This window comes from Xenopus tropicalis, chromosome 6, assembly GCF_000004195.4.
Source record: "Xenopus tropicalis strain Nigerian chromosome 6, UCB_Xtro_10.0, whole genome shotgun sequence".
In the NCBI taxonomy this organism is placed as follows: Eukaryota; Metazoa; Chordata; class Amphibia; order Anura; family Pipidae; genus Xenopus; species Xenopus tropicalis.
Window position 1 is genome coordinate 57,895,500 of NC_030682.2, and position 72,089 is coordinate 57,967,588.

The following is a 72,089-nucleotide window of genomic DNA, read 5'->3' on the forward strand; positions in this document are numbered from 1 at the left end:
ACAGACCTGACTAGCTGGAGTAGACTAAGCTTTGCAATATTGTTTAAGAAGTCATAACCAGGAGTACAGCAAATGCTGTTTTCAATAGCAATTACATTTACAAATAACTATTAAAGCACTAAAACTTTGTAATAAATTCATATTGAAAAGTTGCTTATAATTATGTTTTCTTTTGTTAGGCAAAATAATTTTTTGGGGGGTTGACTTGTCCTTTAATGGCAAATTAGATAAGTACATATATCAATAAGAAGTTAATGGACAATAATTCCACTGAGTTTTTTTAAATTACATCTGGCAAGATTTTGTTCCTAGTCTATACTTTCTTGGGCAGCATGAACAGTCATCACAATCCACGGACAATACCTCAATTCATTGCCTAAAATTGAATGGTTTGAGACTTTAGCTTGCTTTCCAAACCAATTTGAGAACCGCATTATCTGCCTTTTCTTTAGGTATCAAGCAAGTTTGTAAGTAGATGGCAAGATATCTAAAACAGGGATTCGTTGTTCTCATACTTTTAGCCTTGTGAGCATGCTGAATCTCTCATCCAAGGAAATGTAACAAGTAATTTTAATTTCATTGCCACCAAATTTTGCAGTTCAGCAAAACAACTTCCAGGGTGTTGGTGGAAGATCACATGTAGGATGAAGTTACAGAGCAAATAGGTTTTTTTTTTTCACACGACTGCTCAAAAGAAATGAAAACACAAACAAAAAGCGAAGAAGGAAAAAAATAGAGGTATGCATGGCACTTCTATCTGCTGGGACAAAGCAAAACCTGATAATGTTACTTTATCTATCCATGCTCAACATATTCCCACATAAATAACAGCATGTTGAAATTTCACCACAAAGATCAGGTTTCAGCAAATGAGCAGCATAAAACCCCCTCTTGTTCTTTCATTATGTGTTTCTTAAATGATGTTTACAAACTAATAGAGAACTAAAGTTTTGCACAGGTGAATTTCTTAATTTTTAATTGACTAAACCATTATAAAAAAATAATAATAATAATATAATAATGTTTGTATAAATATTATAAAAGATTTGTGTGACTTTTATTTAAAATTGTGGTTAGATTAATCATATTTTAATTTTGCTTTACCATTAGTGATTAGTGAATTTGTCCCATTTTGCTTTGCTGGAAAATTTGTGAAACAACAGTAAAATTAGCAAAACAGCGTAAAATCCGCAAAACACTTTTTGCATGTAACTTTTTTCGTCGCGGCGGCACCTATTTTGCCGCGCTCGTGACCATTTTTACACACCCGTGCCCAATTTTATGCGGCTGCAACTTTTTTCCCGCACTGCAAATCTTTCTGAGACAATTTTTTGCTGAAGATTCGCAAACAATTCACCCATAATGAAATGCAGAAATTCGCTGCGAATCCATACCTGGCGAAAAGATTCACTCATTACTATTTACCATTAGTGATGAGTAGTTTTGTGTACAAAGCATAGCAAAGATAACTTGAAAGTGGCATTACCCTTTAATTGTAACTAAGGTTGGAGGGGGGGGGGATATGGCTAGGAAGAATATGAACTTGTAAGACACTCGTTAGGATGACATTTGGCTAAGGAGATCACTAAACAAATACTTCATTATCACACCTTTTTTCATTTAATTCTCTGATGTTATTTCATGTTCCATATTCCATGTGCTATAGTGCGCCGCAAGACTATCATATGCATAATGGTAATGGGCATGTTTACTATATTGACTGTAAATGAGTAAGCTGTTTCAGGAAATGATTAGTTTAATTCCATTTACATCTGGAGTTAGATTATGAATCCTACATATGCTGTGATTAAACATTACAGGTTATACCAAATCATATTATATGTATGGTAACCCCCATGCTGTGTATGTTGGCAAGGTGCATATGTGTCACGATCACTGCGCAGCTTCCCCTGGATTTTTTATCTGGGACATTTTTTTTATCATGAGATACCCAGTGCAACCAGGAGTTCTCTTTATTTTGCTTTTCCATAGGGGCTGATTTACTAAGACACGAATTCGAATCCGAATTGGAAAAATCAGATTGGAAAACGAACATTTTGCGACTTTTTCGTATTTTTTGCGATTTTTTCGGCGCCTTTACGACTTTTTCGGAAATTGTCGCAACTTTTTCGTTACCAATACGATTTGCGCGAAAAAACGAGAGTTTTCGTAGCCATTACGATGCGCTCGTATCTTGTCGCGACTTTTCGTATTGAGCGCTCGTAAGCGTGCGAAACTTTCAGACTTAGCATGATTTTGGAAGCCTCCCATAGGACTCAATGGCACCCTGCAGCTCCAACCCGGCCCAAGTAAAGTCTCCCATAGGGCTCAATAGCACTCTGCAGCTCCAACCTGGCCCAAGTAAAGTCACCATACTGAAGCTTGAATGAATCCGAATCTTTCGTACTCAGCACGAAGGCTACGAAAAAGTCATGACAAAATACGAGCGCATCGTAACGGCTACGAAAAACTCGCGTTTTTTCGCGCAAATCGTATTGGTAACGAAAAAGTCGCAATAATTTTCCGAAAAAATCGCCAAATACCGATCATTACGAAAAAAACGCAATCGGACGCATTCGGCCGGTTCGTGAGTAAGTAAATGGGCCCCTTAGTGTGTAAGATTTCTCTACTACATTTTTAGGAATTGTAAATGACCCCTAATATGTATGTATCTGAAATGCTTTTCACTTGATGAGAATGTTTTATCTGGAATTGTGGCCTTGTATTTTTTAGTGAGTATTTTTATAACAAAGAAATTGTAATTTTACATTTTATGGCATTGAAAACATATCCTTGTAATGCAAAATGTTCTACACCTCATCCAAACTAAGGGCCGATTTATTAAGATGTGAGTTTAGAGCTCAATACATAAAAACTCACCCACGTTTTATTCATTTCTATATGATTTTTAGAAGCATATTTATCAAATAATGAACTCTAACTTTTACCCACTGATAAATACTCTTCTAAAAATCCAATAAGAATGAATAGCTCTAAACTCACATTTTGATAAATCTGTCCCTTAGTTTTATTCAACCTCCCTCAATTTTCCCTCTAACATTCCCTTCCAAGAAGATGCTATTATTTCCTTCCAGTTGCTCCACAAAAATGCCTAATGGTATGTATGGTATTTAAGAGGTGCAACAAACTGTATACTTATCTAAGGCATTTTTATGGGATTTCTTTTTTAAGATAATCATCACATTCCCCTATTTTGCCATAAACTTATGGATAGGAGTAACAGGCAGTAAAGCATTGTTAAAACCGATCCATTAAACATGTTAATACAACTGTTAAATCACAGCTGGAGCAGGAAAGCTGCATTCCCAGATTGCCACTAGGAGTCATGGTGTGTCATTGGTATTGTCCCTATGGATATCAGGAAAAGAATGCTACCAAAGGATAAGAGGTAAGGATAGGGAAATATTGTCTTCTTAAAGGACAAGGAAAGGCAAAGTCACTTGGGGGTGCCAAAATGTTAGGCACCCCCAGTGACTTTAATCGCCTACCTTTTACCCCGGGCTGGTGCCCCTGTTTGGAGAGAACAGCACCAGCCCGGGGTACCTGTAGCGCAGCGCTTCCTGCTTCGCTGCATGCGCAGTAAAGTGAAAAAGCTGAACTTTAACAGAGAAGTCAGCTTTTCACTACTGCGCATGCGCCGGTCGCAGGGTCCCGGCAAAACGAAGCAGGTACCCCGGGCTGGTGCTGTTTTCTCCTAACAGGGGCACCAGCCCGGGGTACAAGGTAAGCGATTAAAGTCATTTGGGGGTGCCTAACATTTTGGCACCCCCAAGTGACTTAGCCTTTCCTTGTCCTTTAAGGACATAAATGGCTATATAACTACATTTTTTTGCTATGCATTTAGTTTTTGGTAGACTTCTGTAATGGTTTCTGCTGTTGGGCTTACCTTGGTTGCTTGTCTTGATACTTACTAATAGTTCTAAAGTTTTATCTCAGCTCTCTAGGATTGGTAATTCCCCGGAAGAGTACCTAAAAGTCAATTTTTATTTACTGTGGCTTTTTCTACTCATTTTATCATGTGTTGTTGCCCATGACTTTGAACTCTATACTGAACTGATAACAGTATTTTTTATCAGAACTGAAATAAATTTGGAAGTATATTTCTACTGTTATTTCTTAAAAATGGCACATTTCAACCTTTAACATCATGGTTTAAGGGTGCATTTTATAAAGGAAGTTTTTCCCCAAAACATATTTATCATAGCCAGATAGAGGCTGGGGACACAAAGATAATGCAGGCTAGTTAAACCATTTTGTAACAAGACAGGTCACCATGGAATAATAATCTAAGAGATTTCCTGATTGACATCTGTTGGGGGTCAGCAAACCCTAAGAGCTGCAGTAAAAATCAGCCACTTTGGCTTTTTATGTGGGTGACCAAATCATCAAATTACCCAATTTTATTGTGCATGGCCAGACCAAGGGGCTGATTTACTAAGACACAAATTCGAATCCGAATTGGAAAAATTCCGATTGGAAAACGAACATTTTGCGTCTTTACGATTTGCGCGAAAAAACGCGAGTTTTTCGTAGCCATTACGACTTGAGCAAAAAAACGCGAGTTTTTCGTAGCCATTCCGAAAGTTGCGCAAAGTCGCGATTTTTTCGTAGCGTTAAAACTTGCGCGAAAAGTTGCGCCTTTTTCGTAGCGTTAAAACTTAAAAGGCGCGACGTTTCGTGCAAGTTTTAACTCTACGAAAAAATCGCGACTCTTCGCGCAAGTTTTAATGCTACGAAAAAATCGGGCGCATTCGGCCCGTTCGTGGGTTAGTAAATGTGCCCCCAAGAGTGAGGATCTAAGTAAGACCACTGAGCAAACCCCTGTGAAACAAATTTATGTAACACTATACCAGTGATCCCCAACCAGTGGCTTGTTAGCAAAAAGTTGCTCACCACCTCAGTTGATGTTGCTCCCAGTGATCTCAAATAGGTGCCAATTTTTATAAGATAAATTTTGAAAGCACACATAAACAGTTTTTCTCCAAGCAGAGTCTTCTACAGGCTATCTGTTCACACGGAGCTACCAAATAGCCCATCGCAGTCCTTATTTGGCAAGAACTTTTTTGGTGCTTATGTGGCTCGGTTCTATACAAACAAGGGTTAGGGCTCCATAGTTTCTTTGTGACGACTGAATCTGTTACCACTGAATGTGGTGTTTTTGCTTCACCGAAAGCAACACAAATTTTTTGATGTGGCCAGAACTTTTTTGACACGACCACAAGAAATCGTGAGATGAAAAATAGATTTCAATTTTTCCTGTATCTGCTCTTTACAAAATACATCTTGCAACAACTTTATATGTTGCCACAGCTTACTAAAACAGTTGACTTATTGAAATACTCAAAATGGCGTCCTGTACCATTGCTTACATGCTATTAATAACAATTTACACAAAACCAATCCACATTAATATCCCTTACTTTATTTCATTTTCTATGTAAAAACTCAACAGCTGTTATTTACAGAACTATAATGCATCTGTTTTACAAGCCTTCATATTTAGTAAGATTGTTCATTTTTAATTTTTCACAATATGGCAGCATCTTAAATAAAGCAAAAGCTTATACCTTGCCAGTAAATATAAATAATAGCCTCTGCAACCAGGTTACTGGCACAACAGGCTGATTCTTGGCCTCCGGATAAATGCAGGTGGAGAATCAGCCCCTATGCTTCAATCAGCCTACCCCTATGCCTGCTGGGAGCCTGGAACGGAAGAAGGTTTCAGTATAAGGTAGTGAGTGCCAGGATAGTTTTGCAATAGCTCACTCTTAGGGGGAAATTTACTAATCGACGAATGCTCCGAGCGTTCGTTCTGCATATTTTCTGCAACTTTTTCGTACCTGCGCAACTTTTTCGTACTTTGCGGCAGAATTTGTGTACAAAAGTTTCGGATTCATTCAAGCTTTGGTATCATGACTTTGATTCCTATGGGAGGCTTCCAAAATCATGCACAGAAGGATCAAAGTCGGAAAGGTTTTCCTGCACTTTCGGATCGCCAATACGATATTATCATGACTAATACGATTTTTTTCGTAAGCATATTCGTGATATTTGCGATCTTAAGAAATTATCGTATCCAATCCAAATTTATCCCATTCGGGATTCGAACTGGCGTTTTCATGAATGAAATGTTAGGCTTACTACCCTGCGGTAACAAAGCCACCAGTATAGGCACTTAAAAATAGAGAGATCCTTGAAGTGTTGGACCACTGCGAACTTCGCGTAGTGCTGGGGATTGTTTTACCAAAGGCAAGCAATAGTACCTCTAAGGTGTTGTTAACCCTATATTGGAAATTGTATGAGTAACACAAGTGATAGAAGCATTTACTGAATGTTCTTGTACCATCTAATACAGCACCCACCATCCTGACAGGAACAGGGATCCCCAACATTATTTTCCAGTGAGCCACATTCAAATATCATCATAAAAAAATATTGAAAAATTGTGTTTTTTTAGACTTATAATTCAGATTCACAATTATTAGTGAAAAGAAATGTGAATCATGACAAAAATGAACATTGATAACTTCCTGTCAATAACTAGAAGTCCTCATGTAAGGGTTCTCTTTCTTTGGCTTCCATTAAGGTAACCTGGTAAGTTCTCTGGCCTCAGGCTCTCCACAGTGGAGTTCAAGAATGTCTGCCAAATGTATCAGGAGAGATGAAGCCAAATCAAGTAGATAAGTCCAAGTTTAATTGTTTTCAATTCTTTCTTAAACATTCTATATATTTATAAAGCTGTTTAAAAATACAATATATGCAATGTGCAACAAAATAGGGTAGAAACCAGTGCAAGTCTTGAAAACTGGTACAAAATAAAATATATCTTTTTATAAATAAGCCCCTCTGTCTCTAAATTTTCTATCAGTCTCATTTTGTGTGCTTGTCACTCTAATATATATAGCCATAGGTAAATATCTCTTTATCTGACACTCTATCTGTTTATCTAACACTGAGACCTTTCTATTGTAAAAAATCTCACTAGAATTCTAGAGGCTTAATGAGGGTTAACAAGAAAGCTTTCATCATATTTAATTTAACATGAAATACAGAAAAAAAATTGAAACATTTTTATGTATCATCTTCTTTGACAACTACCTACACTATAAAGAAAAGAAAAAATGCAAGTTCTACCTTATCCCATAACATTTTTTTTTCTAATTTTGTTGGCCCTTCTGACTTGGCCCTTTGTAAACCAATGTACAAAGCCTTCTCAAAGGAAATCTTTCAACTGCCCCACATTAGACAGTAAATACCTAAACAGTAAAATGTCAAACAAGCATTTAAACAATGACAGCTAAATGACTTCAGGCACCATGCAGCCAGCCAAAGTCAAACTTTATAGATGGCCTCTTACCATTTTATCTGCACCTCTTAGCTGCCACTTATGCTGTTGGTTTTTGCCAAGAAAAGCATGTCCTTAATGACAGATGTTTTACAGAAAAGTTAAAGCCACAAATGTGCTGCAGTGCATAGGTAGGTGGAACCAGCTAATATATCTATGCCCTTTAGAAATCCTTTCAAGTGGGCCATATATTAATAATACAAGGTAATGTTAGTATAAAACTGTACATTCCTTTTTATAACTATGGAGCATGAACAAACCTTTATTTAAAAAGCTAACAGGACTTAAATAATAGTAAATGCCCCACATGCATTTAAAGTTATGTATCAGCACATTTTTTAGAATTGCTTCTGTTATATTCTGTATTCTGCTTCTGTATATTTTGACTCATAAAGGCATTCACAATCATTTGGATCACAAAAAATGTATACATCTGTATGAATAACTTGTTTTTGATACTATTTATCTTATTGTGTCATCATTCTAATATTTCTTTTATAGTAACTTGCTTTACACATTATTATTAGGGAAAATTGCAAAATTCGCAACTGCTGAAAAATTCAGGAAACACATTCAAGTCAATAGGCAAATTACACCCCTGGGATGTACTATGACAGGGTCTGACTATCAATAACTATTCCTCATTCACAGGACCCTGGCATCCCTGCTACTCAAGCAGAGTACAAAAAGCCCTAACACGTCTCCTTTATAAAGACTAGGGAACCAGACACCCCCTGGTCAATGTAGGAAAATGCCAGGTGACACTCTCACCTCACATCCTGTCAAATAGAAAAAGATTAATTATCTCACATATATATATCATACAAAAAAGACCAGCAACACTGGGATTTCTGTGCAAATATTTAAACGCGCATATACAGCCAACATGACATATCGGTCCTCCCTGGGACCTTTCTCAAGGCAACCACACCCTACACCTTAGCAGGTATATATAGCCAGTAATAACCATTAATTAGGAACATGACATCACCATATGCAAATGAGCAAAGTGACTAGTGCAAATTGACTAACTTTTGTTTAAGAATACAATAAGAGCCAGCAATCTGGCAAAGTGATTAAAATACCATACAAGCATATCCAATCATTTCAGTTCAGTTTCACATATATTAATACTATCACAAAAGTGCACAGTGCAAGGGTTAAAACATGATAAAAAAAATGTTTTTAAAACACAAAATGGATAATTACATGTTTCATACCAATCTCCTAGCTCCTCTAGCTCAATATACGGGGGCCCCTATTATTCTATCTAAAACTCAGTTATTCATTAATTTTTAATTACAACTTGATGATTATAGAAACTGCATCGATACTTACCACACTGTACCATGTACCTATTAGTGTATTCATAAACACATATAAACAAATATAAGCAAAATAGCATAATATATAGAAAAAAATATATATATATTGTTTGTGTGAATAGTAGGTATAAAAATAACCAGAAAGAAGGTACGCAATGAAAATATAATATAATCAGTGGACCCAAACCTAGACATGGGGGTCTGTGGTTCTCTCTTCTGCAGTCCATATTCGTGTTTGGGCCTAGCTACACTGCACAGAATTTCTTACACTTAATAATGGCACAGTTTGGAGACATTTCTGCATTTGGCACCGGCACCAAAGTTCTACTAAACCTTAAGAACTTTGGTGCCGGTGCCAAATGCAGAAAAGTCTCCAAACTGTGCCATTATTAAGTGTAAGAAATTCTGTGCAGTGTAGCTAGGCCCATACCGGAATATTGACAAGGATCAGCAAAGAGAGCAGAAGGCAAGGCAAAACAGGATCAGGACTAGGAAGTAGGAACTTCCAAGTCCTGGTCCTGTTTTGCCTTGCCTTCTGCTCTCTTTGCTGATCCTTGTCAATACTCCAATATGGTTTTACCATTTTGACCCTTGGTTGTTTATGACTTATGTCTCATCCTTGTACAACAACCGGGGTTTGGGCTTGTCATTCCTGACACCGAACTATTCAATACTCAATAAATATTTATATTGAAAACAAATAGAAAAAAAACAAAAAAATATGACAACACTGAATGACTTTGATGACTGTTTATGCAGTCAAATATCTATGATAATGTGGTACTAGCAGAAATGTAATTGCTGCTAATGAAAGTGCTCCCTGTCCAAATCAGATTGACACATGGGGGCTGATTTACTAACCCACGAATCCGACCCGAATTGGAAAAGTTCCGACTTGAAAACGAATATTTTGCGACTTTTTCGTATGTTTTGCGATTTTTTTGGATTCTGTACGAATTTTTCGGATCCAATACGATTTTTGCGTAAAAACGCGAGTTTTTCGTATCCATTACGAAAGTTGCGTAAAAAGTTGCGCATTTTGCGTAGCGTTAAAACTTACGCGAAAAGTTGCGCATTTTTCGCGTAAGTTTTAACGCTACGCAAAATGCGCAACTTTTTACGCAACTTTCGTAATGGATAGGAAAACTCGCGTTTTTACGCAAAAATCGTATTGGATCCGAAAAATTCGTACAGAATCCGAAAAAATCGCAAAACATACGAAAAAATCGCAAAGTACCGATCATTACGAAAAAAACGCAATCGGACTCCATTCGACCCGTTCGTGGGTAAGTAAATCAGCCCCATGGAGTCAAATTGTTTGGTTTGGTGGAATACATATTTCATGGTAAATGACTCAAGTGTTATTTATGTTGATTTTCTGACCATTATTGAGTTTTCTACTTCCTTAAATCATATCCCAGGCTGACATTATTCCTGAAGTATTTCTTGGTCTTACCCATACTGAGTGTAAATGATGCCGTGGACAAGAGGAATCCCCTATATAAATTTGCTAATCTGATGGAGCTTAAATAGTCTTAAATGTTGTATTTGCAAATTAAAGCTTTCCTCAAAGTCAGCTGTGCAAAGAATATAAGCAACTTTCAATAAAATGTACCTTGACAAATAACTTTAAAATCACTGAAATGTTTTAATTGATGCATACAATGATCTACACTGATTACTCAAATTTAGAGAAGCAAATAAATGGCCTTAATATTGTGATGTGGGTTAAGGACATCTGCTTCAAATTGAAAGGAATATGTGTGGGAAAGACAATGCTTCTGTTAAATTCAGTTTGACATGTGAAGTTACTGCAGCGAAAATAGCTATTAACAACAAATATATTCAGTTTAGCATAATACTCTATTGTTTGGAAACGGAAACCAAGATATACAACACATAGCTGTACCTAATTAAAAATGCACAAAGACCAGACTATATCAATTAGGAATATTTTGGGTGTTATTTGTATATTGCTAGCAACATTAAATTAGCATTCAAAAGGAATATAAATAAACATAAAATGGATGTATTAATTGTGAATTGTTGCAGCCATTCAGTTTGAGCTTTTTTGGGGCAACGGTTACACTGCAACTAATATTTTTGAGACTCGTATTGTCTTGATAAACTGAAAGTTGAGAGTCAATCTGAATCCAGCTCACGTAGTGTAAAACTATTTTTGTTGTATTGAAACAACAAACCCCACTGCTATTCTAATCAAGAACACATCAGTATGGGGGCATTGGGAAAAGCCAGCACTCATTTAAAGATGTTTAACATAGTAATATATTCATGTTAACTCTACCAATAGTCAGCAGCCTGCTCAGGCTCATTGCCAAACTGAAACATCTTTCATTCACATATGTAGTTTAGTGCTCTTCACAATTTTGTCATCCACAAATCCTGAGACACATTTCAATGCCTTCCTTTTCATCAAACTACTTTTCCAGTTTTAGAATGAACCATTGATGACTGCTGTGCTATTCTTCAGCCAATTTTCTATCAGTGTACTTACATGTTGAATTCCCAAGGCCAGCAGACACAAAGTGATGTAGCAAACATTTTTATGGCACAGTATCAAAAGCCTTTACAAGCGGACCACATCTTCTGCTACTGCACTGTTCAGCTTTCAGAAAATGCAAGTACTGTACTATTTGTTTGCTGGGATGTAGAGAAGTAGAAATATTCTCAAAAGCTTTTTTTTTTTTTTTAATCATCCTTTAAAGGGGTTGTTTGTCTTTAAACTAACTTTTAGTATGAGAGAGTGCTATTCTGAGACAATCTGCAGTTGGTCTTCATTTTTTATTATTCGTGTTTTGTTTAATTATTTAGCTTTTTGTTTAGCAGCTCTCCAGTTTAAAATTCCAGCAACTTTCTTGTTGCTAGGGTACAATTTAACCCAGCAACCAGGCACTGGATTGAAAGTGGGACAAGTATATGAATAGAGGAGAGCCTAAACAGAAAGACAAGTAATACAAAATTACAATAACAATACAATTGTAGCCTCACAAAGAAATAGTTTTTGGGTTGCTGGGGTCACTGACCCCCATTTGAAAGCTGGAAAGAAGCAGAAGAGGAAGGAAAATAATTCAAAAACTATAAAATATAAAAAATGAAAACCAATTGACAACTTGTTAAGAATAGACCATTCAATAACCTACTAAAAGTTAACCTGAAGGTGAACTATCCATTTAATTCAGCCAGTCTGTTTTCTTCTATAAATTTAAAATGTGTGTAGTTTTCTTAATTTCCTTTTCAGATATGCATTTGCTTTTTTATTGGCTCCATACATGACATGAGTAGGACTCAATGCTCAGTCCCTATACCTGTTACCCAAATACTCACATCAACAACAGCTTGGATGGAAAGGCAGCAGCTTCATTTATTCACATGTACACTTATTAACCGTTATCCTAACCAAAGCAAACCTATATCATTATAATATTTTAATAGAATTGTGAACATGTGCAAAACCATTAGCTGCTGAAGGCTGCATATAACAGTTACATAGCTTACAATAACTTAACATAACCCCTTTTAGCCAAAACCTAGTCTTAAGTTTTAGGCTAAGCCACCACCACCTAACATTAACATCCATTGTGCTTCCTTCCCTCTAAGCACGTACTGAAAATGATTATATAATTTGTATCACTGAGATCTGGTGGTATTAAACATGTGACTGGGCTGTGAATTTAAATGGTTATGTCTTTTTTAGTAGGGAAAGAGGGATTAAAAAGGGTGGAGGAGTTTGTCTTTATGTAAAGCCTAAAAAAAGCCATGCACTTTGCAAGTTATGCACTTTGGTAGAAATAATATAAATGCAAGTTATACATTTATCATGCTGTGTAAAAAGTTGAGTGAAGCATTACTGGTGATGTTACCCAGAGCAACCAATCAGTATTAGATTTCAACAGTTAGAAAATCAAATCAAAGCATCTTATTGGCTGCTATAAACAACACACATGTCTTCACCCATCCCTTCTTTTTGGCAAACCAATAGGGCAGCCCAACCAAGCTTTGAGCTGTGACATGCCATCTCCCTGACTCCTTATTTAGTTGGAAGTAGAGATGTAGCAAACTGTTCGCCGGCGAACTAATTCGCGCAAACATCGGGTGTTCGCAAGTTCGCGAACTTTTAGCGATGTTCACAATTTTGGGTTCGCCTTAGCTGGAGCCAAATTTTGACCTCTCACCCCAAAGCCAGCAGATACATGGCAGCCAATCAGGCAGCTCTCCCTCCTGGACCACCCCCCCGGACCACTCCCTTCCATATATAAACCGAAGCCCAGCAGCCATTTTACATTCTGTCTGTGTGTGCTTGATGAGTTAGCATAGGGAGAGAGCTGTGCAGGGGTTTGAGGGACAGTTTAGGTAGCTTTGCTGACTAGTAATCTACTTTCTACTGCGCTGTATGTAGCTGCTGTGGACAGCTGTCCTGCTGATCTCATCTGCTGTAACCCAATAGTCCTTGTAAGGACTGCTTTTATTTTCTGATTACTGTTACTCTTCTTTTCATTGTGTACTGCAGCTCCGTCTGTGTGTGTTGGAGACAGGTGTGCTGGTCATAGTAGTGCACCAGCACCAACAACACATTCACATCATTTATTTGTGTTTTTTTACTTTGCTACTGTAATTTATAGAGCCTAGTGCTATTAGTCTAACTGTATTGGGGACTGGTGTGCTGCTCCTAGTAGTTCACCCCCAGCACCAACCAGAGATCACTTTTTTTTTTTATTATTATTATTTATTTATTTGTTTTATTTATTTATCTTACTGTTCTTTAACGTGCCCAGTGCTGTTTGCTGTTGTGCATAGTAGTGCACCAAACATGTTACACATAGTAGTGACATTGCATTGCAATAAAATCACAAAAATTACATTTTTCCACCAGCAATAATATATTCCGTATCCACTACTGTATACGTTGCCATTGCAGGCCTTGTTGCCCAGTGTCTTCAACCAAGTGCCACCTAGCTGTGTGAGCTTTTTCACATTCCATCTAAAAATAACAATAATAATTCCGTGTCCAGAAACATCACCCAAGTTGTTGTTTTGTAAAAATAAAAAAAAATGTCAGGCAGAGGCAGGCCGCCACTCAGAGGCACTAGGGGCCGTGCTGCTATGGTATCCTGTGGCCCTAGGAAATCGCCCAGTGTTCCGAAGGCACGTACCCTGAACTCCAAAACAGCACACCCCGTCCTGGAGGTGACAAGCAACTAGTAAAAACTATTATTCGCTCACTTGAAGGTATCATTAAAGCTCTTTGCGGCGTTTTGTCTTTGCGTGTGAACCGGCTGTAACCTTTACACGACTTGATTGGCATGTAGACGCCGGACGTTTTAAAGCGGTTATTACACAAGTTTAGAAATGTAGTGTGATTTCTGCCCTTTACAGCACAAAACGCAACGCTGTGTCAACAACGTATTTTTCAGAGAAATGTTTGCCCTTGATCCCCCTCCTGCATGCCACTGTCCAGGTCGTGGTGCCCTTTAAACAACTTTAAAATCAGTTTTCTGGCCAGAAATGGCTTTTCTAGGTTTTAAAGTTCGCCTTCTCATTGAAGTCTATGGGGTTCGCAAAGTTTGCAAAAGCTCGCACTTTTTGGCAGAAGTTCGCGAATGGGTTCGCAAACTTTTTTTGTGAGGTTCGCTACATTCCTAGTTGGAAGGGATGCTGCCTAGTCCCTAACTGTTCCCGTAGAGGATCCTGCACTTACTTTGCCCACAATTTAAAGCTTGCATGCCTTTTATTCCCACACAACTATAAACTCCATAACGCCAATCTCGCTACTCAGCCTGATGTCCCTATTTGTCTATCATTTATGATTCTTCCAGTCTTTTTGTCCCAGGCTCGCTACATAGGGCTTCTAGACAGGAAAGACGGTGAACTTGGAAAGATGAAAAATAGTAGCCTGGTTACTACTGCAGAGTGTATAAGGCAATAAATGTCATTTGATGCCCTACCTGAAACAGCAATAGCTAAAAGAATCATATCTATAACAAGTCGTGAGCCTTATTTTGGTATTTCCAGCAGTCAAAATATGGGACCTAACATGTTTTCCAGCCATGGTAAACATTGTTTTCTCCAGCTTCTTTCCATCCATTTACTGTCTTGGCAGACATGGGCTGTCACTCCTTTAGGCATTTGGGTTTGATAATTTTTACTGCTATAGTTATTACTGAAAAAAGTGCAAGTTTCTATCATTCCTACACTGCATAAGAATGTTAAATCAAATCAGCAAATCTATTAAAAACACAAGGAGATTACAGCATAAACATTTCACAAATGCCTGCACTTGTCCTGATAAGCGCTTTACATATCCTTGCTATGTTCTTTTATAGCATATCTTAAACTAATATGTCATGGCAGTCCCTCTCTCTGATCTTTTTGTTCATGGCATTCAGAAGTTCCAATTCCAAAAGTTTAAAGGAAGAAAGGAAAGGGGTTGTTGTCTAAACAGCAAACTAAAACTGCTCTGCATGGTGTATATGGCTGCTTGAATGTCTTTTTCTTTGTCATACAAGAATACTTAACCAACTGGTAGTTTATCTCATATTAAGTGACCTTTAAAGAATATTGCCAAACTGGAATTTGTATATTAGCAAATACCTTTGCCCATTAATTGGCTGATGTGGCCTAGCATGTAGGCTCCTGGTGTGTTTATACAAAGACACTGTTTTTTTGCGCCTATTCTACATTGCCTGATGAAGCGGGAAATGCCTGCGAAACGCGTAGCAATATTGTTGTGAATAAATTATTACTGAAAATTACCACTTTTGTTGGTGTCTCTCTGGAGGAGGTAAGTTTACTACTACCTCCTCTGAATTACCCATTGGGTTTTTAAGTGTTTTTAGCTAATTTTATCTTTTTGGCGCCTCTGTTTTGTCTTATTATTATAGCATGTATGTCTGCCTTGGTGTGTTTGTGTGCACTGTGAATCTGTATGATCCCAGGGGGCTGCCCTTAATTCTTAAAATGGCAATTTAGGATTAATCAATGGCACATACTACTATATTTTATTAAAATGATTTATTTAGATGAAGCAGGGTTTTACATATGAGCTTGTTTATACAATATATTTTTATAGGGGTATAGTTTTCCTTTAAAAATCTGTTTAGAGTGAGGGGCGTGTAAACTTTTCATTTTTTATTCACTATAGTATTTGCTGGTAAACATTGTTTTGGATAAAAAACATTTGTACCTACTATTTTTGCAGGACCATTTGAAATGTCGGTTGTTTCAAGAATTAAACCTTTAGAATGACTCTATCAGACATTTATAATCATTGTTATATTCAAAAGAAAATATTAACCCATAAGCATATTATTATATTCTGTTTAACAAAACAATCTCTAAACAAATCAAATAATCGCAAAATAAAGTATGTTCTCAAATCACTATTCCAAACCAGAGAAGTTTTCCCATTACACATTACACAATATATGGAAAATAATGCTTACCTTTGCAGATTGTGAAACAGTTTAGAAGTTCAAAGTACATCACTGATTGCAAACTTGCTATTATTAGTACTACTAAAATCGATATTATTATGACATGTATACTTACACTCCCATGAGCAAATATTTAAGGATTATTATTTATTTTTTAAATGCCCTGTCACTTTTTTTAAGTTTTAAACCAAAATCCCTGTCAGTATTCCAGAATGTCTGTTACTGTTTTCTGCTGCACATTTCCCATTTTCATGCTGTTTAGGGGGTGCCTTAAGAGCTAATGAGTACATTGTTTTTAGCTTTTATCTATTCATTAATGTATGTAGCGATAACTGCCTAGAGTGAAGACACACAGAGCTACTAGTAGCAGCTACTTGTCACAGCTACAGCAATATACAATGCTGATCATTTAATGATAATTGTCTATATGTGTGTTTTAGCAGAAGAAATTCTCAGTATTGTCTGTGGCAAGGTATTTTTTGGTGTTTAGTAGCTGTGGCGAGTAGCTGCTACTAAGTAGCTCTGTGTTTCTTCACCCTTAGACGATTAAGAACAAAACATGGGGAGCACTCACCGGAATGGTCCCACATTCAAAGAGTCCCGTGCTACCACATCCAAATGCGCCCCCGATCCGGGCGTAGTTTTAATGCAGGAAAAATGTGTAGATAGACGGAGCATGCCAGGACTTCTTTTCAATAAAAAATATTCTTTATTCTTGTTTCCATTAAAAGCATATTAATGCACTACACCTCCAGCTTAACGCGTTTCATGGATTCTCGCCACTTCATCTATCTACACATTTTTCCTGCATCTTCACCCTTAGAGCATGTGTCTAAAATAAAAACTTGACAGATTTCAAACAATACTTTCTGTGTCACACCAGATTTTCCATAATTATACAGTAAGCGGGGTTTAGGGACATTGATGATCATGGAAAATCATTTCCATGCTCCATTGGGCAGAAGGCCAATAGAAGGCCAAGTAGCCAGGGCTGTCATCAGGGGAGGGAGAGGGGGTACAGCTGTGCCGAGCCCCGTGAAATCCTCTTTTGTAAGGGCCACGGTCGCATAGCGAAAGTTACACAAATAGTGTAAGTTACGTATAAAGTTATGCCAAATTTTGCAAAAAAGCATGTATAAAGTTATGCAATTAAGGTTGCAGAGGGGAGGGCCCGGCTTATCATATCTGGTGGCAATGTCCTAGAGTTCAGCGCTTCTGGAATAGTGTTTACGAATTAATTTTCTCAGTAACTGAGATAAATTTACGTAAATCACCAGAACAAGCTCTGATAGGAACCAAAATTCCGAATATAAATAAATATACGAGAATCCTTATCACTCAAATCTTTGCAGCAGCTAAGCTGACTATTGCCAAATCATGGAAATCTCCGCGCTTACCAATACAACAATTTAAACATTAAATAAACTGGATTCTAGTGAATGAGAAACTTAGAAAGTACCCTAAATAATAAGCAAACACAATTTAAAAAAAATCTGGGAACCATGGCTACATTATATTGCACCTTTCAGTAGGAACCATGCCATCCTCCCCAATTGATTAATGCAGATGAGGATAAAATATAACCAGATGGGAAGAACCAACTTCCAATGCTCTGGATTAAATTTAACTAACTTCACTAATCGATACTCTATGGACAACCCCTCACGATCACGATTATATGTGAAACGAATAGCTTTGACAAAAATTATTTACGTCACTAGTAAAACTAGGGAGGAGAGTGAAAAGGAGGCACCACTTGTTAAACTTATTAAGGTTGTAAGTTTGTTACATTCTATAAGGTATGAGTTGATTTATATCTGTTACACCCTTAGAAGAAATTTGCACTACTGTTTGGGAAGATTTCTATTGATACAAATGTACAATTGAACAATTAATGTTTACGAATGTCACCAAACATAATATTCTCTGCTTTACATAATAAAAAGTAACAAGCAACAGGATAGGTCTGGAACCCAAAAAGGAAAGAACCCAGCCTATCCGTCAATACTTTATCAATAAAGAGATGCAAGACACAAAAATTGGTCATCAAACACCAGTTTATTTCATGAAACCATGTTGTAATACAATCTTTTCAGTACACTGTATCTCTGTATATATTGTGAAATCTTTAATAAAAGTTTTAAAATTGAAAAAAAAAAACTTACACAGCTTTTCCAAAAACTGCCTAGAATACTACTTAACTTGCCTAGAAACTTATGGAACTTGCATATTAAGCAAAAGACAATGCAGAGATGCTTTCTTCCCCCCAATCAGCTGACTGACTTATTACCACATTCATTATTCATTTTAACTATTTATATTAATTGCTTTTTATAGAGTAACATCGGCTGTTTAAACTGGGAGATATTTTACTGAATTATATCAGTGTCTTCTACATTAACTTTTCATTGGGCCCCAATGCTTACGCAATTTACGTACAGTAGCTAATGCAAAAACGTACGTTACTTTCAAAGAAACTTGATAAGCACTAACCCCTCAATTAAAATACTGACTTTTTAGCACATTAAATATTTTTATGAACTTCTACTGACTTGTTATTGGGCCCCACAGCAAGATCATTGGGTGCCTAAACTTACAGTTTATGTAACTTATGCAAAAATATAACTTCCATATCACACAATGAAAGCACAGAGCAGGGGCAGGTAGGTGGGAAGGAGTTAAATTTAGAACAAACTTCCCTGACCCCCAATAAACTGAATGACTTATTAGCACATTGCTCTATGGAACTCTCTATATGAACCTCTTATTGGTAAAATCAGTTGTTTATATTACACAAACAAGGGGAGTGGACTAGTGATGTGCGGGTCAAAAAATCCTCGACCCACACCTGACCCTAACCCGACCTGACTTCTTCACTCTATTTAAAGACCCATGCCAGACCCCAGCAATGACATCACAAAAGAGACGGGGCATGTCTATAAATTAGAGAGCCAGAAGAGGAAACTGGTGGTGACCCCAACCCGCCTACGACCCACAATTAATGTACCAAGGTCGGCACAAAGCCGCCCGACCCGCAGGTCCCATGGATATTGGGTCAACCCACACATCACTAACGTGGACAAAAGTTTGGTACTGTATGCTTGTGTCCATGGGGTCCCCATATAAATAACTTGTGCGGTACCCTAAAGTTTCTGATGGTGGCCCTGGAAAGGTCAGTGTTATGACCCCCTGATATATCATTACTAGTTTTCTGTTAAGGTGCCACAAGGTTACATTATAGTTCCCCTTACAATATACCACATAATAAAATCTAATCTAAAATAAGTCTATTATATAAGATACATTGGAGTGTTCTATGCAATGTGTCTAGAATGAAGCTGTGAAGATTTTTTCAAGTCTGTAAATACGTTTTTGTATATTCAGTTTGGCTGTGCATCCTGCCATACAGTATATACTTTTTTGCATTAGAGTGCTAACACTCCAACCAAGGACAGTATATATATATATGCAGGTTGATAGTTAATGCTGAGCAATTTGGGCCAGATTAGCAGCAGCTAAAACAATCCATAGTGTACCTACTGCAATATACAGGAATACTACCTAAAGCAGCGACCCAGGACCTTAGCAGTCTGTTTATATAGGGCAAAAGTATATTGGACTGTATAGTAACCTGTAGGTCACTGGTTTAAATCCAAGGAGAATGCTACAACTTTGCTTGGATTTCAAAGCCATTTTTAAAACCAGATCTGCTTTTCTTCTGCACTAGGGGACTGATTTATCAAAGTACGTTTGGGTACTATTACAAAAAATTTGTATTCTTTCTAATTTTTGCATATTTTCTATGATATTTTTGTTAACTTACGCAACTTTTCCGTGCTTTGCATCAATTTGTGTGACAAAATCATATTTGTCGCAACAACTACAAAAGTTTTGTTATTCATTCATGCTTTGGTATCGTGACTTTCCTTTGGCCAGGGTGGAGCTGAAGAGTGCCATTGAGTTCTATGGGAGGTTTCCAAAATCATGCACTGAAGGTTCAAAGTCAGAAAGGTTTTTGTGGATACGAAAACTTTGTAATTTTCAGATCGTACCACAATATTTTCGTACGACCGCGATACCAATTTTCACACAGTTAATGCACATCCGAAATTATCATATTTAATCCAAATTTTTGCCAATCATACTTTGATAAATCAGCCCCTAAGTCAGGTCATAGATCTGTTTTCTCCTATTTAGATGTCACTGTGACTCCCTAAAGCTCAGTCTTCCTATAACCCAATTTCCCCAGTAACTCAGATTAAACTCTAAGTTAACAATTTTTTTTTTAATTTAGCAAAGGTAAGTAGCATACATATGGTGCAAAATAAATTTTTGGTTTATTTGTCAATCAGAGAGTTTGAACATACCATTGCAGGAATCAATAACCTCAATCAACCACATCCTGCAACTTTGTGCCACTTTGTTTGGTTTTCCTTTTTCCCGGCTCAGAAACAGCCAAAGCATTTAGGACAACACATGGGACATTTTGTTGTCCGTAATAAATCTTGGCCTACGTGGCCAACAAAATTTCCTTTGTTTCCTTCCCACCAGCTAAAGTGCAAATTGCCAGTTGGAAAACATGTTCACAATGGCTACTTTCTGAAGTAACCTAAATGTTGCCCAAAAGGCAAATGATGTGTTGGAGCCCAGGCCTCGGAAATTATGCCCCAAAAAAATAGTTTTGTTTGTTTTTTGCACTGTTTAGCTGTTTGCTAGCATGCAACAATCATTTTGAAAGTCTAGAGTGTAAATCTCTTTTCTTCCTTAGAATGTAAGCTCTTTGCAGATGTTTTCCTTCAACTTTCATTTAGCTCTTTATATGTTATTTTAATACAGTTGTTTATTTATTGTCTCTATTTATGCATCATGAACCAAACTATGCATTCCTTACTAAATTAATTCAGTCTGGTGTTCTGTACATTATTATATCTATACTGACTCAAAAAGTCATGGGTAGTTTCCCTTCAAAGCTGAAACCTAAAGTGCAGTGCAGAAGTTTTGTTTAACTGGAAGATGACTTGGGGTGTTTCCCAAACCTAATCTGCCTCAAGTGGTAGTAAGTAAAATACAATAAAAGTAAAATTCATTTTTATGAATCTATGGTGACAGATAAAACTGTTGGAAGAACCTCAATAGAGTTGTATTCCCAGGCATATTAAATAATCAGAAACTCTTCCAAGGAAAAGGTCTACAGATTTGTTATATGTGTTTCCGAGCACACTGTATGAATGCTATATATTTAATTTGACTGTCTGGAAATATTTCAATGTTTCCTCATTAATTGCAGTTTTAGATTTTATTATATTTAAACACTGCATTTATTGAAACTGTGGCAACCACAACATATTTTATTCATATTTTCCAAATATCATATATGTGTAGTAAACTTTTAACCTCTGATTATTGGGCTACAACTTTGTAGTATGTGTGTATTCATACTTATAAATTCTTCCAATTTTTTTTTTTTTTTACAAAAGGTCAATGTCATCAAAGTGCAAACTTTAGTACAATTGTTTTAGACTTGGTTTGGGATTCCAGGACTGTTTGAAACATTAGCATGGAGCCGGGTAAGAAAACATGTGCACTTTATTTATTCAAGTTAACTGGGTCAGCTGAAACTAATATTAAGGACAAGGAAACCAACTGAACATGTCAAAAAAGGACTGAACATAAAAAAGAATATTGCTGCGAAGTGTGTATGTATGTATGTATGTATAACTTTAATAATAAAGCCCTACACGGACACGCAGCGCTGTACAATCTTACAATATACACAACGACACACAGGGAGGACAAGTGTCATAATAAATACAATAAATAAGTATAAATACAGAGAAAGTAAGTGGAGGAGGAGGTCCCTGCCCCATAGAGCTTACAAAGTAAAACAAATCCAAAAATATTTTTTTTTTGCGCAAGCATGGTTTTATGCGTAACAGATCTTGCCAGACTAATTTAGTTGCCTTTTATGAGGAGGTGAGTAGGAACCTTGATGCTGGAATGGCAGTTGATGTCATCTACTTGGACTTTGCTAAAGCGTTTGATACAGTACCTCACAGAAGGTTAATGATCAAATTAAGGAATATTGGCCTAGAACATAATATTTGTAATTGGATAGAGAACTGGCTGAAGGATAGAGTACAAAGAGTGGTTGTAAATGGAACATTTTCTAATTGGACCAGTGTGGTTAGTGGAGTACCGCAGGGGTCAGTACTTGGTCCTATGCTTTTTAACTTGTTTATTAATGACCTGGAGGTGGGCATAGACAGTACTGTTTCTATTTTTGCTGATGACACTAAATTGTGCAAAACTATAAGTTCCATGCAGGATGCTGCCGCTTTGCAGAGCGATTTGACAAAATTAGATAACTGGGCAGCAAACTGGAAAATGAGGTTCAATGTTGATAAGTGCAAAGTTATGCACTTTGGTAGAAATAATATAAACGCAAACTATCTACTGAATGGTAGTGTGTTGGGGGTATCCTTAATGGAGAAGGATCTAGGGGTTTTTGTTGATAACAAGTTGTCTAATTCCAGGCAGTGTCATTCTGTGGCTACTAAAGCAAATAAAGTGCTGTCTTGTATAAAAAAGGGCATTGACTCAAGGGATGAGAACATAATTTTGCCCCTTTATAGGTCCCTGGTAAGGCCTCACCTTGAGTATGCAGTGCAGTTTTGGGCTCCAGTCCTTAAGAGGGATATTAATGAGCTGGAGAAAGTGCAGAGACGTGCAACTAAACTGGTTAAGGGGATGGAAGATTTAAACTATGAGGTTAGACTGTCGAGGTTGAGGTTGTTTTCTCTGGAAAAGAGGCGCTTGCGAGGGGACATGATTACTCTGTACAAGTACATTAGAGGGGATTATAGGCAGTTGGGGGATGTTCTTTTTTCCCATAAAAACAATCAACGCACCAGAGGTCACCCCTTTAGATTAGAGGAACGGAGCTTCCATTTGAAGCAGCGTAGGTGGTTTTTCACGGTGAGGGCAGTGAGGTTATGGAATGCCCTTCCTAGTGATGTGGTAATGGCAGATTCTGTTAATGCCTTTAAGAGGGGCCTGGATGAGTTCTTGATCAATCAGAATATCCAAGGCTATTGTGATACTAATATCTACAGTTAGTACTAGTGGTTGTATTTATAGTTTATGTATGTGAGTGTATAGATTGGTAGGTGTGGGTTAGGTGTGCTGGGTTTACTTGGATGGGTTGAACTTGATGGACACTGGTCTTTTTTCAACCCTATGTAACTATGTAACTATAAATCCAAAAATATTTTTAAAATATTGAAAAAAGAAGCAAGAGAGTGTGGGGCCCTTGGTATCACAGGGAGGTAAATTGGTTGATGGAGGCAAGCACAAGGATGGCTTGTGCCTGTTGTGTCTTGGCAGACAAACATCTGGGTTTGCAGTGAATGTAATCTACTAAGAGTATGCTAATAATTTGATAAATTATTACTCAAATAAACAATAAATAAAAGATTTTGGCCTATTTGTACTGGGGACCCAGCAAATATGTCTTACATGGTTATTTGCTATTTAAAAGGCAGTGTACAAAATGCAAAAATGTGCACCTTTGTATGCACTTTGCACATTCCTTTCTTGATTAAAAAATCATCATGTCAATGCACTCCATTTTGGGGTGCTTGAGACCCTGTTCCAGTGACATTTTTTGATACCTGGGATAAGCTATGAAAGCCTTTACCCCAACACAACCTAATGGATGAAAATAAAGCTCAGTGCCCCCATCTACTACTCCGTATCATGGAATCTTTACTTCAAGAGTAAAAAAATTACATAATTACTATCTTGCACCAGTTTTGTTAAGATTAACGAATAAAGACTTTTTAGTCATGAATTATGACCTACAGAACCTGCACAAGTCCACAAAAGTCCATAAACTTTTTATGAATACTACAAGCTGCTTCTTCTAACTTTTTGAGAATTATGGATACCAGAGTGCCTGCTGTTTATTTTTTTGTTAAACCCTACATGGCTCCTTAAGCTGAAGGTCTGGGGCATGAGCACCTGGACCCACTCCTATTGGGGTAAGAATTCACTTTCATTATAACTACTGCTATTCCTGTGATTATAGTGTGTATCACTTTTTTGGATGATAATAAATAAGGGTTGATTCACTAAAGGTCGATAATGCTTATCGCATGCTTTTTTGCAATTTATCAAAGTCATTTCGCATTCGTTAAGATGCATATTGCATGCGCAAAAAAATGCACTATCGCAATGCATTATTTACCTCGCATTGCGTTAATTCTCGCATAGAAATAATACTAACGCATGATTCACGAACACATATGAAGCGTTAAACACACTAAATATCGCATTAGTCTGTGCGAATATTAACACCTACTTGAGGCACGCGGTACTTAAAGAAAATTGTGGTTTGTGAGCTTTTGGCAACACAACATGGACTTTGCAGGGGCATTTTTTCAAGTATATGTTGGCCTTTGAGTGATGCATCCTCCAGTTTTTAGGGAAATGGGAATTTACAGAAAAGTAGTTTTCCGAAAGAAATGGTTACATGCATAAAATTATGCTCTAATATAGCAAGCGGCGAAATATATTGCGCACAGCAGGAAATAACGCATGTGGCAGGAATTAACGCAAGAAAAACGCTCATGGTGAGTTAAATAAAGCAAAGAGCATCGCGTCTTAATTATGATGCCTGTCCTTTTAGTGAATTGAGTGTTAAGTCGCAAAAAATAAGAAGCAATAAAATTTTTAACGCATTCTATAAATAGTGCTCGTTTTATCGACCTTTAGTGAATCGGCCCCATAATGTCTTGCTCACTGTTGCACTTAACTCATTGTGCCTAGTATGCTGCAAAGGGTGTGGTAACTATGTATTTATATTGACTTTATATTGAGACTGGTATAAACTTTCCATATGGGCACTATTTTCCTGGTTTCTGAATATCCATTTCAAAAAACTATTCTAAAGACCATCCTTAATTGTTAAAACAAGACATACCTGTTGCACAATTAATTAAAAGTGTCTCACTGCGGTTTTGCTAATGTTTTATAAATTTCTACACCAAATTTGAACAATTGCATTCATTTTCCAAGATGAAGAGATATTTTGCTCAGCAGCAGTAGAAGCTTGATTTCAGTTTCCATTAGGGCACATGAAGTTTGTATATTCTGCCTCATGTTTGTGTGGTTTTCCTCTAAGTGCTTCACTTTCTTACCACAGTCCAAACACCTACAGGTTGGTTAATTGGAAACTGTGCATGTGCCAGGAAAATTAGATTTCAAGCTCCACAGGGACACATGTTCTGATGCTATAATAGAGAATAAGAAAGAATAATATTTAAGAGTAATTTTTATGCTTTTTTTATGTTTTCTATGTATGACCCAGCTTTCCATTCCATGCACAGATAAAAATGATTGCATGTTCTATCAAGGACTGATCGGAAATAGTCATAATGTGCAAACGTCAGGAAACATGTTTTGGGGAAAAAAATCAATACATTAAAATACCAACTAGAGTGTAAAATGTATAAACTATATCTTGACAAAGGTGATATTTTCTGTACTACATATCATAATACCTTCATATCTTTTTTTTACAGATTAGATTACTGAGTACATTCAGTTCAAGTTTTTTCAGTTTTTAATAATAGTATGTATAAAGGCCAGTGAAAGTGCATCCTTATATTAACACAGAAGTTTCTGTAACAATAAAAAAGAGTCCAAGCTAACATTTCAAATATACTATGCTGGGAGCAGGTAAAACTGACGTCGGCATCACTTAGCAAGGCTGTGAGAAATTTCACACACACCTTCCATTTACACTGTTCCACTAAAGGTCACCCATTTCTAGCAATAATGAATGCTAACACGGGTCTACTACTTCCTACCACCCCTGTTAGCAAACTTTCCCGGATACAAAATGACCGCACATTACAGGAAGTAAGTGCTTTGGATATCTGGCTCCTTTGCCTTTTGCTTTTACTTAATCACATACTTGAAGTTATTGCAGCAACAACAGTAAAAAAGCTGTGTGCTATTTTAGAGCTCAGCAAATGTTCTCAAAAGAATTTCTGTAGTAGCTGCAATCTTTGACCAAAAATCATATCTGATTACAAAACCTTGAATTGTATCTCAGTGCATTTGAATTCTTCTAACCTACAATGAACTTCTGACACTGTAAATCAAGTTTACATTCTATTCTTTACAGACATTGTTTTGGACCCCTTGCCCTCTGCTCACTTTTTTGTGGCTACAAATGAATAAAATATAGTTTGATATAATATATTCTTTTACATACTGATTTTACACCTTATAAATCATATTCTTTTATTTTCTGATCACTGCTCAGTGTCCTGCCTAAAGTCCCAAAGAGGAATGAGCTAACTACAGGACACCTTATTCACTGACAGCAGGTATTTTGTTAGCCCTCCCTCATTTAAATCACATATAGTATAACTAGTACCATGCAAAGGGATGTACTCTTTAGATGGCTTGAAGTAGTTAACACTGTAAACAATGAACCAATGAACCAAACTGATCAAACAGCAGAGAACCCGAAATGGCATAAGATGGAAAGTGAACGTTTTGAGCACCTAGCTAAAAATGGATATGAGAAAGCAGAAAAGATTCAGATGAACAAAACAAGAAGCTTAAGGTAGAAGATTATTCAACATACTTTAAAAATTCCAGGAATTTTGGAGCTCTATTCCTAAGAGGAAAATGTGATAAAGAAACTACCTTTCTAGGGACCTTGTGCCTTGTGTCAGAAACACATCCTAGAAAACAAAAGCTTGCTTGACAAATTTTTGTTTTGCCTTTGTACTTATTATTATATAATATTGCATACAAAAATGTCTGCAGGGAATAATAGCATAAGCTATCTCGCTGAGCTGTGATCTGTTGTATAGTTGTTTCCATTGCTTTGCTAAACTTTCCTATCTCGATGGATCAAAAGTGTCTCAAGGGCCTATAAGTGACTGAAAACCCTACATTGATGTAAACAGTATTTTTCAGAGAGTTTAGATAGCTGTAATCAGGATGCATTGTTATAAAGATAGCTACAATCCCTGCAAAGTGCTGTTATGCAAGGTAACTTTTTGAAAAATAAATTACACAATTTTTTACAATACACAATCAGTGCATCAAGTGGTCTCACCTACATGGTTTCACATTTTACAAGCTTGAAGAATTAAATAAAAATGAGAACAAGGCTTCAACCTAACTAGTAAATTAGTGTCCCTCACAATTTCCTTCTTACAAGGCATTGTTTTCCCAAGAATCCCAGCTTATAGGTTTTCATAAATTGCACTCTAGTTGCAGCATGTTTCCCCTTCTGCATTCGTATTTGAATCATGGGACTCCTGGAGCAAAGCATTCATTACAGCATTGGATTCCAATTTCCTTGGCACAAGTCAGTTGTGTGGCTATTCATTTAACAACCTAAGAGAACCTGCAATTAGTGGCAAGTCCAGGCTGATGGTAATTCCAGGGTTTCCTTGCATCAATGTGCACACTTGCTCTTAATTTACCTGAGCTGGCTGGAAAGGTACTTTGAGGCTTACCACAAGTTGTAAAGGATCATGTATGGATGCCAGTCCCTTTATGTATTGCATCAATGAGTGATCAATTTTGCCTCTGTCTTAGTGCTTTGCATTTGTGTTTATACAAGAACTCAGAACTACTTAAAAATATACATGTATGTATATCCGTTTATGTCTATTCATTGCTCTCTGCTTCATAAAGGTGAACTTAATCTAAACAATTATAATTATGTACATTTATAGTTATATTTATTTTGTTTGCAATAATTATTTTCATCTTACTGCTGATAACATATTACTTTTAATTCTTAACTTCACAGTTAATTTCTGTATGATGTTCTGTGATTCACCTTGGCCCTATCACCCAACTCACTCTATTTCAATTTCTAATCTCAGTTCTTCACAACACTTGCCAAACGCATATTGTTTTCCAGACATGATCTAATGAAAACACAGCTTTCCTATTAGGCCAGATAATGATAAATAGAACAACCAATTATGAAGCAAAAACAAGAGTCATGCTTTTAGATCCCTGCTGTTTAAAGCTATTATAAAGAAAAACATTTAGTATGACTCCAATTTTATTTTTGAGATCAGACTCCTATGTCATGCAAGAAAATTGCTAAGGTATGTATAGCTGTGCTAAGCCAGCAGAGCGCACATGTGTGAATTTTAGGGGACTCTAATAGTTCTACAGTTCAAAATGACCCTCAGCCAACCACTGAGAGCTTTCACATGCTTGAAGTCCCTTACTTATACAGGTATAAGATCTATAATACCAAATGCTTTGATTTTTGGAATCTCCATACCTTAAATCATTTAAACATTAAATAAACCCAATAAGTAAAAGGTGCAACCTGTATTATTACAGAGAAAAAATAAATCATTTATAAAAATTATTTGCTTATAATGGAGTCCGTGGGAGATTTTGAATACAGATCATGCACATATATAGGTAGATACACAAAATAATAGGAACTCACTGACATTTTTTTCTTTTTCTTTTTCTTTTTTTCTTTTAAAGATGATAAAAGCCTTAGGGACTATTTACTGTTATTGCTTTGGATTTGATTGCCATGTTTTAAAATAACATCAACTGACCGGCAAGTGCAATGGTGTCTATAGGAGGCTGCCATTCAAGTAAAATGGGCAGTTTGATTTGGAATCTTTTGTCCTATGGAGCACAAAACCAGTGCCACTGTATGAGATCATAGTCTGGTAAATGCTTAGATATTTTTTTAATTTAACTTAAATTTGTCTACTAAAAAAATAATGTAAACATTAAATAAACCCATTAGGATTGTTTTGCCTCCAATAAGGATTCATTATATCTTAGTTGGGATCTAGTACAATTTACTATTTTGTATTTACAAAGCAAAATGAAATATGTTTTACAATTTTTAATTATTTAATTAAAATGGAATCTATAGGAGATGACCTTCTTGTAATTTGGAACTTTCTGGATGACAGGATTCTGGATAATGGATTCCATACCAGGAATACAACAAGAAACACTTGCTTTAGTAGTGTTTTCATGCAATACCAGCATTGATATTTAACCTAAATAAACACTATATGAATGGAACATGACTTCTACCCGCTGCATTTTTTCCTTGGTGAAAGGAAATGTGACCTAGAAAAGCTGCAGTCTTTTTGTTTCACTTTATAGAAGTCGTAACTTTAAATAAACAAAGATCTGTTTACTGTTGAAAAAAAGCTGTCACTAAAACAGTTTGGGGTTGTATTTCTAGCTGGCAAAAAAACAAAATGCTTTGTCTGATGGATTCTCAGTGTAAACAGCCAGTGTTTATGCCAGTATGTATTACTTCTTGAATAATATCAATACTGGTCTTTAATACGTTTTGTATCATAATTCTACCAGTGAAATAAAGTACAGACTGCATGGTGTATGAAGCTGTCATGATTCCTTGGACTTTTTGCAGATATATGTTTTTTATAATATGTGTTTATACATCTTGGTATGGGATCCATTATATTAATTGTTTGGGACCCTGGGTGTTGCTTTATTAGTATCAGTATTATCAGGGCTGGAACTAGGGGCATGCAGAAGAGGCTTGTGCATAATTCAGAGGGAAATAGGCATACAGGGGAGAGGGGGTCCAGCAGGACCTGTGCAAGCAGTTGTATGGGGTAAGAGCAGGGACATTTGATAGTGAGCAGTGGTGCCAGGTCAAGAAGTATTGCTTTGGGTGCAAATGCTAATTGGACCAGCTCTGATCATTCCTCAAGACTACAAAAATATAGATATAAATCTTCACAAGAAAATTCATTAGCCAACAGGCTTTTTAGATTTAGCACAATCAAGATTAGAATAGAATCACATGAAAGTAGAGAGCTCCATGCTTATCAGCAGTGATTAATTTTTCTGAACTCAAGAGATTAAAGAATTAAAAAGATGTGTTTTTGACACTAATCTCAATAACTAATAGCATGCTTCTGGATAGATAGATTTCCCACGTAGAGTCAAGTTTTTCAAAAATTTGCTTGTTAAAGCTCTATGTAGGCCGTTCATGATAAATGAAATAAACATTCAGCATTTGACCCACTAAGCGCATGATGCAGATGAGTAATATTAGGATGATAGCTGATGGCTGAAAGGGGTCAGATGATTCCATAAAAAACGACAACATTATTATGAGCGTTTTTAAAAGAATTTGGAGGGATTCCATCTTAAATCTGGGAAATAATAATGAACAAGGAATCAAAACATCTTTAAAGATAAGGTAAAAATGCATATAAAAAAGTTGTTACTGGAATTAAATGTTCTTTTATCAAAAGTTAAGATCTGAATAAATTTGTTATTGATAAAATCCATGCTGTTTGTAATACATTTCTGTTTAATGGATTGCTTCCTTTCATTTGGAGTTATTGCATTTTTTTCAAATTAGCATTAAAAACAGACTGAGCTGCTATGTTAATTAGGCTCAGAGACAGGGACCTCTATTTGGAATATCTATGAACTCCTTTTTAACCCTTATTTTGAACCAATAGAGGAAAAAGGATTAAATCAAACATGGAAAATAACTTACATCTGCAGTTGGGGAAACATTTTGAAAGCATATTGAGAGAGTCTATTGAGGATTTTATTATAAGCAACAAACTGATTACAAAGAGTCAATATGGACTACAGGTGCCATACAACTGAGAATACATTCTTTGATGAAGAAAGTAGTAAACTGAATTATGGAATGCCTAATATATATGTATATTTTACTCAAGGGCATCATACTGTTCCACTTTACTGAATAGTTCATACAGCTGGGCTAAGGAAAATTATTTGAACTGATTCAATTATATTACTGTCAAAGAGTTTTTGAAAATAAGTGTGTGTGTTTTTCTTCCGCTGGAACTTACGCAAAATAATGTCGTAAAATCTGGCGTTCCAACGGTGAACTTCTCCATTTTCTTTACACAGCTTTTTACACTGTTTTTATGGTGAATTTCATTTTACACAGCATAATAAATAGGCCCCTAAGTTTGCCCAGGAGCAGTAACCTATAGCAACCAGTCAGCGGGAAGCATTTACTGGTCACGTGTTTAAAGGATTTTTCTTATTGGTGGCTATGGGTTACTGCTCCTGGGCAAACTTATGGGCTTATCATTTTTCAAGTTTGTGAATTTGAGTTTGTTTTTCTAAATCTAATAAACTTGCATCTACATAACTATTGCTTATTTATTAATAAGGAAAATTGGTTAAAATAAAAAACTTGAATACCTCTATTATTCATATTACAGTTTCTCACTCAAACTTCTGCTGTGTTGCTAATGTAAGCAAGACCCTGACAACCAGCTGCCGAAATTGTAAAGAGAGCTGCTAAATAAAATGCTGAATAACTGAGAAATCCCAAAAAGTAAAAATAGAAAACAAATTGGAAACTGTCTCAGAAAATCAATGTCTACATGATACTGAAAGTTAGTTTAAAAGGTGAATACCCCTTTCTTGTGGCAGATTTGCACCTGGGCAATAACCAATAACCAAGATAGTACAAGTCCATGAAGCCAAACAGGACAGATTTGTTGGTCACTAATTATAGGAAGAGAAATTCATACAGCACTGGTTCTAGGGCTGTTGCCACATTGAGCCTTATAAGTGATTTCAGTACTTGAATAATAAGTTACATGCAAACACAGGAATAATGCCCCCTATTATAACAATTAGTTACTAAGGAAGTCTGTGACTGTATATGTTTTAGTGAGTTACAAATTACATCACTAAGCAACATTTATAATGATATATATTGTACAGGATAATTCTTTTTGTATTATAGTTATGTGACATCTGAAACCACAGTAGCACCAATGTAAACTTCATTATGTTGTTCAACAAGAGCAGATAGGCAGAGAATAACTTATGTTGACAACTTCCATTACTGGAAATGTTATTCTGGATTGCGTAAATCATCACTGGGTACCAATTAGGATACCACATCATTGAGAGAAGAAATAATTGTGCACGATAGTTATTTTTTTTCCCAAGCCTATAATCAATAAAAACAGAGCAAAGAGATTTAACAACATAATAAAGAGAAAACTTGGTGCTTTTCTACCACGTTAATTAATGGTGTTCAGATGATTATTTTGCTTTTCAACAATTTATTAAATCTGTGGGTATTAGAGTGGATTATAATGATGCCTCTGGTGTTTATGTAGTTCTTAAAGTGGATTTCTATGAATATCCTCTAATTAACGAACATGTTACATCAAGTGTGGGACACTATCATATAGTGCAAGTATTATGCATGGATTACTACTGTTTAGCAAGTTCATACGCTGATATCTTATTATCTTTCGTGCTTCTTTAATATATACAGGAATATAGGTTCTGTTTGATTGCTTTTCCATGGTTAGGGAAACACTGAAGCTAGGATTGGCTCGAATCTTCGACACTTCTTCCTTAGGCTTAATCCTTATTTTTCAGATGAACCACATTTAAATCCTTAATGTCACATGACTTTATAGCTCTGGAAAACCAAAGGCGATCAATTTTTTTTAATAAATGGTAACTAGTAGTGATGAGTGAAATTTTTCACTAGGTATGGATTCACTGCGAAATTCTGAATTTTGCCATTGGCGAATTTTTCCGCAAAACTGCCACAAAAATTTGCCATGACAAAAATGTGCTAACTGAGGAAAAAAATCATGGTTGCATGAGAAAAGTCCTGCGGTAGCCGCATTTAGTAACATTTTTGCTGGTTTGCAAAATTTTCTGCAGTTTCTGGACAGATTTGTTCAACACTTGAACAAATGGATTCACTGCAAAATTCCACATGTAGCCATGACTTTGACATTTTCCTCACTCTGCAAATTTTTTATTGCAGCAACTTTTTTGCAGCAGTTTCACAAAAAAAGTTCGGCACAACAAAAAAATTTGCAGAGAGAGGAAAAAGTCACCGTCGCGCCACAAAGGTTGCAGTCGCTGTTGGTTTTGATATTTTTAAAGCACTATGGGGGATTGTAATAAAAATCGCAAGCGGTATTGAAATGGTGTTTTTGCAAATGTTTAACGTTGCTCAAATCATTATGCTGTTCACTAAACATTTATTACATTGCAAATTCCTTTTTTCCTTTTTCCATTTATTACATTGTACTTACCAAATTTTTTGTGAGGATAAAGTTGTGGTTGCGTCAAAAAATGTTGTGATCGTGTAAAAATTCATGTGTGTCAAAAAAGTTGTGCGGTAGCCACATTGCGCAATTTTTCAGCAGTTTTATGAATTTTTCGGCAAAGTGAAACAGATTTGCTCATCACTAATGAGGGCTGTGTTTACTGTGTGCTGTTGTAATGTACATCGAAGGCATTCTCTGTTTAAACCAATACACCAGAGTGTAGTGCCATATTGCTCTTTACCTGGGGGAAATCTCAACTAATCTAAATACTGTATATTTAACGGAAAACAATTGCAACGGTACTATCTACTTAAACCCTGTGCTGTTAATAACGTATTCTTACATTTTTAATAGATTTTAATAAATTACAGAAAGAAAAATCCAGGTCCCAAGCATTTACCCTAAAGCTACTGTGATGCCAAAAATGGTCATTTATGGCTCCCCTATTGTGACACTGTAGAAATGGAAATTGTTAAGTAGGCTATCACTAAATTGTAGATCCAGCCAGAGTTCTAAAGTAAGTTTGTATAAAGACAGCATTTTTTAAAAATATTCCATTGGAATGCAGTTAAAGCTCTCATTACAACTTGGTGCTCTGTCACATATTTGTATCTCTAACAGTTTTCCCTGCCAAGATGATTAATTTTGTTTGTTTTTGTTTTCTACACATATAGGCAGATAGAGTTTCACACTAATGACACCTGCTATACACTTTATGTTCCTCGGTCTGCTTTCAAGCATTCTACAGGTGTAGGTATTTTTTTTTTTACCTCTCTCCTTCAATGGACATGGATAGACTAGCAAATTGCATGTTATGTATGATTCTTGTTTTAGACTGAATCAGATAGTCCTGTTAATATGGCCTGTTGAAATTACAGTCGTTGGTTTATTTTAATTGTGGGTGGTGATTTGACAAAATTGGAGTTCTCGTATAGCACAGAGGTTCTGTCAAGTGGTGACTTTTTATTATGTTTAAGACCAGCCAGGTGGCTGTTGTATACAGAATTTAACAACAAAAGGGAACTTGTTCCTGCATGAAATAAACTTCAGAGAAAAACAAACTTGAGAGTCCATTGAAGTGTTGACACAGCAGCTGTAAAATCTTTTGCCTGGGGATATAACTATACCAAAACTAGATTTCCTTCTAGTAACAACAATATCACTTAAAACAAAGCTCCGGTTCAAGATGCGGTTGGGAGGATAAATCAGTAATGATTATTTACACACCAGCACTGAGAAGTGGATTATGTGTTCTCTTTCCTACACTGTGTTTCTTTTCAGGGTTCAGGTTTTATAATTTCTCAGATTAACAGGAAGGCGTTTTCATGAGCACCAGTGGGAAAAACAGATTTGTGAAGGACTTATTTTGTTTTGCGTTGGTTGTACATTATGCAATTTGGTTTGCACGCAGTACTACATTTTTTCGTGCTTCTATCACTGTATTAAAGGTTATCTCTTGCTATGTACAGGTATAGGAACTCTTATGCCAACACCTGATATCTAGAAAGCTACAAATTAAAAGAAGGCCATCATCTTAGTCCATTTTAAGCAAATCATTTGATTTTGTTTTAATTATTTTCTTCTGTACCAATAAGACATTATCTTGTAGTTTATCTTAACTACTCTACATGAATCCATACTGGTGACAAAACAACGCTATCGGGTTTATTTAATGTTTAAATGTTTTAAATATTCCTTAGACTTAAGGTGTGGTGATCCAAATTACAAAAAAAAATCCTTGTCAAGGAAACCTCAGTTCACAAGCATTTTAGATAATAGATCCCATACTTGTACCATATTTACTGATCCTTCAGCTAGAGTGCAGTGAATACCTCTTTGGAAAATATTATACGGAAAATATAATAACATAGGACTTTAGGTATTCATGTTTGCTTGTTTGTCTCCACTTTATTGTTTGCACTTTTATTGTAGCCTGTGTATTGGAGGCTATCATAACACTGAATGGGATGTATCCCTAACACAAGTTATAGTCTTCCCTGAAGGTAGACATGTTTGAAGCAGTGCTATAATGTTTCCCAGTATTTCTGCTTCCAGTAAATTTGTAGTCATCAAATTAGTTAACACGTTTTATTTTGTTACAGTAAGGACTCTGTTAACATCTGCTTTTTTGTGTTGCTGTTTTTAATGTAGACAGGTGGTCAAAACCTACCATACAGCTAATACCTCTAATTATATATAGAGAGGTTAAATACTCAGTTAAAACAATGATGAATAAAACACAGCTGCCCTTTAGCATGTTGTTTATCATTCAAATACAGCATGAACTTATATATATTGGAGCCTTAGCTAGGCATACATGATAAGATTTGCTTCATTGGCAAGATCACCAGATCTTTACCTGATTTGGCTGTGGGTCAAATTGGGATTATCCAAATATTCTCACCCCCCAACAATCTGGTCCCAATCAGATATTGGGAACCTCGGGAGACCTGTTGGGAGAAGACCACATCAGTGCACCAGTGCTAGTCTCACGTAATGGGATTTCCAAACCTGCCCTATTGGTATATGCTAGATTTTCAACTAGATATCAGTCAAGCAGGACCTCCTGAGGGCCACATATACCAGACTATAAACAGCTGTCTGGCGGGCCAAGTAAGCAGCATTTATTGTTCTCTGTATGACCAACTTATGGCAGATGTATTAATATTTGCTGTTGTGATCTTGCCGCAAGATTTTTTTCTGTGAATTTGTTTTTCCCACAATCTTGTGATAAAAAAAGGAATTTCCCATTGCTGCAAATTTAGCAGGAAGCAAATAAATTGGCCAACTAACTAAAAAACAGTGATGGGCCAACTAACTAAAAAACAGAATGTCTAAGCGCCAATAATTTAAGGGCCATAACTAGCAGAGGACTTAACTCCTATTGGCTGTTTTTCATGTCAGTCTGACATTGCTTCCTGTGCCTGTGACAGAGTTCTGCAAATCTAACATACCAGTCTGTTAGAATTGTGATATGCTGAGTCTGTTTGCCTATGCTATTGCAAAGGAGAAATTAACCAATGATCTTTCAATTTATGCCTGTAATTTAACTGTCAAGAAGTAACCAATGAATTGGTCCAGTAGGAAAAAAGTAAGTGCAAAGCCTGGACATGATGATGCAAACATATAGGAAGTTCTCAGTGTGTCAGGTTCCAAATAGGCCACTCCCATCCCTACAGAAAACTGATCAGAGAGACAGAAGAAGCACTCATTTAACAGGTATAAAAGTAGCTTTTACAGTGGCATTTTTACAGAAAATTGATTTTCTAACACATTGAGAGCATTGTTGGTGGTTTAATATGATTTGAACATTTGAAGGTGAACAACCCCTTTAATGTTTTAGAAATATATTGTTTCCATTTGAGTCTTTAATAGGTTTACATTGGGCATTACTTTACTTTTTACTCTACTGAGTAATGCACATCACCCAAAGCAGCTGTAAGGGATCCATGGAAATGAGACAAGGTGACACTGTGGCACTCACTAGGATAATAGCTGGGCTGGTGTATTTTTTAACCAAGATGAGTCCCATCCTTTCCTTGTCCTTTAAAAAAAGATTGACAATAAACATATTCTTTTTTTTTTTTTTTTAATAATCCAGATATTTTTAATATAGTGTAGTGGATATTTCTGTTGGATTCCTGTCTCTCCAAACTACAATGACCTCATGCAAGATGGTGCTGTATGAATAATCCTGATTGTAATTCCTATAGCATGATTGAAGAAACAGCTGCAGCTTATGAAACATGAAAAGAAAAGACTACTTTTAAATTTTCCTGATGCACGCCATTTGTATTGTAATGAAACTGAAGACTAGATGGTTTGAAATATGGTCTTGGTCTCACTCATCCATACACATGGAGTGAAATGATTATTCAAGTTTCAAACTCTGAATTTTGGCTTTGTGGTGCCAGCAAAATGATTTGTGCATAGATGTCTGAAAATATTTTTGTGGGTGTATTGCACAACATTCCATGATATGTTTAAAAAGAATGTAGGGATTTACAATTTGGTAACATTCCTTTTTAGGGAGGGGCTATGTTAAAAGAATTGGATGAGAAATATGGGCAAACTGATGGTGAAACAAGGGGAAAGTTGAAGTAGTCCTGTCCCAGTGTATTAAATATTTTTCATAAGAAACAAGACCAGAAATTGAATTTTGAAAGTTTTATTTACAAAATCAGCATCATTGAAAAGGGAATTTTAAAAATGTTTTTTTGAAATTATGGTGACATAATCATTAGAAGTCACTTACTTTTTATCCATTTATCTGATATTTCATAAAGAACTGATTTATACTGTTTTTAAATCCATTCCCTTGTTGAATCAATGATCTGGAATCCACATCTGTAAATGATAACCCTTATACCCACACCATTTGGAATATGTCTACTGTTCCATTTCAAACACTGATATATTCAACTTTTCATATTTTTTTTTTATATGCTTATGTGTACTTTGTTTTTTTTTTATTCTTCATAACCTCTGTTTCCCCACCCATTCTCTTCTATCATGTTTGATGTCAGTGACCAATGGAAGCCGTTACCCTATCATGTTATTTTTTTCTGACTTTTCTTGTAGTTCACTACCAAGTGTTTATGTTCTTATTTAATGAGATTTGAGAAAATGATCTCAGAAGTTGACCATTTTATCCCTAAAACATACAGTAATCTCCTGTCTTAGGTGATATCTGTCATCCATGGGCGGTATGATTTTTTGAAATCCCTTGACTCGGTCGATCATGCTGTTAATTTTGTCCCCCTATAATAACTAAGCAAATAATGGATAATTTTGCAACAGGTCTATTTTGTGAGTGTCCAGTTTTAAAGGCATTAGATATCATGCCTGATTCCCTTTAAAATCTGGACAGTAATAAAAACATTGTTCATCATTAAACCAGATAATTAAAACTAAAACTTTGTATGCACATATATGTGTGTGTGCTCTCATATGCTATACAAGCATTGCTGCACCACAAAGGACTCTGTGGGCTCTACCAGCTTAAAGTGGTATTATGCTGTAACATTTTTAAAGCAGAACTCCCTTGATTGTGCAAGCTTGTAGTCTGGTGTGCAGAAATAATTGCTCTTCCAGTGGAACATTGTCTGTTTCAATTATATCCAGTCTTGACAAGTTCTGAAAACCTTTACATATAGATTTCTATAGGCCAAACACAGTCATTCTAGCTTGTATTTTAACAACATTTTCATTTTGATATACTTTTCCTTTAATAAAAATATTAAAAACGCCCCCTTTTTTAACATGAACTTGTTCAAATAGGCTTATCTACAACATGCATTAACACTTTCTAAACTTCCAAATAGAATTACTATATAAGTTTTTGTTTTAAACATACATACCTGATTCCACAGATTGCCACAATATACCCCTAAGACTCAAACAGTCATTCATTCCCAACCACACCTTGTTCCATTGTGAAATGATAGACTTTGGGACTTAAAGTTACTTGTTTGTTTTCCATGGTGGGTGGACAGATTCTCCACTGGACTTCAAGTTCCAGCATCCATTACATGGAGACAGGTTTATCAAAATTTGAATTTGTGTAATTTTTGTGAATGTTTCCACCATGAAAAACCCATAAAAAAAAGCATTAATGTTGATTAATTTATTAAATGATCTGAATATAAAGCTCAAAAGAACAAAAACACAGAATAGGAAAACCTTGAAATTCTAGTTTTTATAAAAATGCATGTGTGCTTACAAACAAAAAAAAAAAACATGACAGGCTTCTAGAACAGATTAATGTTAATAGATATTTGAAAGTTTTTAATAAATTGTTATGGAATCTGTGTATGTACTATGCAGCACTGTATTTGTATATGTTGGTATTTACATAGGAAATGTTTAAGTACTGTATACCTATCTCAATTACAGAGGTCAAATTGCTTTTAAATGAGATTTGCCAAGAAGACATCATTTAACATGGCTGATTTCCTTTTTCAACTGAATGCAGTGTCCCTTCTTATCTCTTCTTGAAATTGGAGTTTGTGAAAAAAATTTGGATGTGAAAAAACTTTTCTTCTCGAATGCTAGCTTATTTAAGAAAAAAGCACTACAGAATATTCCTGTGTTTTTGTCTCAAAAAAAGTCACATGCTGGTGAGAATCACATTGTTCCATTTATTTTCAATGAGGCTAAAAAACTTGAATGTTTTAATAACTGGGAAAATAAATAAATAAATAAATAAATGTGTCTATTTCTGGTGACTTTTTGAAGATTTTTTTTGAGGGGGAATTTGTGGTTCTTAAGAATATTCTCTAGTATAGTTGCATTTGTGTTTTTTATCAAATCGTGAAAAAATATAAACTCGAATTTTGATAAATCAGTCACTTTTAAACCCACGTGCGCAGATCACAATAGGTAGAAAGTCCTGTGTTTTCACACAAAATTCTTTGTGTGTGTTGGTCTGAAAATGTGTGTGCTCCCACGACCACGCCGTTTAAAGGAAACTTTTGTCTGCCTGCATTTGTGCCACAGAATAGAGGTGTAAAAACCCCGTCCTTTTAGCAGAAGCACTTTGAATCTCCAGTGATCAATAAACCTGTCTCCAGCTAACAAATCATGTTTGCCACATACTTTGTGCTTCTTTTAAAGAACAAAGTAACAACTTTTTGCTACTGTTAACTTCTATGTTCTGACTGAAAGAATAGTGGCTTAATTAGCAAGTGTATGTTCATGTCACAACATACAGATCAAACAGATCAGCCAGTGGTAGTCTTATTTTAGTCTAATTTTAGAAGTTCAAACTTTAGCACTTTAAAAGCATATCTGCCACACATACACTGACACAACCTTCGTCAAGTTAAACAGAGAAGGCAAATAGGAATATCTTTAAAATACTACCAAACAAATATACATTGTGTATTTCCCATAGAAACAAAAAGAGGGAGATCAAAGCAAAACTTCAGTGGTTTCATAGAATATTTGAGATTGTAAGTAAAATATGTGAATTTTTGGCATTTATGCTGGGTCACCCACCTGAAACATGCAAAAAAAGCAATCAAGCGAGCAGAAATGCAAAATAAAAGGGCGTCAGTGATATAAGTTAAATATATTTCAAATAACCAGTAGGGGGAGCAGCCCTTGGTATTAGAATCAGGTAAATGAGTTGATGTAAACAGGGTACAGACTAATGTTTTCAACCCCTCATTCACTTCAGTTCACACAAAAGAGGAACAGGTAATAAAGGCTTCCATTCTAATAAACCCAATGAGTTTTCAATAAAAACATTCATCATGTAACCAGTCATGAGGTCCAGGACATGGCAATCCCCTTAAAGAATGAAAGGATCTTAGCTCTGTGGTTGCCAGGCCACTTTTACATTATCTTCCATTGTACTTTATATGCAGTTATTTCAGAAGGGATCACATTCTTTGCCATTAAGACTGTTAGCTTGACACCAGTTGAAAGAAAGCTGTTGAAGGGGTTATTAAAGGATTAAATAAATAAACATACAGTATAACTGTACCATTGTCGCTGTTGTAAGGCACAACTTGGATTGAAGCCAGGGACCTTACAACTTTAGGCTGCTGTACCCTAACTTCTATGCTAGGAGCGCAGGTTCCTGGTGTATCTTGATTAATCCTTTGTTTTCCCTGATGTGCATATCAAATTCCAGTGATGCATTGGCTATTAAAGTCAGTCACAGCAGAGCCCTCCCTATATATATAAATCTTCCCTTTCCCATCTTCTGGCCCTAAGCAATTGTAATGTAAGCCATTAGGTCCCTCACCACTCTTTGTCCTAGTCTTGTATCCAGTCTTGACTAGATTCCTACCTTGCTTTGGCCCCTGCCTTGCCTAGTCTGACCTGTATTCTAGCCCTTACGCTTATCTAGTTCATGACCTAGTTCCTACATTTTACATGCAGTTTTTGACGTAAGCCCCTTTAGTTTTGTTCCTGTGTAGTCCTGATCTACAGCCATTCTCTCCTGTTCTTTTCTCTTTGTTAATTTTTTCATGAAACTGCAGCAAAAAATTGGGTGAGTGAGGAAAAAGTTGCTTCAAAAAAGTCATGATTGCGTAAAAAAAAAGTTGTGGTCATGGCAGAAAAAGTCTCTGCAAAAAAAGATGCACGCATCAAAAAAAGTCGCATGCATGAAAAAAAGTTGTGTGGTAGCCACATTTTGCAAAATATCCATAGTTTGATGACTTTTTCAGATAAGTGAAACAGGACAGACTCACTCATCACTACTTGAATATACTATTTGCACTATGACAGAAAACTGGCCCATATATAAATTACAAAGAGTGTTTATGAATGGAACATTTTCTGACCAAAGTTCTTATTGTATTAAGGGTCCGTACGTGGACAATTGCACTTTAATTTAATTCTGTGCATAGTGTTTTAAGTTTGAACAGCATTTGTAATAAATTGGGGAATTAGACAGCAAACTGGAAAATAATGCTTAATGAGGATGACTGCAGGGTTATCTGTCTGGGGGACTACTAGATTAGGAAAGGCTTGAGGTTTATTGTGGATAACAGACCTTGTAACTCTAGGCAGTCTGAAACAGTGTCTGCTAAACCTAATAAAGTAGATATGAAAATTCTTTGCAAATTCATTTTGGAATAGTAGACACATAGTGGGTATTGTTTATCACACAAGATATATCAAAGTATCAATATTTAAAGTCCTGCACATATAAACAAATAATGGATACTTTTTGTTTATTTAATGTGGAAGATAAAGATAAATTGTTTTAACTTTGTCTTTGTCCAGCACTTTGATTTTTCATGTTTGTACCCAATTTGTCACTGGGGGCTTATTTTGCACATGTGCTTTACTTGAGACCATTTGACTCCTGTTGTGTTGCATTTTTGATATATCACTTACCACATGTAAATGAACAGCCCATCGCTTTAGACTAAAGAAAAATACATTTTGATTGCAAGCAATGTAAATGCTTCTTCAACATCAGACAATGAGGCTGTGGAATTCTTTGTCTTGTGATGTTGTGATAGCAGATTCCCTTAAAGCCTTAAAGAGTGGCTTGAATGTGTAAGTATGTGTTTGATTTATATGTTTATATGTACTTTATGTATGTGTGAAAACTATGTGTGTATATATTTGCAAAGAAATGATGGAACACAACCTTTGAAGTAGCAGCAGCAAAAAAAACTACCGTGAGGCTGCATTTTTATTGTTATTGTTACTTTTTATAACTTCAGATCCTCTCCTATTCATATACCAGTCTCTCATTAAAACCACTCCCTGGTTTCTAAGGTAATTTGAGCGATAACAACCACAAAGCTAAACTCCAAACTGGAGAGTTGCTGAACAAATATGGAATTAATTAAAAAACTACAAATAATAAAAAATGAAGACCAATTGCAAATGGTCTTAGAATAATACTCTATGGGGCCGATTCACTAAAGGTCGATAGCGCTTATCGCATGCTTTTTTGCGTTAAAAAAGCATGCGATAAATAAGCACCGATTCATCAACGTAATTTTGCATGCGTTATCACTCATATCACATGCGTTAAAAATTGCATTACCACAGTGCGTTATTTTTATCGCATTGCGGTAATTATCGAATAGAAAGAATGCTAATGCATGATTCATAAGCGCATATGAAGTGTTAAACACGTAAAATATCACGAGAAGCTGTGCAAATATTAACACCTACTTGGGGTAGGCGGTACTTAAAGAACCTTGCACCTCATGAGCGTTTGGCTACACAACACGGACTTTGCAGTTGGATTTTTCTTGGCTTGTGAAGAAGAGGATCAAGTATGTGATCGTCCTAGAGTGATGCATCCTACAGTTTTCAGGGAAAGATCAACTCTAGAGGGATTATCAGAGGAGGAAATAGTGAGGCGCTATAGGTTATATAGAGCAGCAATCTATGGCCTGTATGAGGTACCTTATCTGCAGCCACTAACACGCAGACGCCATGCTGTTCCTGGCACTGTCAAACTTCTGTGCTGGGGTTGTGAAAATCCGCTTCAGATGCCTGCACAAGTCGGGTGGAAGCCTGATGTACAGCCCCAGTAAAGTGCCGATTCATCACATATATTGTTTACAAAGTGCAGATGACAGAGGCAATCGAGTACGGGGAGAAATCGTAAACAATTACTTTGCCTGTAAGTACCTACAATCTTTACTAGAAAAAAGAACAAACACAAAACAACATCTCAAACAATACTCTTTTTATTTACTGTGAAAATAGTTGCACACTTTTAAAAAAAAAATGCTCCTTTATTTTATTGAGCTCAGCAGTAGTGAGTGGCAATATGCAACATTTCTGCATTCACAGTAACTAGGATTCACTAAGCACTTAAGGCTCATGTCCCTTGGAGCGGGTGAGCCCACCCCCCCTAAAACAAATGGTAAAAACAGGAATGTTTAATTACATAGCACTAGAATCACATAGGACTAATGTTTGCATGGGCCTTGCATTATCATCAACAATAAACCTCTTTTCTATTTCAGAAGATTGTTGTGGTTCTCTGCGTTGCTGTGTTGCTGTCTTTACAACCCACTGACTTTTGGATGTTGTTCGAAAAAAATTATATCTTTTTGCCAATCATATATTTTTTGATCATCATGGCATGAAACATTCAACCAGGGCCGGAACTAGGGGTAGGCAGAAGAGGCAGCTGCCTAGGGCGCAACGATTGGGGGGCACCAGGCAGGTACCTCTCCTGCCTACCCCTAGTGCTACTTTGTCATTGCCTCCACCGCTTGTCATTAGCGGTGGAGGCAATGACCGATCTAATCGCACCGCCCCCCCTGCACCTCCTCCTGTGCTTTGGCACGCATGTGCATGAATAGGTATTTAAATTTTCAATTAACATTTACTAACACTTGCATGTTTGGTGGTTTGGGCTAAATCTCTGATCTAGAAGTTGCTTTGTTCCTTTCTGTTTTCAATTGTGTGTTTGTGTATTGAGACCTCTGGTTTTTTTACTGTGTTGTTTGGTTTTTGGCATCTCTGAGTACTCATGCCTCCTTCATATTATTCACTTGTTTATTACCGCTACTACTGTGTACAATATCGCTGTTGCCCCTCGCCTAGGGTTTATTTGGTCGTTCCACAGGCGGTAATTGCGCACCTGCACCTTCCGCGCTCGCCGTCTCCACACTCACAGCGGAACTGCACAAAATGGCATTAGTCATGTTGTACGTGATGCGTAACGCTTACGTGCAGAATATCGCGCATTAATATCGCATGTGGAAAATACAGCACAAAATCAAGCATCGCCAGATAAAAACCGAAAACAACATCACTTCTTAATTATGGCAAGTGTCCTTTTAGTGAATTGAGCATTAAGTCGCAAAAAACAAGAAGCGATAACATTTTTAAGGCATGCTATAAATAGCGCTCGTTTTATCGACCTTTAGTGGATCGGCCCCTATATATCATAATAAAAGTTACCTCAGAGATGAACAACCCCTTTGGCTTGGTTTGGCTAAGAAACACAAGAACTGAACTGATGCAGAATGGAAAATGGTATTGTGCACTGATGAATGACTGAGTTTGACATTTTTCAGGTCATCGCAAACATATTTTTGTAGGTCATTTTGTAGGCTTAGTGTTTAAACATTTATATATGGAAGAGATGGCAGTTTACAGTATGTTTGTGGGGTGTTATGTTAGCTGTAAAGTGGCCTGCATAGAGTGGCTGGAATTCTGAATCAAATATGTAATCACATTACTTTTCAGCACCATACTATTTCCTCTGGTATGACACTTTGTGATGCAACTGGTAATGATCAAGAGCTTACGTCTTAGCTCTGTTAAAACTATTTGAAGAATAGAAGAAGAAAAACTAACCCCAGTAAGCTGATTTGGAGTGAATTGGTTGGATAGAAAGGCTTTGTAGCAGTTTGTATGTACAGTGGTGTGAAAAACTATTTGCCCCCTTCCTGATTTCTTATTCTTTTGCATGTTTGTCACACTTAAATGTTTCTGCTCATCAAACACATTTAACTATTAGTCAAAGATAACACAAGTAAACACAAAATGCAGTTTTTAAATGAGGGTTTTTATTATTTAGGGACAAAAAAAAACCAAACCTACATGGCCCTGTGTGAAAAAGTAATTGCCCCCTGAACCTAATAACTGGTTGGGCCACCCTTAGCAGCAATAACTGCAATCAAGCGTTTGCGATAACTTGCAACGAGTCTTTTACAGCGCTCTGGAGGAATTTTGGCCCACTCATCTTTGCAGAATTGTTGTAATTCAGCTTTATTTGAGGGTTTTCTAGCATGAACCGCCTTTTTAAGGTCATGCCACAACATCTCAATAGGATTCAGGTCAGGACTTTGACTAGGCCACTCCAAAGTCTTCATTTTGTTTTTCTTCAGCCATTCAGAGGTGGATTTGCTGGTGTGTTTTGGGTCATTGTCCTGCTGCAGCACCCAAGATCGCTTCAGCTTGAGTTGACGAACAGATGGCCGGACATTCTCCTTCAGGATTTTTTGGTAGACAGTAGAATTCATGGTTCCATCTATCACAGCAAGCCTTCCAGGTCCTGAAGCAGCAAAACAACCCCAGACCATCACACTACCACCACCATATTTTACTGTTGGTATGATGTTCTTTTTCTGAAATGCTGTGTTAGTTTTACGCCAGATGTAACAGGACACGCACCTTCCAAAAAGTTCAACTTTTGTCTCGTCGGTCCACAAGGTATTTTCCCAAAAGTCTTGGCAATCATTGAGATGTTTTTTAGCAAATTTGAGACGAGCCATAATGTTCTTTTTGCTTAAAAGTGGTTTGCGCCTTGGAAATCTGCCATGCAGGCCGTTTTTGCCCAGTCTCTTTCTTATGGTGGAGTCGTGAACACTGACCTTAATTGAGGCAAGTGAGGCCTGCAGTTCTTTAGATGTTGTCCTGGGGTCTTTTGTGGCCTCTCGGATGAGTTGTCTCTGCGCTCTTGGGGTAATTTTGGTCGGCCGGCCACTCCTGGGAAGGTTCACCACTGTTCTATGTTTTTGCCATTTGTGGATAATGGCTCTCACTGTGGTTCGCTGGAGTCCCAAAGCTTTAGAAATGGCTTTATAACCTTTACCAGACTGATAGATCTCAATTACTTTTGTTCTCATTTGTTCCTGAATTTCTTTGGATCTTGGCATGATGTCTAGCTTTTGAGGTGCTTTTGGTCTACTTCTCTGTGTCAGGTAGCTCCTATTTAAGTGATTTCTTGATTGAAACAGGTGTGGCAGTAATCAGGCCTGGGGGTGACTACAGAAATTGATATTGAAATTGAAAATTGAAATTGATAAACCACAGTTAAGTTATTTTTTAACAAGGGGGGCAATCACTTTTTCACACAGGGCCATGTAGATTTGGAGTTTTTTTTCTCCCTTAATAACGTAAACCTTCATTTAAAAACTGCATTTTGTGTTCAATTATGTTATCTTTGACTAATAGTCAACGGTTTTTGATGAGCAGAAACATTTAAGTGTGACAAACATGCAAAAGAATAAGAAATCAGGAAGGGGGCAAATAGTTTTTCACACCACTGTATATTCTAAGACAAATGCCTTAAGTAGTTAGTTAATAGCATGCAAAAAGTGATTTGTGATTTTATTTTGCCCTATGCAGGTTAGTGATGCTGGAAAATGCACTTGGGGGCTGAACTGTACGCTATGTTATAATGAATGTAGAATTGTTCTAAATCATTAAACTTAGATGAATTCTGGTTAGTTGATAATAGAATGTGCAAGGAAATGTTTGCCAACCTGAAGTTAAATGGGGCTGCACATACTTATTAATTTTATCCACTATTCCAAGGTTCACATAATAAGCATTTGTCTTCATTGTTGGCACTGAAATTCCAAATGAGAAAGCGGTAATTCATGTTAATATTTATTTTCTCTATTTATGTAATTTCCTACCTGTCATGTTGCATTTTCAAAACAATGCTAATTTTACTGGAAATAGCTGGCCTTATTATCCACTAACTTGTCTTTGTAAGTCTTTGCATTATACAGACACACTCTGAGCTTAGTGCAGCAGTCATCTTTCAATTTGTATTTATAGCACTAAAGTATACTGTATCACCATACTTGTAACTTATCAAACCTCACTTATCCTGGTTATCAGCACTTAGCTCCTTGTCTCTTCAACTAATTTGTTGTAAGAATGTTAAGTGCAATATACAGAGTACAAATAGCATTTACATGCGCATATACTGTATGTATATATATATATAATATAATATAATAGAAAAAGTGCCGCACACACAGGGACTTGATGCAAAAGAAAAAGTATTTTTATTGAAAAAAATCCAACATTTCGAGCACAACCAATGCTCTTCCTCAGGGACAAAACCCTGTGTGTGCGGCACTCTTTCTATTATATTTGCGTTTTTAACCTGCACCAAGGGCTTTTGGACATGTATAGGGTGTGCTCCTCTCTGTGTACTATATATATATATATATATATAAAACTTATCCTGAGGACATACGTCCACTTAAACATGGGACCGCGATCTCAGCTCTCAGATTTACCGTTACTGACGTCTCCCTTCTCACCTTTCGTTTTTCGGGTTGGTTGCACTCCGTGGGTACACTGTTTTTTGTATTCATTGTGTATTCATTTATTTATTTTATTTTTCACTCGTTCACTGGTAAATTGGGCTCTTTAGTTTTGACAATTCACCCATTCCTTGAATTCCATAACCGCTTTCACTAAGTGGCGTGTGCGCGGCTTCCGTGGTTGCCATGTACGCCGGCCCTAACAACGACTGAACAACATAGGGTTCCTATTACGCTGCGATTGGCAACAGAGGGGTATGTCAGCAACAAACTTGCACCGGTAATGTTTCTCCTCTGGTTATTGACCCCTGTATTAATTTAGTAGTTATAATTCTTTATTTGTATATTTTTTCTTTACTTATTGTGTGGTTTATATGTAATTGTTCGATGGTCATTATGTACACACGTCATACACTTACGTCATTGGTGTTTGTTCCCGCCAGTTCACGTATTAAGGTTTGTCTCACAGTGTTTTGTAACTTTGAGAAAGGCTGGTGTACCAGCTGTCCTGTGTGGAGCAGCCCATCTTTCCTTCAAGTATATATATATATATATATATATATATATATATATAAATTCATTGTGCCTCCCATTGGTAGTTACTGGCAACTGCATTTATGTTATATTATTTGATGGATTTAATACGTTGCTCTGTTATGCAACATGAGATAAAAGAGATGGTACAATATGTGGGAGAAATAAATTATACCTAGAAATCAGTTAGTGTTAAAAAATATGGGAACAGGGCAAGAATTTCTGATGCTGCATGGTAAAACAGTCTCTCTTGATGACTCTCGAAGTTAAGCTCTTTCATATGACTCAAGCCAGCTCAGTCTTATGGATATTTGTCATTCTCCTGCTGATATAATCATAGCTAGGTAGATGGCTGTTAGCCATGCACGAGCTAAGCCCACTTCGTGTATTTTTCAAAACAAGAAAAGCAGCAAGATATATTTAATGTGCTGTATATAAAGCATTTTTATTTTTACTACACTTTGTCACTGTTCCAGTTACCTTCCCACTTATGATGAGATGGATTCACATTATCTTCTACCCACATATTCTCCAAAGATATATTTCTATGTAGGTAGATGACCCAACCTGCCAACTGTATTTTTAAAGTAGCATGTCAATCAATTTAATTAGGTAAAAACAAATGAAAAATCTTTTGAGGACAGAATGCATTTTCATTAGCATACCTAATCAACACAATAGCCAGCTTTTGTCTAAATACTAAAGAGATTTTGCTATTTTTGTATGTTTAGAGCTTTTATAACATTTATTGTATTTTGTATAATAGCAATTTTTGTATATACATGGTTTTGTTTCATGTTCCTATGGTGACTTGCACCAGTTATTTGCACCTTGCCTGCACCCTTTGCAAATAAGCCCAAAGTAATTTTAATAATATTGTATAATAAATACTTGATTATAATGTCTACTGAATAATTAGGTTTTCAGTATTCTACTTACTGCAGTAAAACTGTTGCAAACTTCTCGCTGTTAATTTGGGCTAGTTATGACTTGTTGCAGAACATTACTTTTACTCTGGCGACACCATGTCTTCTATTTGATCTCTCAACAGCTCCCATATTTTTTTCCAAGGTAATGGGGATCCTTGTTGCCATCCTGCACTTGAAGGGGCTAAGGTTGTTTCACTATTTGGGCAACCTTTTACTGGTGGCTTCTGCAAAAGAGCAGCTCAGTCAGTATTTGTTTTTTTTAATACCTCAACTGGAGGCTGTGGGGGGTGTCTCAATCCTGCCAAAAGTCACTTGGCACCTTCCTAATTAATTCCATATTCCCTATAGATATCAGGGAAAGAAAGATCAGCCTATTTCCAGAAAAACAAAATAAACTTTGGAAAAGGATTCCTTCAGTGTCATTTCTCAAGCAGTGAGGAGACCAGGACTTGAATCAGAAGATTGTGGTGGAACAGAGTGTACTGCTTTGGTGGCTCAATCTGGAAAGGTTGAGTTGGGGCACAGAATTGTTTCTGAAAGATTGGATCATGGTGACTACAGATACCTCAGGCCTAGATTTTGGTCTTAAAAGACCAAGTAGCTCAAGGCAGGTGGCCAAGTCTCTTTTGTGATCTGTTCTTGAATATATTAATAATAAGAGAAGTTTTCCAGGCCATGCTGTGCTTTCAAGAATAGTTAACAGAAAGAAATGTGAGGGTCCGGACAGACAATACAACAGCTGTGGTGTATATCAAAAAGCAAGAAGGTACAAAAAGTATTGCATTTTTAGAGGAGATGCGTTCTCTCTTTTGGTGGGCAAAGAACCAACTAGCAGCTATCAAGGCCATCCATATTCCAGGATGCGAAAACAGCAGATTTCTTAAACAGAAGTTGCAAAGATCAAAAAGAATGGTAAATGAATCAAAGCATTTTCAATCACATAATGAGGAGGTGGAGTCATCTCTCTGTAGACTTAATGGTGACCTCAGCAAACACCAAGTGCCACAATTTTTCTTCCAGCATGAAGGAGAGGGGTTCCATGGCGGTAGATGCCTTCATGCAGAGGTGAGATTTTCACCAGGCTTATGTATTGCCCCAAATTCCCTTGATTAGCAAAATTCTGCAGAAGGTGGAAAGAGCAAAAGTCATATATATAGTTCTGTTGGCCAAGATGACCCTTGTTTACAACCCTATGGAAACTGTCAGTGCAACATCATTGGCAGCTTCCTCCCTGGAAAGATCTGCTGAAACAGATGCAGAGCCCCAAAGTTTAAGGCAAACGACATGGAGATTGAGTGGGGAAAATTTAAGGACCTGGGGATTGGCAGATGACGTCATCGGCAACTGCAGGAAAAACTCTATAAATAGCAGGTATTGGAAGATTTTGGAGAAGATTCAGTTGTGGGAACAGTCAAAGAAGCTTGGATCAGGTGTCTGTGTCAGTTTCTCAAATCCTTGGATTCTTACAGTCTGGTCTGTTTCTGGGTATGAGTCCTAGGACTTTGAAGGTACAGGTTGTGGCCATTTCTTTTCTGACTTCAGTTAGGTGGGAATATCATCTGTTGGTGATAAGAATCTTCAGAGCATTTCTACCTCCTTCTGCCGATCCAGCCCTGAACATAGATTTTGCTCGGACACCTTCAATGGAACCCGATCAAAATCTTTTAACCTGGCCGATTGACAAGTAGACCAATATCTGCAGCCTTTTGCAATATTGGTCACCTAGTCGAGCCGCCACACAAGCACCGAATATCGTGCAAAATGAGGTTTGGTACGACATTATCGGTGCGTGTATGGCCTGCTTACAGGACTGAAACAATCCAGGAATTTTGAAATGGATACATTCAGCAAACTATAGTAAACTAATAGTTAATAGTAATATAGTAAAATGTGTTTCATTCACTATATAACTTTTGGAACAAAACATAAACATAACATATCCTATAGCTGTGATCCTTAGCTAATGAGCAACATGTCGCTCTCCTCCCCCTTTGATGTTGCTCTTAGTGGCCTCAAAGTAAGTGCCCTTTTCTAAATAAATGGCTATATATATATATATATATCGAACCAAGTGTGGCACACCGCTTCAATCCTTGTCCCAGGTGCACGGTAAAAGAGTTTAAATATTGAAAAAAAGACCAGCAACACCGGATCTATTGCAAACAATCAATTATATACTGAAAAATACATGAACAGCCAACGTTACGTTTTGGTCCCCTTCGGGCCTTGAGAAAGGTCCCGAAGGGGACCAAAACGTAACGTTGGCTGTTCATGTATTTTTCAATATATAATTGATTGTTTGCAATAGATCCGGTGTTGCTGGTCTTTTTTTCAATATATATATATATATATATACCTGTATATATATATGTCCAATAAAGATATATTTTTAATATGGTGATAATTAATCTGTCCCGTTTCACAAAAAGTTTCCAAAAAGTATGTGAAAATTTGCAAAAAAGTCAATAGGCAACATTTTTTTGTACTTTGCAACAATTTTTTCTTTACAGCCATTGGAGTCTATGGGCATTTTTTTGTGGCGAGAGCTGGCAAAAATTTTTGCTCATCACTAGCTTTGAATAGAAAGCTCCCTGTGTGAACCAGCATTCACCTATTTATATTACTATTCTGGTAGCACCAGGGCATTTTGATAAATGTGAAGTGTGTGCAGCAGCCTTGGACTTTTATTATATATGACTACCCCAGGGCATCACACAGACACTGGGCCACCAAAAGGTTTGCACCCTGCTACTCACAGTTCAACATCAGAGATCAGCTTTTCTCTCTTAATAAGCCAGGCCACATGACCAGATTCCAAGTAATTTTCACCCACAGCACTTTCCCAAACATAGCCTTTCTCCGGGAACAACCTTCTCTCTTCCACACAGACAGACTCACACTGTAACTGCAGGGAAATAATTCCAAAAGATTTTGGCAAGAGTACATAGAAAACATGATTTAGATTATAGATGCATCTTTGTAATATGCATGCATGTTGCCAATACAGCATGTCCAAATGCTAACATTTGGAGAACATAGTACAGCTTATAAAGGCCAATTATTTTTTTTTTCTTTTAATTGAGGGAGATAGTATTCTCTCAAGTAGCTACTATAAATCTGTATTTAACATGTGGTTAATAGTTGTACCTCACAAATCAAAAATAAAACATATAGGATTCCTCCTTAAATCAGAGATCTGCTTCACCTTAAAGGGGATGTCCACCTATTGCAAAATCCTACCAGACTGGTAGGACTTTGCAAAAGAAGAACATTAGCCAATTTGTTTCTTTAAAAAAATGGCTCCTTTATGTTACTAAAATTGTTATAACATGGCCCTACCCAATGCGCCAGGATAAGCTATTGCTCTGGCGGAAGGGGGTCGCCAACCCCAGTCTCCTCTACAGACTGCTGAGATTAGCAGCTGTGGGCAATTACAGTGGAGGGTTAAGCTATTTTCTGCATACCCAGCCTATTTGACAGCCAAATGGATTACTGTAAATAAAATGATGACAGCCAGGCATGTGCAGTAGCACTAAACAGAACATTGTGCTCTTTGCCCCTGCTGTGCTTAACCCAGAATATTAGCTTTATATTGTGTAATGTTCTTCTTCTGCAAAGTCCTACCAATCTGGTAAATTGGTAAATAGCCTTGACTATGTAAACATACACTTGGTTTCTTTTAGAAATAGTGAAGAAGCACTGTGGATCTGTAATTAACTATAATAATTATAATTTACAATTGAACTGTACTTTTTGTTGGCATGCACCTTGGCTACCATCAATGAATTTGCACTACCTATGTTGTCCTTGAGATTTCTTAGGCCATCACTCACTGCAAAGATCAGTGGTTTTTATGCCAGTTATCACAATGAAATCAGTTTTAAGGGTGAAGTAACGTTTCTAATGAAACAAATAGGACCCAGCTCAAATACTGGGTTTCAGATTACATTATTCTGGTCCAACCAAGTCCATCAAAGAGTTGTGGCATATTTCACAGTGTATTACTCACAGTCACCCAAGTTGTTTAGATAACCCAGTGAACTATTAACAAAATAATTCCCAAGATGATCTATTTACTGACAAACGAGCCTTTGAGATTACTAAATCATTAAAAACAAGTAATTAATGTGATGCATAAGCCAGTAATTGTTTCTTAGGAAATGTGATGCTACATATAGGGATATCATTGTCATGTGTTAAATTGCCACCCACATCAGATGTATGACAGATAAATTATCATCACCAAAGACAGAGATAAAAATAGGATGAATGAATAAATATAAACTTTCATAATTTTGTGTTATATTAGGGAAATCAGCACTGCATGAATTATAATACTGCATGCCAAACAAAAATGGTTGAAAACATGAAGTATAGACATAGCATAGCTTAGAAACACCCTTTAAGAATGCTCGACTAATTCTAATAGAAAAGTTGAGGATCCTGCACTTAACCCCTTCATGCTGCCATGAAGCCAAGAAGCCACTCCTGGTAACTTAATTCAGACTTTCGGCTCTCTGCACTAGAGATGCAGCCACCTCTCACCCTCTTAAACACTAGGTAAGGCAAGTGCAAGGTCAGAGGGGAAGCAGCATCCAAAAGGCCTCCTCAGGGCAACTAGGTTACCAGACATGCCCTGGGCTATACCTGAATCCTCTTACTGGGCTCTAGTTCAGGGTCTCTACACTGAAAAATCATAGGTTTGGGCTCAGGGGTAGTTCAATGCACGATCCAAACATGGTTACTGCACCTCTAGTTAAGAGGTAAGTAAATCAAATGTATTTACTAGGTGTCAAAACAGAAAAAAGCAAAGATTGTTGCACTTTTTCAATTCCAAAATGTATTGAAAAGTCTAGTGAAATCTGTGGATAACCCATTGGCGGTTAGGGAAACCATACCTGCCATAAAAGTGAATACAAGCAACATTGAAACGATGTCATCATGTAGACAAACAATAGACTATCACTCGAAGTATATAAGTACAGAAGTGCCTAGTGCCGGATTACTGTTTAATGCTGCCAGAGACTGCCCCCAATCTCTGCCCCCCCCCCCCAAGGATCACGCGCATGTGCATCATTTCTCGCTGACATATGAAGCACTGGGGTCAGGACGTGTTGCACGTCCAGTCCCCAGTGTACCATAGTTGAGAATTTTTAAGTGCAGTTGGGCGGTATGCTGCCCCTAAATTTATGCCACCCTAGGCTCGGGCCTTTGTGGCCTTGCCACAAATCCGGACCTTGAAGTTCCATATAGCTACAGTAATATATGGCAGCCTACTGCCAACAATGGTTCATAAATAATGCAGTTAATATTGCTCCACACATGGAAGCTGGTTTAACCCACAGATCCTGTATATGAGAGTTGACACCTGCTGCAAGCCATAAAAACAGAAACTGACATGTTCTAGGTCATATAAAATAAAAAGGAATCAGATGGTATTAACAAGAAGCAATTGTGCTACACAGAGTTTAGAATGTATTTTTAGGTTTGACGTGCTCAACAACAATGTGCGCCATGCAGACCCTGGCTCAAAAAGCCAGGCATCACACATGCAAGCACTGGAGCAAAGAGCCAAGCACTGTGCCTTTGGATTTTAGTACCAAAAGCCAGGCATAGCGCATGTGGACACTTGCAAAAACAGAGACCACTCATGTAAAGATTGGTAAAAAAGACAGGAATTACACATGCAGCCACTGGCACAAAAAGCCAGGTATCACGCATGCGGACACTAGTGCTAAAAACCTTCCACCTTAATTACAAACACTGGCACAAAAGCAAGTAGCTACACCAAAAGTGAACCACCTAGCAAACAGAATTTAGTGCACAAGCACAATGTCATGTCAAAAGTAAACTGCTGCATATGGAGACACTGGTGCAAAAGCTACGTGCCATAAATATATAAACATGGAGTATTCATAAGCTAATGTCATAAACTATATTCATAATGAATTTTGTGGCTACCAGCCATATCCTCAAAAGCAAACACACTCAGTTGTTGTGGCAGAGTTTCTCTAACTTTGCTTGTTGCCTTATTGTTTTGTTGGCTGTCCTTACCCTGGGCAATGTTCCCTCTGAGCTTTTTAGGACTGTACAGTCCCCCTGTTCCTCAATTTGGGCTTTAAAGATCAATGGGTTTAAGAGGCATGTCTGCTACCTCCATATGGGGCTTATGTAGGAAGGGGTGGTAAGGGCAATGACATTTACTCCTGCTTGAATTAGCTGTCTGTCTGATGAACCTACAGTAGCTCCCTATTCATATTCCAAGTTAATAAATTGTTGTGAGCCAGTGCCTTGTTGTAATTTAAGGTCCATATGTTTTCTTCTGCGAAGTGGGCGAATAGTATTTTTTTTTAACTAGTCATCTGTAAACCATTCCATTACTTTATGAACAACCCTTCGTGTGTTTTTTAATAGCAGTGTTCTTATATGTCAAAACAAATATAAAATAGATATGAAAAGGGAAAATGTGGATAGTCCAAAATATGTTAGCATCTGTATTCAATAGATGAAAAGAATACTTATTTTTAAATGCCTGAATGTGGTTTGTTTTAAGAGGGCACAATTTAAAAATTTATCCCATAATCCACAATAGTTACATTGTTATTCATCAAATGTCCATACCATGCAGTGCAAACGATTCTCTGCTGCTATCTGTTGCTAATCATGGTAGGAGTTTGTACAAAGAGAAATTATTATGGTTACCTTGTGGGATAAAATAATGTTGCTTAAGACAACCGATATCCTGTAAATCTCGAAGCAGCAGAAAGAGAGTCCAAGTGTTAATGGAAAACAGCCTTGGGAAAAAGGAAACAGTCACTGTTCATAGACAAAAAAGAAAGATTTTATACAGTGGAAAAATACAGTGAGCAAAGAGTTAATATTTAGTTACATTATCAATTTCACTTTGGTTTTTCTTTGTTTTGTTTTTTTTTAAACCTCTCACTTTATATGGATGCTCTACTGTCTATGGCTTATTTGCTGGTTGCTAAGGAAGTTTGCATTAAAAGTTGAAGGCTGACATGTGAGATATGCCTGTCAACTAAAAAAGTGAAACCTTTAATGGAAGATAAAGATATTTTATATATTAAGACCATGTGCATTAAATTGTATTTCATTTTTTTTTTTTTTTAGAAAAAAAAACCTTTATATGAGCTTTAAAAAGCAACATATGTGAATTTATGAGCCACTGGTGTCCTCATGATATATTTTATTTATCCCTGTGGTTAACACCAGTGTGCACTGTACTTGAATGTTAGCAGATAACCAAAGAATTCTTATGTGATATGATAAGAACACATTTTCATCACACTACATGCAAACTATGTTACAAATAGCCAAATCAGAGTTTATCTGGGGATGCAAATTGATTTTGTTGAAAGACATTAAGCTAAAGTGTCAAGCTCTCAAATTGTTCCAGAAAACATGTGTCTAAGATTCACGCCTTTTTTTTCTCCCGTGCATATATTGTGTTGTATCTTCACTTATGATTTAAAAGTCTTGGGCTTATGTTTATTTTCATTTAGGTAATAGGGCAAAACAAAAGCTTGGAGGAGGCCCGTTTAGGTCAAAAACTGGGTCCCCTTTCCTTCTTAGAAAACAAAATACACAATACCACATTATCACACCCAGGGGCCCTGGTAAACCTTCTAGGCCCCAATTACACATTAGTGGCCACACTGCAAATAGTTCTACCTTATTTATTTAATTAATTAATGAATATTCCATAAAAAGCTTTGTGTCAGACATACAGTAATTGCAATGTTTTGTGAATTTGCAATAGATTTTTTTTCTTTTTTTAATATTGTTTGCATAAACCCCAATTATCTGTAGTATTAAAAACAAATGTGTGGTTTCTAGAAACCCTGGCCCTGAAAACTTTCAGTCATGCCCTGCAGTATGTTTTCATCATTCTAATATATATCTCTGGTAGCCTATGTCAAAAATTCAGATGAGGGTAGCACTTAAATCTTATACCAGTCTAAAATATATTGATCCTAATGATTCTCTTTATTAATTCTTATTAAATGGAAGCCAGCATCACTCAGGAATGCCTAGGAGAATTGTATTGTCTGTTAACTCTCCTTTTAAAATCCAATATGGATTGATGAGTTTAGGAGAACTGTGCACAAATCATAGCCTATGAGAAATAAAGGAGTCTAATCTAATCACTGTTTCCAACTAAATGCATAGCAAACTATACCCTTTAACCACAGCAAATGCAGCAATATTAATGAATAAAGTCTTGACAGTGTCCTCTTCCATTTTCTCCACAATAAACATATAGGGGTATATTTATCATGCTCTGTAAAAAGTGGAGTGAAGCATTACCAGCAATTAGATTTCAGCAGTTAGAAAACCAAAGCAAAGCATCTGATTGGCTGCTATAAGCAACATCACCTTTAATGTTTTACTACTCTTTTTACACAGAATGATAAATATTCCCCATAATGTACCTCTGTAAATTACAGGGGCATACAGATGGAACACATTGCACACTGCACATTTAAACAACAAAGGAACACACTGCCCACATTTATAGTAAATACTATATATAGATAGAGGAATTTCACAGATCAAGATATGTTTGTTACGCTATAAAGAGTTATAATCTTTTTATACATTTTACAAGCATGCTTATTTTCGATGCTGACCATACATTCAATTTGAAGATAATCTCCCTTATTTACTATGACCTGTATGTCGCATCTTTTTCAAGCTGCTTGCTTTCTTCTTGTTCTGTCAGCCACATGTTTGATATGTGTAAAAGATACAGCTTGCACTTGACAGGCCATATTGTAACATTTACCGTGTTTATTTTTACTGTGTAACATTCTCTGACAGAGAAGGAAGAAAAATGTGAAGCTACAATTACGTCTCTCAACTTGTTGAAAAACAGCTTGGACAATGCAATATACATTAAAGGCAAAATGTCATCACTAAAAAAGTTTGTTATTTCAGGAAACATTCATAAAAGCCTAAATGTAATTCTATTATTGTGCATAATCTAATGTAAAGTACTCTATATGTTGTTTTCGAATGGTTTTTGTGTATTTCTAGCTATGCTAATATATTTTCTCTACATATCATTCGCCACTGTTTTGGAGCTGTCTTCTCAGTTTTTAGATACAAATGTTTAACCAATTCACTGAAAACTTATAGAACCCAGCAACACAAATTCTTCATTTCCCTGTTTTGTGATTATATTACTTTTACCTTTCACTGAATTACAAAAAATATCTTTAAAAGAAGCAATGGTGCCATAGGAAATATGCATATAGAACCCAACAAGTGGACCTTGACTCAAATAATAGGTGTACTCATCGAATCAATACCTGATCTTCTGTACTTGAGACTGTACTGTGACAGATAAATTTAAATAGCTTTTATACAAGGTATGGTATTAATTATTAAGAATTCTTGGTATCTGGGTGCTTCTGAATAAGGGATTTTCTTTAATTTGAATTGTCATACCATGTCTATTTAAAAACATTTAAACATTAAATCAACCTGTAATAATTGTTTTAAATTATTTATTATTCTCTACTTTTTTTCTTATCTGGAAGATTGCCAGGTGAAGGGAGGTTACTCTCTGGAAACCCTCAAAATCCACAAATAAACATGAGTTTGCTCAAGAAAGAGTCTTTTAAGCATCAATGGAATACAACCAATAAAATACAGTTCTTAACTTGGCACATAAATAAGAGTGTCTAAGTTGCCTGGCCTAATGTCCTACATGACCCTGATGTTGAAGAGTTCTGAGGCCTTCTCTACTGGGAGTGTCTTCTCTCCCACCCTCTCTCTGCAAAGTAGACTTTGTTTTTTACTGTTTTAGCATAGATCATATTCTACCCACTTATTTACGAGTAATAGGTTTACTACTGTTAGAAATTGCCTACTGTGGATATTGTTGTGTATGAGCACAACCTTGTATGTAGGTGTTACTGCACATTTAGACTCACTACTTGAAGAACTTGTTGCATAGTCTAACTACAAGGATACTGATACCCCTTGTCTATTTCTGTTACAGCAGGCAAATTCCTGTACTGATTTTACTTTATATTACTACTTTATTGGAAGATTCGGGGGCTATGTAAATGGTCTTTAATTTGCTACATGTCTAGTATCTCATAGCAACCAGTAGCAGGTAGAATTACTTGTCAGCTGTTAAAAACAACACATCTAATTAGTTGCTATGGATTACTAGATGTAGAGAAACTTTTGGCATTTTATTAAATAACATAATAAACATAAATCTGGACCCCATGGGCTCTTTATGGTAACTAGCAGGGGTGGGACTTTGGACATGGAAAAATCCTTGGCACAATTAGTATCACACTTACCGAACTATGCATTATGGGAGACAGGTATACCTAGGAATATATAATTTGTTGATCAACATAAACTTGTGCATCTAGTGTTTCTTCCCCATTACTAACTACCTCTGTCCTTATCATACTTAAATGTGTCTGTCCCCACCTTGGAACCCTAGCACAGTGCCTCAGCTGAAGATAATATGGTAAACATTTTGACTGCAGAGACAAATATCTACGGGCAGCAGTAGCTATTAAATTTTAAAATAAGGGAGCTTAGGAAAAATACACACTTGTAGGAGTTCCTCAGAACTTTCTGAATTATGTGAAAGAGCTAAATACTAAAGCGTGCAACATTCAGATACTTTGATGTGTCCAGGCATTTTGACAACTTTCTACTTTGAGTGATTGTCTGTCTTTTGGAATGATCTTTGTTTTCCTCTCACATGCTGTGATTCATTATTAAATAAAAACCACAAGCAAAAATAATGCTTTCTAAACCATGTGTTATGCAAGACCTTTTAAATGACTAGAAAAAAGAAACATGGATTTTAGAAAACTAAACTTACTGACCTTTGTAAGTAGTCATTTAGTAGTCTAAATGCATGGTACAGCTAATGTTACTTATTAAAATAACACACAGGCTATGTAAAGGGTTAGCCTAATGCCCATAGCACATGTAAAGCTTCTAAACTTGCATTTATCAACCTGTTAGAGAAACACAATAACCCTCTGTGCCATCATATACTCCCTAATTAGCTGCAAGCCACGTATCCAGGAACCACAGACTAACGTGAGAAAGTAGCAAATTAATGCCAGTCTGCAGCAAGTCAATGGCTATGAGCAGCAAACCAGTGCCAGTCAGCAGAAGACTAATAAGACTTTCACAGGGTTATCCTACTTTGAGCTGGTGTATGGGAGACGTCTATTGGTAAGAAGACCTAGGGCCAGGATGCCATGCCCTTTAACAGTATGATGGACCACATTACCCATATACAGACCAGGGATGAAGCTGAGGAGGCCCAGTCCAGGGTTTATAACTGCAAAACTGCTAAAGTACTAAAATTGAATCTTGGGGATAGTGCGTATTCTTGTCCTTACTCTAGAAAGTAAATTCTTAGTGGTGCGTAGTGTTAATGACCTTATAAGATTATTGATGAACGGATAGAAGAAATAAACTACAGAGTGCGCCAAGGCTTATTTCTAAATAAGCCTTGGAAAAATTGAGATGCTATATCTGCTCTAAACAACCCTAAGGAAATGGGAGCTCAACTAAGTACCTAAGTTAAAAGATGCTGATACACTGACAGATGCAGGGGGTAAAGGGATTTTTACAGCACAACTAAAGTATGTTTTGAGACTCCTATCAGGCAACATTTCTAGTTATCCAGCCTTTTATTGGGTCATTGCTTTTATCAATTTGACTACATTTGCACAAATCAAGAACCCTCATCTTCCAGCATGGCACAAAATTGTTCCACTTACAGTATTACCAACTTAATACTGCCTGTAATTGTTTATATATGCATTCAACTTTGGTAGAACCATTCACAAATAGACATAATTTGTACAGTACAATGTTACTTAAGCACAGCTTAATAGCTTTTACAATATCTTAGGATATCCAAATGGGGAATTCTGAAGTACTCTTAACAATTCAATTGTGTCCCCATTCATAAGACCTTTATAAAATTGGAAGATTTCTAAAAGCTGATATGTCAATTCAATGTATTTAACTGCTTTAAGTAGCAGCGTGAGCAAAATCCTTGCTCCCCAAAATGTATGTAGCCCATCAGAAAATGGAGCCCATAACTTTACTTTAGCTATTTGGTCTGTTCATTTGGATGGAACTAATTTGAAGCAAAACAATATGAAGGCAAAGGCACCTTTAATCATCAGTACTTTTCTCAGAGATATGTCAATAACACAGAGTGAACTTTATTTGATAGAACACAGTTGAAAACATAAATTTAAACCATTAATTAAAAAAATATCCAAATGTGTGAGGGAACCAGCAGGGTGTTGTGATTCATGTAAAATTTATACTGACAAATCTTAAAATAAGTTTTGCTCAGCAGTAATGTGGGTGTCTCCAGAACATTTGTAAAATGTACAAATTTGGAAAGCTGACTCAAATATGAAGCAAGTGTTTCAAACACCTATGCTGTAGGCAAAACTTTGACCTGGTAAAAGTTCAAAACCTGTGTAATTAGCAGTTCAAAACATCCATGATTAAATTGAGGATATAATTATTTTGAATATTTACTTCAATGTTATAGCTATTTGAAAAAATGATGTACTGTGCCAGTGTTTATTTTTTAAGCAAATGTTATCATAAGCACACTTAAAGGAGAACTAAACTGGCTTGAAATGCCATATTTTATATACTGAACTTTTTAAACCATCTATAACAGTAATGATCCAGGCCTTCACAGGAGCTCCCCATCTTGGATTAGTGTGCTCAGGGCAGCTGCTGAGAAGCTAAACTAAGGGTTCATTGCAAATTATCAAGCACAAAACAAGGTTTGCTTGTAACATAAACTGATGTCACAGTGCTGATTATTATAGACTGGTGCAGAATGCTACCAGAGCTACCATATACTAATAATATGAATAATTTTCTTATCAGCCTTGTATTGTGACATTTATATTCTATATATACAGTATTTTGTGTGTCGGTCCCTAAGCTCAGTAAGTGACAGCAGCACAGAGCATGTGCAGTGAATCAGCAGAAAAGAAGATGGGGAGCTACTGGGGCATCTTTGGAGGCACAGATCTTTCCTGCTAAAGGGCTGTAGTTGCCTTGGGCTGGTACAGAACATAATTTACAACATATCTAGTATAAATAAATTTACAGCAACTGGACTTGTTTGGTAATCATTGAAGACGTTTCACTACTCATCCGAGCAGCTTCTTCAGTTCAACTTCAGTTGAACTGAAGAAGCTGCTCGGATGAGTAGTGAAACTTCTTCAAAGATTACCAAACAAGTCCAGTTGCTTTAAATTTATTTATACTAGATATACCATGACCTGGATGAATGAAAATCTTCATAGACATAATTTACAACATTTCTGCACATTTTTAAAAATTGACAAGTCACAGATAGCCAAAATTAGAACATATATATATATATATATATATAAAGTTTCTTTACTGTGGTCTAAATATAAAGTCCCAAGTCTCAAGGTTTCTGTTGCATACTGGGTCAGATTAGGTTGATCTGGTCTCTTGGACCATAAGCTAACAACTGGATGATAGTAGAGGCCTATGAAAACCTGTCAAGAGAGAACATCATCAACATGGTGATGTGATCCTTGCCCCTCAGGATTTCCAAATGTGCCTGATAAATACCTGTACCCTTTTTCCACAAGAGTCAATATTTACTCCTATATGTTGAGTTGCAAGAGATGACAGAGATGAAATTACTTTTCTGATAATAATAGTAGATCAGCTTAAAAGGTTTGTCATGTCTCTAAGTGATCTCACGGTAGCAACATTCAGGTATAATCAGGATTCAGTATCTATTCACAGAGACACCTGTTCTGCTTTGAAGATTTCCCCAGACACCATTACTAGGGCTGGGCACATGTTTAAATACCTATGCCCTAAAATGCATGCTTATCTGCCTGCAGATCATTACATGTGAGTGTGTGGAAACACACACATTAAGGTGTCTAAAATCACGTGAACAGCTATTATGTTTATAAGGTACTCTCTTAGTAGTATTCCTTTTAGGAAGATACAACAGTAAGTATACATGTAAGTAAACTATGAAACTAACATTAAAGATAAAACAGTAAGTAACTAAAAGTTAATCAAATGCCCAGCATGTAAGAAATAGAGCAGTGAATAGATTTCTTTCTCCAAGCCTGAATTCCCCTAGTTCCTCTGGCAGTTCTAATCTCTTTATTCTCCATTGTAATTGTTTCCATTTCACGGAAGTGTTGCTCTAGTTTATGGGCTGTTTAACACCTCTAATGCTGGAAGAGCAAACAACAAACCTTTCTGCAATGTATTTCAAGCTATAGCCACACTTTGCTTGTTAATAAAGTGAAATCAAATATATGTATTATATATATTTTATACCCAGATTCAACACTATGAGAGATTTCATATGTATAAACTCATAGTGTTTAAGGTTCCGAATGGAATACATAAGAGGGATAGAGGAATTTTGCCATTGACCAAGTGCCACATCAAAGGATAGGGGATTTTAATACTTTAGAAAAGCCCCGCAGGGTCTAAGTATTTTCATGTGTGCAAACCATCAGTGTATGTGCAGGCTTTTTATAATGGAATATTTTAAAGCCCTTAGCATAGAAAACAAAACAAATATATATATATATATAGTGAAATGCTGACTGCCTGTACACGTAATTTTGGTGGGGAATTAGCAATGGTAGGCAGGTAGGCTTTGGAGGATTTGGAGAATAGAGACAGGGACACCATTTTTTCTTTCAGGAACAGTTCATCAACATACAGTTCATGATTATGATTTGTCCTTTCTTAAAAGTCCACACTCTGGAACAATTATGGGGTTTCTCATTATCCTCAGTGTCTTTCACATACCCACGGTGACTCACACTCGTGAACACTCAGGCTTCACCTTAAGCCTTTTTGACTCTTATCAGCTCTCGTGCGCCTGGTCACAACTCCCTCTGCTCCTTGCAGTGGCCGGAGGCACCCCCAGCTTCTCTGGGAGTTCCTTACACAGGCAGGCAGCCTTCCTGCCCTGTGCCCTGCTCTGTGAGTAACCTACTCTGAGTCAAGAACCAACCTCCAACTCAACTCCCTACTGTGAAATCCCACAGCCCTTTTATTTGCTGCTCACCTGCAGCCTAATCAGGCAGCTCCCTACAGCTGGCCAACTGTAAAGGTTAACTGGAGTTTGGAATGGACGGTCTTTCCTGCTCTCCTTCAATTCACTCCAGGGACCTATTAATTTGGCTTTTCCTAAGCCAGTAACTTAAACACAGCATTACCTGCTGCAAAGCCAGACATTTTACCTGGTGCTACTTGTATCCCACCTTTAACACTGGTGGAAAACACACCAAACAATGATCTTATTCATTGCATGTCTCACAATATATATATATATATATATAAGTATATATATACAGTATATATGGGCAGGCAGCAGCCAAGCAGTGTATGATAGGCAGGCTGAGGTATAGTTACATAGTTACATAGGGTTAAAAAAAGTCCATCAAGTTTAACCCTTCCAAGTAAACCCAGAACACACAACCTATACTTACCAATCTATACTATCACATTTATAAACTATATATACAACCACTAATACTAACTGTGGATATTAGTATCACAATAGCCATGGATACTATGCTTGTTCAAGAACTCATCCAGGCCCCTCTTAACTCTTTTACTGCCAAGCACGTATGGCATACGTGCTGGCAGTAAAAGGGCTTAAACGCCAACGACGTGTCTCATACGTCGTTGGCGTTTAAGCGCTGCCCTCTGCAGCCCTCTGTGAGGGCTTCTAACAATGACAGCCCCCCTGGGCAATGTGCCAGGGGGGCTGTCATCAGGGTCCTGCGAGCCGATCGCTCGCAGGACCCTCCAGGAAGCAGCAGATGCGATCGCATCGCATCTGCTGCTTCCTGCTTCCTCCCTCTCCCCCAGCGCCGGCCCAAATGAGGAAGGAGGCGATCGGTCTTCAGGAACAGGTAAGGACTTTTTTTTTTATTGCATTTACACACTTTTACACACTTATACACACATTTACATACATTTATACACACTTACATACATTTACACACACTTACAGCACACATTTTAGCATTTTTTTATTTTTTTTTTATTTATTTTTTTTTTTCATTTTTCACACTTTTATACACTTATTTACACTCATATACACACTTACACACTATCACACAACTTTTACACATGTACACACATGTATACACAAACACTTTGGTTTTTTTTTGTTTTGCTTTTTTTTTTTTTTTTTTTTCATTTTACCACTTTGTTTTTATTTTCTTTTACCTAAAAACTGTTTATTTTGACAGCGTAACTATTGGATCAGATATTCTGGCCACTAATTACACTGTCATGTAACTTATTTTGTTGTTTCACTGATTTGCACAATTTTTGTGGTTTTATCACATTTTATCCCTGTATAAGTGTTCCTGATCTGTTTTTAGCGTAGCTTTGCCAGGTGTAACTTTGGTGTACAAAAATAACTTTACCTATTTTGAATTCATCAGAATGTGTACTTTCCAAAAATATATGGTTTTCTGGGGGTCACTGTATAGTTAGGGGGGGGGTTACTGCACATAATACACTGACAGGGGGCTCTGTGTGCAAAAGCTGAGCTGGCAGGCGAGAAATCCTTATGCGCTATTTTCATTTTGGGTTCAGTACATACCGCAGACTTTGGTATATCTATGCATATTGGGCATCAATCTGTTCAGTAGGCCTCTGGTGTTCCTATTTGGGGTGACTTGCCTTTGTACGCAAGAAATTGTGTGAGATAAATGCGGCAAATTGCAACATTTTTAGGCGATTTTCTGAAATCTCATAAAAACCGATAACTTTAGGAAAGCTTTGCGGCTTGGTACTTTGGTGTAGAAAGGACTCTTTACCCTTGTTGGATTTGTCAGAATGTGTACTTTCCAAAAATATATGGTTTTGTGGGGGTCTCTGTATAGTTAGGGGAAGTTTTGGCACATAATACACTGACAGGGGGCTCTGTGTGCAAAAGCTGAGCTGGCAGGCGAGAAATCCTTATGCGCTATTTTCATTTAGGGTTCAGTACATACCGCAGACTTTGGTATATCTATGCATATTGGGCATCAAACTGTTCAGTAGGCCTCTGGTGTTCCTATTTGGGGTGACTTGCCTTTGTACACAAGAAATTGTGTGAGATAAATGCGACAAATTGCAACATTTTTAGGCAATGTTCTGAAATGTCATAAAAACCAATAACTTTAGGAAAGCTCTGCAGATTGGTACTTTGGTGTAGAAAGGACTCTTTACCCTTGTTGGATTTGTCAGAATGTGTACTTTCCAAAAATATATGGTTTTGTGGGGGATCTGTATAGTTAGGGGAAGTTTTGGCACATAATACACTGACAGGGGGCTCTGTGTGCAAAAGCTGAGCTGGCAGGCGAGAAATCCTTATGCGCTATTTTCATTTAGGGTTCAGTACATACCGCAGACTTTGGTATATCTATGCATATTGGGCATCAAACTGTTCAGTAGGCCTCTGGTGTTCCTATTGGGGGTGATTTGCCTTTGTACGCAAGAAATTGTGTGAGATAAATGTGACAAATTGCAACATTTTTAGGCAATTTTCTGAAATGTCATAAAAACCAATAACTTTAGGAAAGCTCTGCAGATTGGTACTTTGGTGTAGAAAGGACTCTTTACCCTTGTTGGATTTGTCAGAATGTGTACTTTCCAAAAATATATGGTTTTGTGGGGGATCTGTATAGTTAGGGGAAGTTTTGGCACATAATACACTGACAGGGGGCTCTGTGTGCAAAAGCTGAGCTGGCAGGCGAGAAATCCTTATGCGCTATTTTCATTTAGGGTTCAGTACATACCGCAGACTTTGGTATATCTATGCATATTGGGCATCAAACTGTTCAGTAGGCCTCTGGTGTTCCTATTTGGGGTGACTTGCCTTTGTATGCAAGAAATTGTATGAGATAAATGCGGCAAATTGCAACATTTTTAGGCGATTTTCTGAAATGTCATAAAAACCGATAACTTTAGGAAAGCTTTGCGGCTTGGTACTTTGGTGTAGAAAGGACTCTTTACCTTTGTTGGATTTGTCAGAATGTGTACTTTCCAAAAATATATGGTTTTGTGGGGGTCTCTGTATAGTTAGGGGAAGTTTTGGCACATAATACACTGACAGGGGGCTCTGTGTGCAAAAGCTGAGCTGGCAGGCGAGAAATCCTTATGCGCTATTTTCATTTAGGGTTCAGTACATACTGCAGACTTTGGTATATCTATGCATATTGGGCATCAAACTGTTCAGTAGGCCTCTGGTGTTCCTATTTGGGGTGACTTGCCTTTGTACGCAAGAAATTGTGTGAGATAAATGCGACAAATTGCAACATTTTTAGGCGATTTTCTGAAATGTCATAAAAACCAATAACTTTAGGAAAGCTCTGCAGATTGGTACTTTGGTGTAGAAAGGACTCTTTACCCTTGTTAGATTTGTCAGAATGTGTACTTTCCAAAAATATATGGTTTTGTGGGGGATCTGTATAGTTAGGGGAAGTTTTGGCACATAATACACTGACAGGGGGCTCTGTGTGCAAAAGCTGAGCTGGCAGGCGAGAAATCCTTATGCGCTATTTTCATTTTGGGTTCAGTACATACTGCAGACTTTGGTATATCTATGCATATTGGGCATCAAACTGTTCAGTAGACCTCTGGTGTTCCTTTTTGGGGTGATTTGTCTTTATCTGATCTTTATCAAGAAATTGTGAGAGATAAATGCGGCAAATTGCAACATTTTTATGCGATTTTCGAAAATGTCATATAAATCTGCAAACTTAGGAAAGCTTTACAGCTTGGTACTTTGTAGCAATAAGAAATATTTACCCATTATAGATTCGGGGGGATGTGTATTTTCCAAAAATATATGGCTTTCTGGGGTGAATGTACTTTTTTTGTAGCATTATCCCACATAAAGGATGTAAATGTGTTGATTTTGCAGGAGCTGAAATGATAGATCATATGGGGGTATGTTCCCATTGGGGCCCCTACATGCCACATACTTAGGTAAACCTATACATATTGGGCATCAAACTGTTCAGTGGACCCCTGGCGTTCAAATTTAGGGTGTTTTATCTTGGTACCTAACACTATGTGGGAGATAAGATGCTGCAAAGTGGAAGCTTTGAGGGGATTTTTGGAAATGTCATCAAAATTGCTAACTTTAGAAAAGCTGTGCGGCTTGGTACTTTGGAGTAGAAAGACATGGGTACCCATTTTAGATTCGGGGGAATGTGTACTTTCCAAAAATATATGACTTTCTGGGGTGAGCGTACTTTTTTGTAGCTTTATCCCACATATAATGATGTAAATGTGTTGATTTTGCATGAGCTGAAATGACAGAAATGACAGTATATATGGGGGTATGTTCACATTGGGGCCCCTACATGCCACATACTTAGGTAAACCTATACATATTGGGCATCAAACTGTTCAGTGGACCCCTGGCGTTCAAATTCAGGGTGTTTTATCTTGGTACCTAATGCTATGTGGGAGATAAGATGCTTCAAAATGGAAGCTTTGAGGGGATTTTTGGAAATGTCATCAAAATTGCTAACTTTAGAAAAGCTGTGCGGCTTGGTACTTTGGAGTAGAAAGACATGGGTACCCATTTTAGATTCGGGGGAATGTGTACTTTCCAAAAATATATGGCTTTCTGGGGTGAGCGTACTTTTTTGTAGCTTTATCTCACATATAATGATGTAAATGTGTTGATTTTGCAGGAGCTGAAATGACAGAAATGACAGTATATATGGGGGTATGTTCACATTCGGGCCCCTACATGCCACATACTTGGGTAAACCTATACATATTGGGCATCAAACTGTTCAGTGGACCCCTGGTGTTCAAATTCAGGGTGTTTTATCTTGGTACCTAATGCTATGTGGGAGATAAGATGCTGCAAAGTGGAAGCTTTGAGGGGATTTTTGGAAATGTCATCAAAATTGCTAACTTTAGAAAAGCTGTGCGGCTTGGTACTTTGGAGTAGAAAGACATGGGTACCCATTTTAGATTCGGGGGAATGTGTACTTTCCAAAAATATATGACTTTCTGGGGTGAGCGTACTTTTTTGTAGCTTTATCCCACATATAATGATGTAAATGTGTTGATTTTGCAGGAGCTGAAATGACAGAAATGACAGTATATATGGGGGTATGTTCACATTGGGGCCCCTACATGCCACATACTTAGGTAAACCTATACATATTGGGCATCAAACTGTTCAGTGGACCCCTGGCGTTCAAATTCAGGGTGTTTTATCTTGGTACCTAATGCTATGTGGGAGATAAGATGCTTCAAAATGGAAGCTTTGAGGGGATTTTTGGAAATGTCATCAAAATTGCTAACTTTAGAAAAGCTGTGCGGCTTGGTACTTTGGAGTAGAAAGACATGGGTACCCATTTTAGATTCGGGGGAATGTGTACTTTCCAAAAATATATGGCTTTCTGGGGTGAGCGTACTTTTTTGTAGCTTTATCTCACATATAATGATGTAAATGTGTTGATTTTGCAGGAGCTGAAATGACAGAAATGACAGTATATATGGGGGTATGTTCACATTCGGGCCCCTACATGCCACATACTTGGGTAAACCTATACATATTGGGCATCAAACTGTTCAGTGGACCCCTGGTGTTCAAATTCAGGGTGTTTTATCTTGGTACCTAATGCTATGTGGGAGATAAGATGCTTCAAAGTGGAAGCTTTGAGGGGATTTTTGGAAATGTCATCAAAATTGCTAACTTTAGAAAAGCTGTGCGGCTTGGTACTTTGGAGTAGAAAGACATGGGTACCCATTTTAGATTCGGGGGAATGTGTACTTTCCAAAAATATATGACTTTCTGGGGTGAGATTACTTTTTACTAGCTTTATCCCACATATAATGATGTAAATGTGTTGATTTTGCAGAAGCTGAAATGACAGAAATGACAGTATATATGGGGGTATGTTCACATTCGGGCCCCTACATGACACATACTTGGGTAAACCTATACATATTGGGCATCAAACTGTTCAGTGGACCCCTGGTGTTCAAATTCAGGGTGTTTTATCTTGGTACCTAATGCTATGTGGGAGATAAGATGCTTCAAATTGGAAGCTTTGAGGGGATTTTTGGAAATGTCATCAAAATTGCTAACTTTAGAAAAGCTGTGCGGCTTGGTACTTTAGAGTAGAAAGACATGGGTACCCATTTTAGATTCGTGGGAATGTGTACTTTCCAAAAATATATGACTTTCTGGGGTGAGCGTACTTTTTTGTAGCTTTATCCCACATATAATAATGTAAATGTGTTGATTTTGCAGGAGCTGAAATGACAGAAATGACAGTTCATATGGGGGTATGTTCACATTGGGGCCCCTACATGCCACATACTTAGGTAAACCTATACATATTGGGCATCAAACTGTTCAGTGGACCCCTGGTGTTCAAATTCAGGGTGTTTTATCTTGGTACCTAATGCTATGTGGGAGATAAGATGCTTCAAATTGGAAGCTTTGAGGGGATCTTTGGAAATGTCATCAAAATTGCTAACTTTAGAAAAGCTGTGCGGCTTGGTACTTTGGAGTAGAAAGACATGGGTACCCATTTTAGATTCGGGGGAATGTGTACTTTCCAAAAATATATGACTTTCTGGGGTGAGCGTACTTTTTACTAGCTTCATCCCACATATAATGATGTAAATGTGTTGATTTTGGAGAAGCTGAAATGACAGAAATGACAGTTCATATGGGGTATGTTCACATTGGGGCCCCTACATGCCACATACTTAGGTAAACCTATACATATTGGGCATCAAACTGTTCAGTGGACCCCAGGCATTCATATTTAGGGTGTTTTATTTGGTTACTTTATGACCTGTAGGAGATAAGATACTATAGACTAGAAGCTTTGAAGCGATTTTTAAAAAAAATCACAAATTTTGATAAAAACCAATAACTTTAGGAAAGCATTGCGACTTGATAGTTTGGAGTAGACAGACAGTTGTGCCTATTCTGTATTCCCCAGAATCTGTTCTTTCCAAAAATGTACAATTTTCTGGGATAAACCTTCTGTTAGTGGAATTTTGGCCTTGAAATCCAAAGTATGCAGTTTTTTTGGAGCAGTGCTTTGGGAATTTGGTAGTGTACTGCTGGGAGTTTTTGACCTATACAAGTGAGAAATCTCCATAAAACTATATATATTTGGTATTGGCACGTTCAGGAGACATGGGACTTTCCAAATCAGTTGTATATTCGTGCATAAAATAATTTTTGTTTCTAGTATGTGTGATTATATTATGGAAAATTTGATTTTTTTTGCATTTTTAGACATTTAGAAGCCTATATCTTGTTACAGAATTGGAATTACACAAAAATTCTACCATATTTTGAAAGCTTAGGTTGTTCTGAAAAAAACGATATATTGTTTTCCTTGGTAAACTAAAAGTCCCCCCGAGGAAAGGCCCCTAAAGTGAAACAGTGCAAAATGTTCAAAAACTGTCTGGCAATACAAGTTCCGCTTTGACCAAAATGGCTGGCAGTAAAAGGGTTAAAGGCATTAACAGAATCTGCCATTACCACATCACTAGGAAGGGGATTCCACAACCTCACTGCCCTCACCATGAAAAACCACCTACGCTGCTTCAAATGGAAGCTCCGATCCTCTAATCTAAAGGGGTGGCCTCTGGTGCGTTGATCGCTTTTATGGTAAAACACAACACCCTCTATCTGACTATAATTCCATCTAATGTACTTGTACAGAGTAATCATGTCCCCTCGCA